At 38.9% G+C, this 72,089-nt stretch overlaps 3 protein-coding genes and 1 non-coding gene across 5 annotated transcripts; all 4 read right to left on the bottom strand.

The window, feature by feature from the left end:
• Positions 1 to 8,060: 8,060 nt before the first annotated feature.
• LOC148844062 (large ribosomal subunit protein uL13w) lies at positions 8,061 to 10,347 on the bottom strand. The gene is made up of 4 exons (XM_088959841.1): positions 10,053 to 10,347; positions 9,848 to 9,964; positions 9,661 to 9,748; positions 8,061 to 8,499 (listed from the first exon to the last, which is right to left on the bottom strand). The coding sequence occupies exons 1-4, from the start codon at positions 10,322 to 10,324 to the stop codon at positions 8,356 to 8,358; spliced, it is 621 nt and encodes a 206-aa protein (XP_088815967.1). The 5' UTR covers positions 10,325 to 10,347; the 3' UTR covers positions 8,061 to 8,355.
• A 33,050-nt stretch (positions 10,348 to 43,397) lies between these two features.
• On the bottom strand, positions 43,398 to 45,620 carry LOC148844061 (uncharacterized). The gene has a single exon (XM_088956595.1). It carries the CDS (start codon positions 45,574 to 45,576, stop codon positions 43,681 to 43,683), a length of 1,896 nt encoding a protein of 631 aa, XP_088812721.1. The 5' UTR covers positions 45,577 to 45,620; the 3' UTR covers positions 43,398 to 43,680.
• Positions 45,621 to 48,180: 2,560 nt separating this feature from the next.
• Positions 48,181 to 48,264, bottom strand: TRNAL-CAA (transfer RNA leucine (anticodon CAA)). Its single transcript has one exon. It is a non-coding gene; the product is annotated as a tRNA-Leu (tRNA).
• Positions 48,265 to 54,187: 5,923 nt separating this feature from the next.
• Positions 54,188 to 68,911, bottom strand: LOC148844059 (Ku70-binding family protein). 2 transcript variants are annotated; one of them, XM_088957792.1, is made up of 6 exons: positions 68,455 to 68,911; positions 64,261 to 64,407; positions 62,148 to 62,269; positions 60,694 to 60,831; positions 60,520 to 60,603; positions 54,188 to 54,664 (listed from the first exon to the last, which is right to left on the bottom strand). In XM_088957792.1, exons 2-6 carry the CDS (start codon positions 64,367 to 64,369, stop codon positions 54,530 to 54,532), a joined length of 588 nt encoding a protein of 195 aa, XP_088813918.1. In that variant the 5' UTR covers positions 64,370 to 64,407; positions 68,455 to 68,911; the 3' UTR covers positions 54,188 to 54,529. The 2 variants fall into 2 exon arrangements, with proteins under 2 accessions (XP_088813918.1, XP_088813917.1); XM_088957791.1 differs by having other exon boundaries at positions 68,451 to 68,901.
• Between the last annotated feature and the right edge of the window lie 3,178 nt (positions 68,912 to 72,089).

Genomic DNA, 72,089 nt, shown 5'->3' with positions numbered 1-72,089 from the left:
GTCGATGTGGGGATCCTCGTCCCCATCAGTAACTATGGCTGCCTGGTCGATCTCCATATGGTCCTCGGTGGCAGCGTCTCCATCTCCCTCCTCCACTGTCTCTTCATCGAGGAGGTCATTGTCACTCTCATCCTTGGAGTCCGGGTCATTAGCAGCCTCCCCGGCCATCTCCTCGGTAACCCTGGATGTGGTGATAGTGCTGAGGTTTAGTTTGGGGAAGTCACGTCGCGTCAGCCACCGGCTAAGCTTGAAGCCCTTGTGATAGGCCACGGTGCCGGTCTTAGTCAATAATTTGCGCAGCTCCTTCCAAGACTTGTACTCCTCGACGGCTAGAGCCTTCGCGTCCCTGACCGTGTCGTCAAAGATATATGTGCGCTCCTTCACGAGCTCCTTGAGGTTCTCTTTTTCCCTCTGAAGGGCCTCTCTTTCCTCCTTGAGCTTTTTCTTCTCCTCCCTTAGCAGCACGATCAGCTCTTTTGAACTTGCGCATCCTTCTCCAGTTTATGAACTCGCCGCGAGCTAAGTTCAATTCACGTTGAACACTACAGGAGGTTTCTTCAGCCTAGAGGGTCCACTTCAGCTGCACCTCGAATTGACAAACAGGAGCATGGATTGCGGAGTTCACCTACCAAAGAAAAAACAAAATCTAAGTACCAAGAAAGAGCAATAGAGAGTACAATCCAAGGATCAGATATGTACCACCATATAATGAGTAGCCGCTTTGGCCCCGAGCTGAGCCACTGATAGATCGGCCCATTGGGTGACCTTCTCGGTGAAGACCACATCCTTACTCTTGAGGAGACCGAGTTTCAGGGTCAAAATGCTCTGGGTTGCCTGGGAGGAGTCATCTTCTGAAGGGATGGCCGCTTGAGTGGACTGGGGCTCGGACACTGGAGCCTGCTCTAGTAAGTGAGGTGGAGAAGCCCTGCCTTGGTCTTCCTCGACCAAGTCGATAACTGGAGGGTGCTCGGCAACCGGAGGATGCTCGGGGGTGGCGATGTCGACACTAGAGTTGGTAGCGGCCTCATGGAAACGGGCCTTCTTGGAGGCCTTCCTCTTTTTCCCCTTCTTCATGCATCCAAAGAGCTTGGTAGCAGGGATATCATCCATGGATCCTACAAAAAGTAACGAATAGATTAGATCCCAAGATCAAGATAAACTATGAAGAAGAAAACAAGTACGACAATCAAGGTGGAGGCCTACCAGGAGGACTCAACCCCACTTGTATGAGCTTTTCTTCAATCACGAAGTTTTTGAACTTCAACCCGAGCTTCGCCCAAGATCGAACTTCCTCCTGTGTTTGTTTGTCCAACCTGATGTCGGTATCCTGAATGGCAGGCCTTCAATGAGTTTGAAACGGCCACCCCGTAGTGTTACCAATCATGAAGTAGCGCTTCTTCCAAGTCGGGACTTTGTTTGGAAGGTCATGCAAAATTTTGTAACCATGACGAGGAGACATGTAGTAGCTTCACCTATGCTCAGGGAGAACACAAGCAGAGTTCTTTTCTATAGAACAGATCAATGAGAAAATGTCAAGGTTCAAAGGCTAGTTATAGTCGTGGAAAAGGGAGATGGTACCTATGATATTGTGGATCGAGTTGGGTGGAGCTGATCTATGGCGATGTTGAAAATTTTGACGACCTCGATTATGAAAGGGTGAAGTGGGAAACGCGGCCCAGCTATGAGCTGCTCCTCGAAAACTACGATCTCGTTAAGACCGTGATCCCAAGGAAACCTTCCTAAGGGAATGTTGTACACAAGATTGTCAGGCAAGTTATACTGGGCTACCAGGGACAGAAGCCTGTCAGCCATCGTCGTAGAAGGGCCGAAGTTGTTCGTTCCCCAAGCCCAACGCGATGTGGAGGCCCCCATGTTGGAGGCCTCATGCTCCTGCCGAGGTGAGTCCACCTCGGACGGGTTGGAGGTCTGCACCCCGCACTGAGATACCCACCTCGACCGGGCGAGACTCTACGACTTGTGCCGAGGTGCCCACCTTTGCCCTGACAGACTCTCCACTCTCACCAAAAAGGCTATCCAAACTAACACTAGACATACTAAACTAAAGGAAGTGGGCAACAGGAAACGAAAACAAGAAGAGATGAACTCACCAAGAGGACTGAAGGAAGCGAAAAGACCTCGGATGCAAGGGCAACTGACACCAACCTGGAAGACTGAAGCGCGACCTCAACAAACTCAAGCACGCAATTTATGGCAAGAAAAATGGGCCCCTTCGGCCCCTATTTATAGCCACCGCGATCGGGGTTCAACTGTCTAGATTTGCATGATCCAACGGCTCCCATGAAAACCGGTTGCATGCCACCCGAGGTCGAAATCGGTTAAGTGCGCGTTTTGATGTCCGTTGAGTTTATAAATAGCGTGGCATCTGTGCATACCGAATACATGATCTGGGTCATTTCCTAGTCGAGCCAAGTGGCCACGTAGGTCCAACCAAAGAGCCACCCTCCGTACCATCTAGAAATCGTGCCAAATCCACTTGGGTTCGTCATGAACTCCTCGCATCGGGTCGGGATCCCCAACATGGGGTGTGGGTGGCAATTGATGAGGAGTGATTTGGCCCTACCTAGTAAGTGAAGGACATGTGGACACAGCTTGCCAACAGGACAATAACTCAATGCGAAGCGCCATGTCAGCAGATCGGGGAGCTCGGATGCTCGATCGCCTTGGAACCAAAATCACTTCGGTACTCGTATACGCCAAGGTTCCATGTAATCAATTCTAGAAGCTTCTCAATGGACTCCGAACTACCTGGGATCACACCGTGTAACCGAAGGCCTTATCTTCTCCCCGCCCGAACCGAAGGGAAACAATAAACCTCATTAATTGATGTGTTACTCTCATATTAAAGCAGAAAGGATCCCTACATCATAGGACGAAGATTTCGGGAATGTCTCAAGAGACCTACGACATCCCAGCTATATAAGAGCATCAACCCCCAAGACCCAGGTACGCGCGATTATTTGCTCACTAGCTTACTAGCATACAAAGTTTCAGCTTGCACAACCTAGTACTGACTTAAGCATCGGAGCGACCTCGCCGAGTTAACCACCCTGAGTTCTTTGATCCCTGTCTTGCTGCTTGGTCCAGCTTGCTACGCAACTAAGGTCCAAGTCATCTTCCAGTTAGGAGCTTACAGATCATGCACAATCAAAACACTAATAGGATTAAGGTTTGTCTATCAACCAAAGAGAGGTAGACGTGTTCATGGATCATGCTTCAAGCCCAATTTTTCATTGTTTTAGGCTTGGGTTTTGGGTTGGGCCCATTCAAATTTTAGCAAAAGCCAAGCCCGAGCTTGGCCAATGAATGGATCTAAAGAGAGGGCCTTCCATGTTCCATCTACTTAACTTACCTTTCAGATTATTCTGAATAAAGGGTAGTGAAAAATGTTTAGCTCTATTCCAACACAAAGGGGTACCAAGATATTTTGTCTTAAAATCAAGGTGACAAATATGAAGTGGATGCTTTAACATCCGTTGATACCTTGGTAGTGGTGTAAATCAGGCCATGCCCCCTGCAGACCGACACGAACTTGGACTGGCTTGGCACAACGGTTTGCGGGCTGTTGTCTATCAACCAAAGAGAGAGGGCCTTCTAGATCATGCACAACCAAAACACTAATAGGATTAAGGTTTGTCTATCAACCAAAGAGAGGTAGACATGTTCATGGATCAAGCTTCAAGCCCAATTTTACACTATTTTAGGCTTGGGTTTTGGGTTGGGCCCATTCAAATTTTAGCAAAAGCCAAGCCCGAGCTTGGCCAATAAATGGATCTAAAGACAGGGCCTTCCATGTTCCATCTACTTAACTTACCTTTCAGATTATTCAGAATAAAGGGCAATGAAAAATGTTTAGCTCTATTCCAACACAAAGGGGTACCAAGATATTTTGTCTTAAAATCGATGTGCCAAATATGAAGTTGATGCTTTAACATCCGTTGATACCTTGGTAGTGGTGTAAATTAGGCCATGCTCCTAGTGGCCCGACACGAACTGGGTTGTGCTAAGCCCGGCCCGGCCTGGCACGAAATGATGGAGCGAGCTATGCTGCCCGTGGCCCGCGGACGAGCATGGCCTAGCCCACAACCTGGCCCATCCCGACCCATATATATTATTTATATATTATTTATATGTATTTTATATATATTTATATAATATAATATATTAATAAAATAAATATATTTTTTTAATTTTATTATCCTAATTGATTTAATTATTGTATATATTAGCAATTGTATACACAAATTTCATATAAAATTAAAATTTTAAGTTTTTTGTCAATTTTTTTAAATAAATAACTTTGGCCCGATGCATGGCCGGACTTGGCCCAAGACTCAGCCCATGGGCCAGCCCGACCCATGGCACGGCATGGGCCCGCATGGGCCTGGTCCGTACTGGGCCAACCTCCAAATTTTTCACAGGGGAGGGCAGCACGACCTAGAACGGCCCGCGAGCCAGCACGACATGGCCCACTTTACACCTTTATACCTTCGGTGAATAATTTTGCTAAAAAGAATGCCTAACTTATCATAATTGATGAGTTAGTTGGACAAATTTTGAAATTGGCTAAGGATTAACTTAAGGTTATCTTCTTCATCTCCATAAGCCCTAATTCCTTGTATAAAATGATTGTTTTCATCTTGGAATAAAGGTATAAAAAGCCCTTCCAGTTTGAAAATGATCACCCCTACAATATTGGTGCATGGTCCACTCTAATGGAGGGAAGGGTGGCAAGAGATGATCATGGACGAAGTTGGGTGGTCTAGGTTGGGCTTAGCACCTATGATAAGTGGTTGTAGCCTTGGACAGCATAAGCCTATATCGGATTAGACCAAGGTTTAAAATATCAACATGATATGATTGATACAAAGTGTACAATGTATCGTGTCATATTTGTGGATATGGATGGATACTAAATTGCACCAAATGACAGAATCTCCACCTTTTGGATTTTTTATCAACTTTTCAAAATTTTCAAAACTTTATCATTATGTTGTCTATCCAAAGCACAGCTAGGATTGTTTCTTCACTCTCCACCTACAAAACAAAAGAATAAAAGGTAAGAAGAAGAGCATAAGAAAAGAAGGTAATATTATATTTTTTTATTTAATATATATATATATATATATATATATATATATATATATATATATATATATATATATATATATATATATATATATTGTCTTTGGGGTTCTAATTGCAAAAGTATGTAAACTTATTTTTAGTTTTGTGGCCTTTATTAGATTTATGCATTTTCCCTAAAAAATAAAAAACCAAAAACTATAAATTTTTTATATGTCTTAAATTATCTCTATTAATGATCTATCAAATATTAAACCCATTGGTCCAACAACAATTTATGTCAAAAATGATATTTTTTTCTTATTTTTTGTATAATAAAAAATAATAAAATAATTATATCATTATTTAGTGACTACTGATTGAAATTTTTGAATTAAATATTATATGTATCTTAGAAATTATAGTGGCCTTACATATTTTTAGACTAAATTATGTATTTCTTTAATTTATGAATTAATAATTAATCCACAATAAATAAATAAACAAAACATATTGAATTATTGTCTATATAAAAAAATATTAAATAAGTAAGTAACAATTTATATTGACCTTTTGGTTAGATTTTTGATGTTCTAAGCTTCATTCCATTAATAAATTTATGGATTTTCCTTAAAAAATTAGGAAAATAAAAAATTATGAAAATAATTTATGTGTCAAATGATATTCATGTTATTAAATTTAGTATGTTGAAAACCTAAAAAATTGTTTAATGTATTGTTAGTGAAAGTATTGTATGATATCTACATGTTCTAGATCTTGCGGCAGTCTTCAATCAATGTGTTAATACTCTAGGGGATTTCGCACTTTCTACATGAACCTTCAATTGTCAACTTGGAATCTCCTATAATGATGTCACAATCTCTCCACTCTCTTGCCATGACATGGGCTTTTCTAGTTGCTAATGCTTCTAATACATTGATGGACATTCTTCCAATTGCACGAGCAATTGCACACACAATCTTTCCCTTGGCATTCTGGGCAATGCAACCAATCGTAGTATCTCCATTGTCCTTTTTGGATGCATCAAAATTATTTTGGTAGAAGGCTGATTAGGGGGAGCCCAGGCAACCCAAATTTGCCTCCTTGGTTGTTTACTTGGAATAGCTATGATCCAGCATCAAAATTTATATCGATAAAAGGGTGATTAGAGGGAGCCCAAGCAACCCAAATTTGCTTCCTCCTAGGTTGCTTACTTGGATTGATTTGAGTTGAATCCAAGAACTCATTGAGTCAAATCCAAGCTCTTTCAATGATATGGGTAGGGCCCACCATCGGAATGGGCCATTCCAATTCCGATTCCAGGGAACTAAATGGACCTCTCGAGTGTTGAAGTCTTGTGTGCCCATCTGTGAAACCTAGATACCAGAGTGTCATGCCTCTGAAATAACAAGGTCATGGTTATGGGATATTGCTTGGACATTTGGATGTTCAGATGGATGAGTGAAAAAACTGAAAATTATAGAATAAAAAATGAACATCTATATATATGGGAATATGGGAAAATCTATGATGCGTGAAAGATATGGTATGGAAAGAGTTTTGTCAATCAAAATAGTCAAACCACACACACACATATATGTATATATATGGCACTCAATAGTGTACATTATTTGAGTGATACCAACTTCTCAAACTGATTGGATATTTGGTGTTGGAGTTGTTACTTCTCTGTAAATTGAACCACCATTCCACTCCCTCTTCCATGGATTTCATGCAAGGAAACTTCCCACAATATACATGGTGGGATCCATAATAAATATGAAGTTAAACATGTCTTTTGATGGATCCGATCAAGTTAAGAAATTCAAGAATTGTATGAACTGTTTATGCATTTCTGTGAGAGGACTCAAGCTGGTTTGCTTATTAGTCATGGATTGGACCTTTGCAGATTGGACAACATTGAATGAAGAACATAAGAAGCGGTTTCACTCACGCCACAAAATCACTATTTCATTAATTTGTGAGGTACGACTTAAGAGTTCAGAGGCATGGAATGAACAATGAACATTAGAAGCAAGCAACCTTTCTGGCCTACGGGTCTACAGCATCTGAAAAGCTATCTGGAGGCTGGAGCCAATAACATGTTGGCTACCTTAGTTTGCCCATGTTAAGAAGGTAAAATGGAGCCCACTATCAAATGGGTTCCACCATTGAGATCACTTGGTCTAGGTAATTGGCTTCCTTCGAGTCTCCAAACCAAATGTGAGCCCATAAGCTCCATGGGGGGTAAATCGTATTGGACAGACAGGACAGCTAAGAATAATTCAAATCAGTCTAGTATTTGGTGGAGCATGCTTTCATGTCGTAAGGAATTTCAGATTAGTGGAAGATGGTTAATAGGCAACGGATGGAGTATTAGTGTTGCATTGTTGCTGGATCAAATGACAATAAACTTGTAGTTGTAGTTAGAAATAAGGTGGGCAGAGTTCATCAATTCTAAAAATGGTACTTGGAGGACTGACAAACTACATAGGTAACACGATGTGAGGCCATTCGACAAATCAGAAAGATCATCAGTCATCTACCATCCAGAATCCTTTGGCCTTTGGGAGATGTATTCTGACACCGGAAGGTAGTTCTGGAGTATCAAGCACATGTCCCCTTCCCCTAGAGTACAACTTTCTTTTGCATTGTATGCAATTCATAACGCAGTCAGTCCCTGTTGATATCAAGATGAAAACATGTTCTTTAGACTACAATTTCAAAAGATGTTGATTTTAATTTCAATCTTGAAAACAAAACACACACCCCACCTCTTTTTTGTGTTTTTATTTTAATAGCTAATTTGTCTTCAAAGTTAAAACCAACTGATCTTGTATTGTTTTTATTGGAAAACACCCTTTCCATCTTCCAGTCATTTCTGATACTTGCTGCTCGTGGTTATGACCATTCCGTCCAGGGGAAAACCAGTTCGCTAAAATCCCAACCTAAATCAAACATTCAATATCCACATACAGTTTTCTAAACAAACTGATAGCTACCATTTTGACAACCATTGTAATACCGAGGCTCTTCAAAGAAGTACACTACAAAATAACAAAAATATGACAATGGAACATACAATATCCGTCTAATTTATAGAGGAAAAATGCTAAATTCAGCAGTTCATGATTAGGCTACTAAAAGTTTATACGCAACTCTCCAAAATGTGTCAAAACTGAACTGAACTGGGGACCAAAAAAATGCAACAAGAAAGAAATTCTATGGATAACTTTCAAAGATAGGAGGAAAGCTACTAAAATTTCCAACACTTCAGTATTTAATGGGAGCAAGAATGTCCAACTGGGGACCAAGCTGCTCCTCCGCGGCCTTCTCAGCTTTAACCCGTAGTTTATTCAGTTGCTTCCTCCTCTCATATGCCACTTGGGCCCTCTCCTTTCTCTTCTTCTCAAGTACCTGTAGACAATAGAATCATAAACAATTAGAGGATAATTCTCAAATGCAAGTTAGCTTCTAACATGGAGTAAAATTTTAATTAAAAGAGAAGGAAAAGGTATATATGACAATGTTTCAAAGTGCAGTTTTCATTACAAGCTCTATTTGTAAGAGTAATTCAGTTGCATTTGTAGATTGATACCCTGCTCTCAGCCCAGATCTCCTGCAAGCAAAAAAACACTCTGCAAACACGGCATCCAGCTTTACATTAGGAAATATCCCCCGTACATGTATGTTAAATTCATGGGGATATGTTACCAATGCGCAGCTGGATGCCCATGCTTTCAGAGTTTGTGCATGTTTTTGCTTAAAGGTGATCCAGCCATCCATTAGCAGCATCAAAAACAGAGGAAAAGATTAAAAAAGAAAAAAAAAAAACAGAAAGGGCTAACATCGACCATAATGTTTGATCATGCCTTAAGAAGCACACTAGATAAAATCAATGATCAAAAAGGTGAAAACGAAATGCAGCATTTCACAATTCACAAAAGCCCATAACTGCCCCTTGAAAGCATATCTGAACGTTTAGAGGGTAATCTAACACCTTACAGTAACGGTATATATGCTGTTAAAACTAAAAGCAGACTAATACCACGTAGTAATAAGCATTAATGTAGTAAAAAACAAAGCCTCATTTTGATTCATAAAGTTTGTTTTTCAAGAAAAAACCAGAAACAATTACAAAGAATTAAGCATTTTAAAATTTTCATAAGATTAAATACAAAAAAATGGTTCTGAAAAATAGTCAAGTTTATTACCAGAACCAAAGTATCAAGCAAATAATTTTGTATAGGATCCCCGCCAAAAACATATTAAAAAAATACAGGAAACTCCTAACTACATAGATAAACAATAAAGCCTCGTTATAACGAAAGCATGAGAAAACAGGACAAATCCAAATATAACAGCATTATCAATCTAGAACCGCACATAAAAAGAACTTGGTAAGTATGGTAACAAGCAGAAAGTCATAATTACAATTCCAAGATTCTATTAAGACAAAGAATAACAGAATTCCTTCATATTCGAAATGTTCAAAATCCCATCACAACAATATATAATGTCAAGATCAACAAGTTAAAGAATACATGAGCTATTAAGCAGAAGAATTTAAACTCTGACCTTAATAGTATCATAATGGTTCCATCCAACCTCCGAAGAAAGGCGACCCAACAAACAATACTTGTGTCCGGGTTGAAGCCTCAAAACCCTAATTTTACAATGGCCCAGAACAGGAGATCAGAAATCCGAACTGAAAAAAAAAAAAAAGAAACCCGTCTGGTTTCAGTCTAATAGCTAAAATACTCACTTGAGAGCATCGGGGATGACCATCCTCTTCATCTTATCATAAGGAGGAGGAATACCCTCGTAAGCCTTCAAGCGAGCAAGGGCAGCCGCTCCACGCTTTGTCTTGTGAGGAATCATTCTGCAGAACAAGAACGAAACAAGAAAAACTCAAGCGGATTTGATTCATGAGATAGAGATACAAAGAGAGGGAGAAGATAGGTACCGACCCTCGAATCGTCCTCCAGAGGATCTTAGCAGGGGAGCGGAAGTGAATGGGGCCGTGAGAGGGTTTAGTGTTCATTCGCTTTCGGAGGAAGCGAAGGTATTTCATCTTCTGGCGAACGAGGCCACCGGATAGACAGATCTCTTCGCACCGGACGACGACGACCTTCTGGCCATTGAGAAGCTCCTTGGCGATAATGGAGGCCAGTCGGCCGAGCATGTGGTGGCGGGCATCGACCACCACCCTCCGAGCGCAAATCCCCGAACCTGAAACCATTCTCTGGGGGTGCCGACTGCAGCGAGAATGAGGAAAATGAAGGTAGCGAGAAGAAAAAAGAGTGGAGGGGGCATTAGGGTTTGAGTTGCACCTACGGAATTGGTTGTAATTTTACCATTATACCCTTATTCCATTCGAGAAACGAAGTAAGCAGGTGGTTATTTACGTAATATATCAAATGGGATTAATAAATTGGCAATTGTCGATATGTCAAGGTAAACGACCAACACCCTAATATTGGGACAAACATTGTTTGGTTCCGTTTACGTTTATGGTTGCACCTCAGCGCCATATCAGCATTTGGTGTAATAAACATTTATTGGCACAATAAATGGTGATGATGGTGGATACGACGGTGAACATACTTCTAGTAGCAACTCTGAAAATAACTTAGTACGGGATCAAATCGTATAGTGTAGATTGTGTTCAATTTGTTTTTATTTGATACATGTATAATACATTGGTCTACTTTGATAACATGCCATCAGCTTACATTGCAGAGCGTGTGCACATCGCTATTGTTAATTCCATTTTATGTTACCATTCATGATATGCCAATGTACTCATGTGGAAAGGGAGAAATGACAGTGCATATGGCTCTTCCGTTGTCCATTGAGAGGGGATCATAGAGTCTCTTTTATATAGGTGGATCAATACAATGGGGGATACCCAACACCTGGTAGGAATGCCCCAAAACAACATCCTTGTTCGATAGTTGTGCAACCACATCCAAATAATAGTAATATTGTTTTGTTAGCTTGTTGTAGTTGCAATATCCTGTGTTTTATATTTTGGGCATGGGTATGCTTGGTTCTTCTTTTATTTCATATTATGAAATAAAATGATGAAAATATGGAACCTGTCTATTGACTTTTTATGAATTTAACTATGTATTGGAAAACTGAATAGATTTTACAATGATGTAGGCTTATATGCAAAAACTTATCCGACTTATTAATTATCATTGCAAACTTGTTAGTAAGGAATACATAAGGATTTTGTGCTTTTATTTTTATTAATTTTCTTGGATGCAATTAAGAGAGAGAGAGAGGGAGAAAATATTATTGTTTTAGTGTAGGAAATAAATGTGTTTGCAAAATAAAGGATATGACACATCATCCAATATAGCAAAAAAAGAAGAGTAATTTGGGACTTGAAATTTACTTGAATTTGGGCTTTGGCAGGCCCAAGCCAAGCCCAAATTGATCTACCTTGCCAATGGTATCTTTGTTATTCAAAAGAAGAAAAAAAAGTGGTCCGATATAATGTTGGAAAGAAGATATATATTGGCAACTTTACATTTCAGAAATGTAAAATAATTCCATGTTGTTTTGCTCAGCTTTCTTTTGGATAACATTAATAGTCATCATTCCCCTATAGGTAACTGAAGGGATGGGAGATCCATCATATGCGTGACCGAACCCTACAGGAAGGTTGGGCAAAACTTCAAAAATTTCTTTACTCCCATCCAGGAATCCTATTCCCATTTTAGAAAACTACATTTTCAAGGTTCGTTCTTGTAACCAAACCGGACCAAATTTGAAACCAAATTAAGAGAGGGATATACCTGATACGGAATCCACACAAGAATGCTCCTCCCAACATAGGTGTTCATGCCCAAAAGAGTGTACCAAATCCTCCCTCCACTAAAGATGACACGGCTTAGGATGAGGCAGGATCAGCAGGTAGTTCTTCACCAAGAACTAAATATTCTTCAGCAATAATCGAATGGGACAGTGAGCACAGTTTCTAAATTGTTTCTTCTGGTAGGAAACAATGTCAAGATTGAATCTTGACCCAATCCAATAACTGAAGACCGAGAAGGGTAGAGCGGCAAGAGTAGGAAGAAAAAGAGCAGAAAGCAAGATCAGTTTTACTGTGTTGCCTTCTCTCTGTATTCAGTGAGTGTGCTTTGAAGGTTCACCTCTTATTTATAGCCTTAAAGAGACAATTTCCTAATCTCATTAGGAGTTTCCTGATCCAAATCTTTTATTTGGATCTGGACTCTTTAAGTAATAAAGATAATCCCTTATCTTATCTGCAGATAAAGATCAGCCTTCCTAATCAAATTAGGAATTCCTTTTATCCAAATCATTATTTGGATCTGGACTCTTTAAGTGGATAAGGATAATCCATTTTATCTGCTGATCCAAATCCCAGATCGACCCCTATTTAACTAATCTAATTAACCCAGTTCGAAATGGGATTTTAAGCTCATTAAGCTTTCAGGCTCACTTCCTCTTTAATGCTGGCTACTTGGCTCTCTTTGTATGGCGTGGGAGCCTATCATTGACCTACACATCAGTCACATGGGTTCAGCCTAGCCGAATTCACTGCTGAATACAGTGAACCCCTGAGTCCATCACTATGGGCTCTTAATGGGCCCAACATTTACACTAAATGGTCATTGGGTCCAGCCATCTTATGAAGGTCCAAGGACTGTGGGCAGATGCTAGATTAGCTCATCAGGTATAATCCTCAATGGTTTTACACTTAACCTCTTAGCCCATAATGATCAAACATTGTTCGACAAGAGAGTACCTCTCCCTCGGCTACAAGGTGCAGTGTTGCACTCTCTACTCACATGGATCTCGGGAATTAAAACATTTTGCAAACATTTTAAAACTATAACATATATATATATATATATATATATATATATATATATATGTATGTATGTATGTATGTATATATGTATATATGTATGCATATCTCTATATAAATATGTTTTGCAAAAACAAATTTCAACGGTTGAAATCAACTACCGATAGTTTAGGTTTCCATCAGAGAGAGTGCATCCCCGATCATTCACTTTGTCCGACAAAGGGTCTGATCCTATCACTATGATCACCCACTTAGATGAATTCTCGGACTATCCCAACATACCTAGGTTTTGACCCCCTCTAAGGATCTCACTGGTTGGCATATCAAAGACAACCCAATCCGACACCTAGTGCAGTATCATAATCGAGTCTAGGGGTCAAGTGTAACATTCTAGTTTTGCCCATCTATATCCAAGGTCCAGGGCAATACTAGAATTTTGGTTCGGTTTAGGGTTTCAAAAAAACCCATACTGCATGTACCTCAATTCTCACCCCGGCAGCTAAGACAAGCCACCCCAACCAACTTGGTGGTACATCAGCCTTGGCAAGATAAATCTCCTCAGATCTATCCAACGGCTATGAAGATTCTAAACTAACACGAGTCTCACATGTGTCCAGTTTAAGGGTATTACACTGAAACACACCATAATAACATGAATCAAATATGTACTTTATTCATTTACAATAAATGTCATAATATACATCATGTTGATTGGAGCTAAGGGCATACACTATCTAACAGTAACAAAGATAAATAGAGAGAGAGAAAGAGATAGGAAATTGGGACTTGAAATTTACTTGAATTTGGGCTTTGGCGGGCCCAAGCCAAGCCCAAATTGATCTACCTTGCCAATGGTATCTTTGTTATTCAAAAGAAAAAAAAAGTGGTACGATAAAATGTTGGAAAGAAGATAGATATTGGAAACTTTACATTTTAGAAATGTAAAACAATTCCGTGTTGTTTTGCTTAGTTTTCTTTTGAATAACATTAATAGCCATCATTCCCCTATAGGTAACAAATATAAATAGATAGATAGATAGATAGATAGAGAGAGAGAGAGAGAGAGAGAGGAAATTGGGACTTGAATTTGGACTTTGGCGGGCCCAAGCCAAGCCCAAATTGATTTACCTTGCCAATGGTATCTTTGTTATTCAAAAGAAAAAAAAAAGTGGTACAATAAAATGCTGGAAAGAAGATAGATATTGGCAACTTTACATTTCAGAAATGTAAAACAATTCCGTGTTGTTTTGCTCTATTTTCTTTTGAATAACATTAATAGCCATCATTCCCTTATAGGCAACAAAGATTAAGAGAGAGAGTCAAAGTGAAAGTGTCATATATCCACCATTGGATGTGGATTATATCATATATTAACCGTTGGATCTGAAAATCGGTCTTCAAATTGAAGAACATGTAATTTGGACCGTTGGATTGACTAATGTATCCTATACACCACACTGAAAGTGTCACACTGAAACATCCATATGGTTGTTTCTTGAAATGACTCACCAAACAGCATGAAATGGAAAAACATTTATTGTTGCTGAAGTGTAAAGGGACATTTCTTGAAATGCCCAGAATAAACTTAACCAAACAACAAAAAGAAACACGTTTAAAGTGGGCATTTATCAGATAAATGTTTTTATGATAAACGCCCGCCCAATAAACATAAATGGAACCAAACACATACTAGGTCAGTGACAATTACCCTGAACTTTCACTTTGCCAATAAATACCCCCGAATGTCAAGTCAGATTAAGGATGTATTAAATTATCAAAATGTCCATCTTTTTTTTTTTTCTTGTGTTTTATCTTACTTGTAATCGACCAATAATATAGTAGCATAAAAAGTTTGTTTTTTTAATTCTTGATTCATTCCACTCACATTATATTTCTCTTCATCTTAAAATATAAAATTTATCCACTCTTTTCTCCAATAAATCAAGAAAAACCAAATAAAACCATACATTTATATCTATTAAAAAGAAACCTCTATCATTTCAATTTGAATATTAAATCCAACCAAACAAGAATATATTGGAATAACAAAAAATGCTTCAATGTAATATTTGGAAAACTAATATAATTATAAACCATTCAAATAAATAAGAAAAGGGTAGTTTGGGGATTTAAAAAAATAAACAATTAAATGAGAATTTTTTTTGAAGTTATCTAACAAAGCTATAATGGAGGGGGTATTTGTTGCGAAGTGAAAGTTCAGAGGGGTTTTCGTTATAAATGAAAGCTTAGGGAGTATTTGTCTAACCCCACTAACCCCATAGTATAGGTATTTGTACTTTACCCTCATAAATCCTAATGCATTCGTACAATTCAAGACAATGTAGGGGACAAAGATTCCAAATTCATGGGGGGTGGGGGGTGAGGGGGATGGTGTGCATAGGGAGGTGTGAGTAAATACATTTAGGAAACCAATAAAAAAAATTGAGGGGGACTAAATATGCCATATATTATAGTCCCAAGCAAATTACAAAGACCTTTGCTATAGGCCAATAGGAGTGAGCATGGAGCAGTATGGTTTGGTTCCATGGAAGAACCTGGAACCTACTCACTAGAGGTCAATTCCAGGCTTTTGAAATTGGAACCTACCTTGTGAAGGTCAGTTCTAGGGTGGGTTCTGGTCTTGGTAGTTCCAAAATTGATTCCAAGGTCTACCCATGGAACATATTCTTTCTTTACTCTCCCCTTTAAAAAAAATGAAACATGTTCTTTAAAATCTTGATTTTCAATAAACCTATATTATCTTTATTGATTAAATTGAGTAATTTAATATGTAGATTATCATAATGTATTAATATATGTTTCAAAACTTATCATTATAATTTAAATTTTGTAAATATTACCTTTTATATTATTTGCTATACACATTTAAATATTAAAATGAAAACAAATGATCAAGTCTCTTAAGTAACTCAATGGTCAAGTGAGACCATGGCCTTTGTAACCACGAGTGCTTGGGCTCAAATCATCACATCCTCAAAAGTATTTTCAAGGTAAGTTTGGTTCCACCAAGGTTGGTTCATTAGATTGTCTTAGGTGTGGTAAACCCCTAGACCTTGGAACCAGCTTGGGTGGGGTCGGTTCCAACAATTTGGAACCAACCCCTACCTTGTAATAGATCAGGTAGGGTCAGTTCAATGTTGATTGGAAGTCGATTCCATTTAGTTAGATCTACCCATTTGCTCACCCCTATGGGTTGGTGACAATTACCCTTCACTTTCATTTGTAATAAAGACTCCCCTCTATTATGGAGTCAATGCCAATTACTCCCCCCCAAACTTTCACTTTGCAACAAATACCCCTCTTCATTGGAGTTTCATTAATTAACTTTAAAAGTTTCTAGTTCCATTGTTTAAACAATTTTAAATCTTTAAACTATCCTTTTCATATTTATTTGAACAATTTATGTTTTGATTACTTTTCTAAATATAATATTGAAGTCTTCTTGATTTCTCTAATAAATCCTTTTAGATTTGTGGCTAAAATCAATATTCAAATGAAATGATAGAGGTTTCTTTCTAATAAATAAAAAATTATGGTTTCATTTGTTTTTTCTTGATTTATTAGAGAAAATGAGTGGATAATTTTTATATTCTAAGATGGAGAGACACATTCATGTTAATGAAATGAAAAAAGAATTTAAAGACTATTGGAGAAAAATGGGGTCACTGTAACTTTGGAGGAGAAGCTCTGAGGCACGTCTGAAGACACTGTCTTTAGAACGTTATTTGCCCCCACTCAGTTTTACTGAGTTTGTTGTTGGGTTATAGGCAAATTCGTTCCCAGGATACAACCGAACCTTGGGCGAGAATCTGCAACCAGCAAAGTTGAAGAGTCTCTAGAGAAACCTTCTATGAGACTGTAGCAGATCGGACAGAGAGAGAGAGAGAGAGTGAATTTTGAAATTGTGTGATTTGGAGTCTGATTCATGCTCCTTAAATAATTTGTGAAGAGGTATGAAGAAAAGGTAGGTGCTGGTTTAGAGAAAGCACCTTGAATAGTCACAATTTCAAACATTGTGATTATTTAAAAAGTAGTTAACAATTGGTGACTGTTAACTTTGAATTGTGCCTCTTGATCACACTCGATCAAATCGTGACCGTTGATCTCATCAACGGTGATCAACGATCATCAACGCACCAAAACCAGAGCCGTCAATCGCAAAGTGCGAGCTAAGTGCGCCTCATTGTGCCGCACACGCGCACGCACGCGTGCGCGCACGTTGCGCGGTATCGAATCCCCATACTCTCATCTACTAATTCTAAGGAGTGTAAATCAGCTCCAATTGAAATACTGAAAACAAAACTCATAATTTTCCAATGTGAGACAAGTTCAAAACTTGGTTTTTGTAAGAGAAAATTGATTTTTCAACCAAGTGTGCAGGTGCAATTTCTCATGTAATTGACCAACCAAACTCATTGGATTTAATCTCTTATGAGATTAAAATCCAACAAATACATTGGATTTTTTATGTTGGTGAAATTATTCTTGTTATTTTAGCTAGTTTTGTTTAGAGGAAATTGAGGTATTTTTGGGTCAACTAGGGTTTAAGAGACAAGGGTGAGTGAAAAGAAAGTATGGAAAGTTTAGGTGGGTATTTTGATAATTTAACACATCTTAAATGGCCAGGGGTATTTGTCACAAAGTGGAAGTTTAAGGTATCTTTGTTGCGAATGAAAGTTTAGGAGGTATTTGTCATGGATCCATAGTATTGGGGATCTTTGTAATTTACCCAAACTTATAGATGATCCATTAAAAATTCCTTAGCTAATATATAATTTTGATTATTTTCTAATCTCACATGCTTATTAAAACATTTCATGTGCAATCATTGGTTGGAAGTGTTGTTGAACCCAAGAAAGCTCAAGAATACAATCATGGTCTGGTCATCATTGATATCTACTCCAAGAAAGGTAAGGTGTTGAGAAAGTAAGGTAAAGGAAGTTTTTGCAAGAACTTTCCTTATCTCTCTCTGGTAGGCGGAAAGTTTAATGATGCATAGTTGGTTTGGCCATTACTTGGTGTGTTTGTGTTCGTTGGTTTAAGTGCGATAGTGTGTTTGCTCTGTTGTTGCTTTTCTGGTTTTGTTGTAGCTCTTTTCTTTTTTGCTTCGATGTGCTTCTCTATTCTAGTAATTTCCTCCCTTGGTGGGTTCCCTCATTTGTAGGGTTCTCCTTTAGTAGAGTTCCATTTCTTTCTTCCTCTCATCCTTTCTTTGTTTTCTAGATGGAAGGGGCTGAAAGTCATCAATAGGATATAAATGACCTAGAGCAAGATTTTGGAGATCTTATGCAGAACAATGATGATAAAGCGATTGATATCTTCGATTTTGTTGATGCTATTGATGATGAGGTTAGGAGCATTTGGAGGCTTTGCCTCACAGGAAGAATTTTTCCTATAGCCTCTATTCCACTTCAGGAGTTCAAAATGTTAAAAGTAGAGTGTATGCAAGTTGGGGTTTGAACGAAAATAACTTGTTCAATCTCTAAGTAAAGGGTTTTACTGATTTACGTTCCATTATCAGTAGGATTTAGATAACATTTAGAACAGCGGGCCTTAGATCATTTTTGACAAGTGGCTTATCCTTTTAGAATGGCAGAGGGTAGAACCCAAAATAGAACTGAGGTTTGGTTTCAGGTCCATAACTTACCCTATGAACTAGTGAGAGAGAATATTGCTCAATGCATTGGAGTGTCTTTCTTTGCTTATCTCTATATTGAATTGTAGAGTGCTATTATAAGATTAAAAGTGGTTATAGATATCGTGAAGCCTTTAAAGGTCAGAGGTTTTATGGCACCTCATATTTGGGTTATTTATTGCTAGGAGCATCTCTCAAGTGTCTATTATGTTTGTGGTAAGTTGGGCCATGGATACCAAAGGTGTGCTATGCAATTACGGTTACCTACAGACCCAGAAGCATTCTTTTCCAATAGACCAATGAATCATTTTGGTCCATGGCTTAGAGTAGAGAACCATTTTTGTGATGGATGGGAATCTCCGAATTTCAGAGAGTATATGGAGGAACAATGTAGATGATGGAAAGTGTTCAGGAGTTCATCAAGTTCTAGCCATGGTGATTTGACCAAAGATGGCAATAGGAACTAGGAGTTTGGTATCTCCTTGGGAATTGGAAGTGGTGGTTCAAAAGGGGCAGCTGCTAAGATGGTAGTGCCCCAAAATCTAGTTAGGCCGACCTAATATGACCCCCTAGGTGCATTGAACTCTGGTGGCAATCATGGAGATATACTGACTCAAGCTTAGCATATTCTAGAGCATATATGTCAACTTGTTCCCGGTCAAAACCCAAATATGATCATTAATACCATTTTTCTCTAGCCAAGTTTGAACCTCCCGGGCTTGGACCTATCCATGTTGGGTCATGGCCCGAAACATCCTCAAAGAGAGTCTAAAGGGGTAGGTCAATAGTTCTGCTAGGAGAAAGTCCTAGGGTTTTGGAAGCTTTTTCTTTAGGGGGCATGGAGGGTCATGGCAAAGGCCCTAGGTGGAGGAAGAAGTTGATAAATGTATGGTGGCTTCCTCATGCAGTATGGGAGTTAAGATTAGAGAACCAAGCCAATCAAGCCACACCTCTCAAGAAGGTCGTAAGAATCAAGGAGAACCGGAATTTGGATGGTGATCAACATCAGAGCCAAGTATATGCCTCCCTTAGTTTCCAACCCTGTGTGAACAAGGAAGTCCTGATAATTTTTGCTTGGAAATTGTCGTGATATAGCTCGAAAGAAAATCTTTCAAAACCTAAACCATTTTGTGAAATACAAAGCTCTTGATTTTATTTGTTTTACATAAACATAAGTCTCTAATGATAAGGTTGAATATATTGCTAGGAAATTGAAATGCCCTAACTGTTTTGTGGTTTCTACTAAATGACTAGCACAAGGATTAGCTCTATTTTGGAAAGAGAACATAGTAGTGGAAATCATATTTGTTTCTAAAAGGTACATTTTGATTTTTTTTTAAATCTTTTCCTGCTTCAATGCAATTGATTGTTTGTTTTTCGTATGATGAACCTTATAAAAAACATAACCTTTCATTTTTAAAGTCTTTTTGCAACACTCTAACCTCATTTGTAACTTTGGATATGCCCTTTCTTTGCATTGGTGACTTTAATTTAGACTGCCCATGCATTTCAAAGGATAAATCTTTTGATTTGCACACCCAACGTCTGAGGGATCAATCCCTAAAAGAAACATTCATGGAGTTTATTGACACTTATCATCTCACAAAGATCTCAGCCTCTAGTGGCTCTCAAACCTGGTCTAATGATCAAAAAGGGGATCAATCCCTAAAAGAAACATTCATGGAGTTTATTGACACTTATCATCTCACAAAGATCTCAGCCTCTAGTGGCTCTCAAACCTGGTCTAATGGTCAAAAAGGGTAGGGTAGAGTGGAAAAAATGCTTGATAGGAGTTTTTGCCTCCATTAAATGCTTAGAAGTTTTCAAAACAATCCAAGCCTGTGTCTACCCAAGATGGCGTTCAGTCCATGAGCCCCTTGTTCTCACCTTGAATGATCAACAACACAAAAAGTCAAAATCCTTTCGTTTCTTTGAGGCCTCATTTAATGAACTGAAATGTTGGGACATTATTAAGGGACAATTAGAAGTTGAATAATTAGGACTTTGCAAGCTTTAAGATAGTTTCAAAATTGGATAGAATCAAAAGTTGTTTAAGGGGTTGGAATCTTAATAGGTTTGGTGATATAAATCACAAGGTTAATGGTATTAATGAAAGAACTAGGAAAGGATTGATGGATTAGTAAAATTAAGGGGGAACTTTTGAGCCAACATAAATCCTTTGGCAACTCTATGCAGTTGTGGCTAGCATAAGGGGACTATAATATGACCTTTCTTCATAAATCCACCCTTTACCACCACCAAAGGAACAATATTGCTTGGATCAAGGATGACAAAGGAAAATGGCACATGACTACATGGAGATGGAGATTACTAATATTTTTGTGCACCACTTTGAAAACTTGTTTTGTTCTTCAAGGAACCATGCTATAGATTTCCCCTATCGTTGATAAAGTCATCTTGGAGGAAGGTAATAATCTTCTCCTATTCCCCCATATAGATGAGGTGCGCCGGGTTCTCATGGCTATGGGATGAAAAGCCCCTGGACTATATGGGATTCCTATGATGGTTTTTCAAAATTTCTGGCAAGAAATGGGACAAGAACTTTTTGAATTGGTTCAAAAAATTTTTATTAATAAAAAGTTGTGGGCTGCCTTGACCATACTTTTATCACTCAAATACCCAAATGTGTTGATCCCCAAAAAGTGAAGGACTATCGCCCTATTAGTTTATGTAATTTCCCATACAAAATTATTTAAAAAATTATAGCCAATAGGATAAAACCCTTACTTGACAAATGCATCACACCTTTTCAAAGTGCTTTTATCGCAAGCAAATAAACCTAGGATAACATTGTGATAGCCGATGAGCTTTTGCACTTTTCCAAGAAACAAAAGGGGAGGAGGGTATGTGACCATACTTTTATCATTTAAATACCCAAATGTGTTGATCCCAAAAAGTGAAAGATTATCGCCTTATTAGTCTATCTAATGCCCTACACAAAATTATTTTAAAAATTCTAGCTAATAGGATAAAACCCTTACTTGAAAAATGCATATCACCTTTTCAAAGTGCTTTTATCTATGGGTGAGCAAAAAACCGAAAAATCGATGATTAACTAAACCGGTCAATTGGTTAACTGACTGGTTTCGATTCAGTTCCTGTTACTGGTTTTCCAAAAATCAGTATTATCGGTTCAGTTCAAGAAAATGCCCCACGGTTCAGTTAACCAAACCATGAGCACCCCTACTTTTATCCTAGTTAAACAAATCCAGGATAACATTGTGAATTTGTGATAGCCCAAGAGCTCTTGCACTTTGCCAAGAAACAGAAGGGAAGGAGGGTATGTGATTGCAAAATTAAACATTTCAAAGGCCTATGATACATTGTATTGGGATTATCTATTGTGGCTTTTGAGAGAATTGGGGTTCTGTAAGGAGTAGTGTGGTTTACTTAAAATTTTTTTAGAAACCCAAGTTTCTCAATTTTGATCAATGGGATCTCGAAGGGCCATTTAGGGATTCTAGAGGTTTGAGACAAGGGATCCTCTCTCCCCCTAATTATCTGTGTTGGCCATGAAAGTATTGTCTAAATTGATCCATAGAGCTAATAGTGTAGGGAAATTCCATGGAATCAATATAAGTCTTGGAGACCCGAGAGTCTTTCATTTGTTGTTTGCAGATGATGTCCTTCCTTTTGGCATAGTGAATAGGGTAGTAGAAGATTGGTTTGTGGTCTTGGATGAATTTCAACCTACATCAAGCTTGAAAATAAACTTTTTGAAAATAAATCTAGATTGTGGTTTAGTAAAATGCATCTCCTAAAGACTAGAGACTAAAAAGAAGACAACTTAAGATCTCTCCATTGCTGAAAGATTGTAAATATTTAGGAGTCCCTCTCCTTTGAAGAAATAGAAAACATGAGTCCTTAAATTTCATGCTAAAGAAATTGGGAAGTAAATTAGCAAATTAGAAAGCCTCTTGTCTTTCGTATGTTGGTAGGAGAGTTTTAATTCAATCAACTTTACAGTCCATCCCAATGTATTGTATGACTATGGTTCAATTTCCTTCTAGAACCCTAAAAGGATAGAGAAATTTTAAAGTAATTTTTTGTGGAAGGGCTCAAAATAAGTTAAAGTAATTTTTTTGTGGAATAAGTTAGTTGCCTTAGGGCAAGATGGAGGGTTATGTTTCAAAAAGGCTGATATGTTGAATGGGAATTTCCTTTGTAAATTGGGTTGGAGATTCCTCAAAGAATCTAAGGTTCTTTGTGTGAGGATTCTAAAAAGTAAATATCTCCACAAAAATGAACTTATTCCTTCTAGCTTTACCTATTTGGAAATCAAAATGTAAGTCCCTTTGGACTTTGCTTCCTTAGTTGGGAGTTTAAATATGCAAATATTCCCCTATAAATATGTGGAATTTCCCTTGGATAAGAGTTAGTGATGGCTTTAAAGCCCCAATGGGTTCACCAATGCGACACAACCACCAATGTTCTATCTGGGACTTTATTCTGGAATCGGAATCTTAGGATGTATACAAAATGTCTCAATCTTTCCCCAGTTGTAGTTCAACAGATCAGAGTTACTTTTTTTTTTATACATCCTAAGATCTTGATTCCAGAATAAAGATGTTTTCCTCTAGATCTAACTTAGAAGATTAGCATATCAGAGATACTTATTTTCATAGATCTAACTTAGAAGATCAACAGATCAGAGATACTTATTTTCATAGGCCTAACTTACAAGATGTTTTCCTCTACTTGAGATCCAAGAGTGAAAAATTTTTGGACAAAGATTTGTATGACCAACTTTGGAAAAAAAAAACTAATGTGCCAATAGAAGAACCTTTTAGGAACATCATAAAAAAATCTAATGAAGTTGCCTCAAAATTTCAACTCATTCTTTGGAGACTAATGAGAGGGTTTGTGTACACTAAGGATAAACTCCATCATTTGGGCCTCATCTTTGATCCTATCTGTTATCTTTATGGGATAAAGGAAGAGAATCTACTACATTTTTTTGTGACTTTCCCTTTGTTAAGGTTGTGTTGTTTCCTTCGGGTCTTTAGATTTGTTGGTTGGCAATTTTATTTGATTAGCGATTTTATTAACTCTATTAAGGATAATTTCAATAACAAAATATGTCAAGTATGTGTTTTAAGCTGGTTACCTTTTGGTTTTTATGTTATTAGTTGGCTTAGAATGATGTAATTTTCAATCACAAATCTCCTATTTCTGTGGTGTTTGATGTAGCGCAATCTGACTACTCCTAGCTGGAGGGTGATCTGGCTTCCAATCGAGCAGCGAGGTGGATGAATCTGCAAGACGATGGATCAGAGAACCCGGGGTGGCTAACCCAACGAGGTCGCTTTGATGCTTAAGTTAGTATCTGCGATGAGATCCGTTTATACTTTAGTCGGGGAATAACGTATCAATCAAAGTCTATCATTTCCGCCCAGTTCGGGCGGGGTGAAGATAAGGACTGCTGTTACGCGACGTGATCCGGTGAGGTTCGGAGTTTGCTGGCAAAACTTCTGGAGTCGTTACGTGGCAGTTTGGGTTGTTAGCCCCAAGCTGATACTTCAGTTCTTTAGCTCTGAACTAGATCGGATGCCGAGGTGAGTTTTGGGCCAAGGTGGCTAAATACCTGAGCTCAAACGTTGCAAACTAGGCGTGCCAGGTTGAGCTGTCATCCCTTAGTCAGGACGTGCCCACGTGTCCCCTTCTCGCTAGGTCGGGCCAAATCACCCTTCATCAATTGCCCCCCACTCCCCAAGCCAAGGGTCTCAACCTGACACGGGGAGTTCATGACGAGTCTAAGTGAATTTGGCACGAGGTCTAAGCGGCTTGACGGGCGAATCATTGGTCGGATTTGTTCGACCACCCGACTCAACCAAGAATAACTCAGGTCGCGTCTAATTTACACGCGGATGTCACGCCATTTATAAACTCTGTGGACGTCAAAACACACGCTAAAATGATTTTAACCTCGGGGGTCGTGCAACCGGTTTTCCTAGGAGTCGTTGGATCGTGGTGATCTTGATCATTGATCCCCGAACACATCAGCTATAAATAGGGGGCAAGGGGCTCATTTTCTTCACCACAAGTTCGCTAATCCGCAATCTGAGGTCGTGTTCGAGTCCTTCAGTTTAGTGTCTTTCCGAGGTCACCTTCCTTTCTCCGGTCTTTCTTTTGGTGAGTCTCCCTTAGCTATCTCTTTTTCAATTTCGTATCTTTTGATCATGTCTAGGTTTAGTTTTGATAGCCTCTTGGACGAGAGCGGTGAATCCGCTAGAGCCGAGGTACCCACCTCGGCTTAGGCCGTAGATCCTCATCCTACCGAGGAGGTTACTTCGGGTCAGGATGTAGTCCAAGGTCCTCCCGAGGTAGACTTACCTTGGAGGGAGCGAGAGGCCTTTGGTAACCTGGCTTCCACCTCACATCGAGGTCGGTTGCCAAATAACTTTGGCTCGTCGACAATGACGGCAGATAGGCTCCTATCCCTAGTAGCCCAGTACAGACTTCCCAATGATCTCGTCTACAGTATCCCCTTAGGTAACTTCCCTTAGGAACACGGTCACGACAAGATTGTGATTTTCGAGGAACAACTCACAGTTGGTCTTCATCTTCCACTTCACCCTCTCATAATCAAGATCATAAAGTTGTTCAACATCACCATAGACCAGTTGCACCCGAACTCCACCTGCAATGTCGTATGGACCATTTCTCTTTTCCACGACTACAACCTTCCTCTTGACCTCGACATTTTTTCTTCCATCCTTTCCATAAAGAAGAATTCATCTTCTGATCTGCCCAAGCACAGGCGAACTTACTATCTGTCCCCTCGTCCTGGCTTCAAGCTTTTGCATGATCTCTCGAACAAGGTCCCAGCCTGGAAGCTATTTCGTGGTCCACAACACTGAGGGGTGGCCTTTCCTGACTCATTGGAGGGCAGCCGTCTAGGACCCCCGTGTTAGGTTGGACCTGAAGACAAGGGAGGTGCTCCGATCTTAGGCGGAGCTCGACCTGAAGTTCGGAGACTTCCTGACCAAGGAGAAGCTCGTGTAGGCCGGTCTGAGTCCTGGTAGGTCGTTGTTTGTTGTATTTTCTTTGTTTTACTTTGGTACTATTTCTGATAGTTTGTTCTTGTTGCAGCTATCATGGACATCCCTGCCAACGAACTCTAAGGGAGTATGAGGAAGGGGAAAAAGAAGAGAGCCTAAAAAAGGGCTCGTGTTGAGTCCCCACCAGCCGCCGTTCTAGAGCCCGAGCAGCCATCAACCATCAACCAACCTCCGGTGATAGAACTGGTTGAGGAGGAATCAGGCAAGCTCTCCCCACCCCGTGCGCTTGAGGAGGCTACGTCTTCAAAGCCCACCCCAACAGTTGTCGCTTCTTCAGGTAGCGACGATGCAGCTCAGAGCATTTTGACTTCGAAATTCGGCCTCCTCAAGAGCAACGATGCAGTATTTGCCGAGGAGGTTGCTAACTGGGCTGAACTACTGGTTGCTTAGCTTAGAGCCCGAGTGGTTACTCACTACATGGTGGTAAGTTTTTGGACTTGTCTTCTTCAATCTGTCTTGTACCTGGATTTTTATATGCTGATGCTTGTTTTCTTCTCTTGGCAAGTGAATTCCACCATCCACGCCTTGGCTTATTAATCTGAGGTGAACTTGAAGCGAGCCATCGCAGCCAAGGAGTCTTCCCATAAGGCCCACGCTGAGCTAAACTTAGCCCACAATGAAAATAACCAACTGAAAAAGGATGTGCGGGCTAAGAAGGAGCAGCTCACGTTGCTGATGTTGGAGAAAAAGGAGCTCGAGGAGCATGAGGCGACCTTGAAGAGGGAGTTCGAAGAGCAAGAGGCGGCACTGAAGAGGGAGGTGGAAAACCTCAAGGCTCACGTGAAGGAGCGAACTAAGATACTTCTTCAGGCAATGGAGGAGGCCAAGGTTAAGGTCGTCAAGGAGTACAAGTCTTCAGCGGAGTACCGGAAAGAGATGGTCGAGGTGGGGATGGCGAGCTACCGCAAAGGTTTCAAGCTTAGCAGGTGGCTGACCCGATGTGAGTTCCCCCAGCTTGACCTCAATGTCATAACCACTTCAAGGATCATAGAGGAGATGGTCGTTGAAGCTGCTCAAGATCCAGACTCCGAAGTAGAAAGTGACGATGACCTGTTCGATGATGAGGAGGAGACCGGTGCTGGTGAGAGCCACATGGAGACGGATCCTCCTGCTGAAGCCTCCAATAAGGGTGAGGAGCCCTGAAGTGACTAGATGCCTCTTTTCTTGGACCCCCTTCTATAATACACCGAGCTTGGTGCATTGTAATTTTTTTTTGTACTCGTCATGCCATATCAATGAAATATAAATATTTTTTGCAACCCTTGTCCTGGAATCTCTTTTTTTCTTCTAAGTGTCGACAACTCCCAAACTGGTGAACTAAATCAAATAGGAGTAGTATTTTTTCCAAGTGTCGGTTACCCCGAACTATCGAGCTAATGAGACGGACTCTGAGTAGGGATAACTTCGCATCGTTGTACACCAAGGTGAGCGGACACTGTAGGGTATATACCTGACCTGTCTGCACATGGGCTACTCATTTTAGGTGTTGGTTATCCCTTAGTGTCGAGCAATCAGGCCTGACTTCAAATGGGATCAGCCTGTTGTTATATGCCAAGGTGGTCTAGACATCGTAGGGTTTGTACTCGAACTGTCTATGCCTCAGGCATGATAACTGGTTTGCCTATGCCGAAGAGGCGACTAGGACTTATCTGCCTATGTCGAGGAGGCGACTAGGGCTTATTTGCCTATGCTGAAGAGGCGACTAGGACTTATCAAAGTGTCGAGGTCTTATGTCAGCTCGGCATCATGGCCCTGGGCTTCTGGGAGTGACTCGCAGTCCTCTCTCCAGTTCGGTGATCCTTCTTGACCAATTCGGTGGCCACAAGTAGTACCTTCTTAGGTTGTCAATGTTCCACGCTCGAGGTACTTACTTCCTTTCCAAAGTTTCGAGCTTGTACGTGCCTTCCACAAATATCGGTCTTACTCGGTACAGACCTTCCCAATTCGATCCGAGCTTACCAACGCCAGGCTCAGGTACCATAACCTTCCGAAGAACTAGGTCACTGATGCGGAAGTGTCGCTTTCTAGCCCGAGCGTTATAGTACCGAGCTACTCTCTGTTGGTAAGCTATAGTCAGGATGTAAGCCAGGTCTCGTACCTCTTCTACCAGGTCTAGGTTGTTACGGAGCTCGTCATCATTCGTCTCCTCGTCATAGGCCTCCAAGCGTAGTGTGGGCACCTCGATTTCTGTTGGGATCACCGCTTCTATGTCGTAAGTGAGGTTGAAAGGAGTCTCACCTGTGGTAGTCTTAATAGTAGTCCGGTAGGCCTAGAGGACACTGGGCAGTTCGTCTACCCACAACCCCTTACCTTGAGCTAAGCGAGCTTTCAGTTAGCGAAGTATTGCTCTATTAGTGACTTTCGCTTGCCTGTTCGCCTGGGGGTGTTCCACCGAGGTGAAATTTTGTTGAATTCCCATTTCGACACACCAATTTTGAAACTTAATATCCTTAAACTGCTTTCCATTATCAGAGATGAGTACTCAAGGTAACCCGAAGTGACATACTATGTTCTTCCAAAAGAAATTTTGTATGTTGCGGGTTGTGATTGTTGCCAAAGGTTAAGCCTCCACCCACTTTGTAAAGTAGTCTATTGCTATCACCAAAAACTTCCTATGTCCTGTCGCTGGCAAGAATGAGCCAAGGATGTCAATTCCCCACTGCACGAAGGGCCATGGGATAGTGAGGTATTTTAGATTGGCAATAGGTCGATGGTGGATGTTGGCGTGCCTCTGACACCTGTTGCACTTCTTGACGAGATCAAGTGCATCTATTTTCATCGTGAGCCAGTAATAGCCTTGTCGCAATGCCTTCTGTACGAGAGCCCTGCCCCCCAAGTTTCTACCACACAAGCCTTCATGGGTGTCATGGAGTATGTACTCGGCCTCTGAGGGTCGCAAGCAGTGCAAGTAGGGGAGCATGAAGGACCTTCTGTACAGTTGTTCATCTATAAGGACATACTTAGCTGACTGGCGCTCTATCCTTCGGGCCGCATTGAGTTCTGCAGGTAGAGGCCCGTGAAGCAGGTAACTTACGAGTGGGTCGATCCAGCTCAGTTCCGCTTATGCTACAGGAGCGACCTCTCCTGCCCCCCCCCCCCCCGAGAATGCTAGGTCGAGGTAAGTCCTCTATATACACAGTCCGCATGGTGTTACTACTTGTCCTCGCTAATCGGGATAAGGCGTCAACCTCGGCATTTTCGGACCTCGAAATCTATCTGATGAAGTAGGAAACAAAGCTGCACAGGATATCTCTAACTTTGGCCAAGTAGCCATAGTGGGGTCACAGGCTTCATATTCACCGGTGACTTGGTTGACTATGAGCTGTGAGTCGTTGCATACGATGAGGTGCTTTGCCTTCAATGCTTCGTATTCTGCTTCGTTGTTTGATGACGCAAATCCGAACTGGAGTGCGTTTTCCAGCTTCACTTCGCTTGGTCTGTATAGAATTTGTCTTGCACCGCTTCCCTACTAGTTGGACGAGACGTCAACATGGAGAATCTAGGGCTCCTCGTCCCAGGTCGGACTTGCTCTGACTGGGACCGGTGCCACACTATTGAAGCTTCCGCCGTGTGTTCGAACTCAGCCAGCTCAAGAGTTGCGGTACTGAATGTGCATTCCACCACAAAATCGGCCAAGGCTTGGGCTTTGATTGTCGCCCGAGGTTCGTATTGGATATCGTACTCGCTTAATTTGATAGACCACTTCGTCAGTCTGCCAGATACCTCGGGTTTGAGCAGAATCTGTATCAAAGGCTTTTTGGTGAGGACGACGATAGTGTGGGCTTGGAAATATGGGCAAAGCTTGCAAGCTGCTATGATTAGCATGTACGCTAATTTCTCGATCTCTGGGTACTTGGTTTCTGCATCCTGCAAAACTTTACTAACATAGTAGATGGGTCGTTGGACCCGATCTACTTCTTTGATTAGTACCGAGCTGACCACCTCGTCACTCATGGAGAGGTATAGCTTTAATACATCCCCTTCCTCGGGTCGAGTCAGAACTGGGGTGGTACCTAGGTATCTTTTCAACTCGCCGAATGTGAGCTGACATTTTGCAGTCCATTCAAAGTTCTTACTCTTTTTTATGGCTTTAAAAAAGGGTAGGCAACGATCTGCCGAGTTGGACATAAAGCGGCTCAGGGCAGCTATCTGGCCAGTCAGTCTCTGAACCTCTTTTATTTTGCGGGGTGGTCTTATATCTAGGATGGCCTTTATTTTTTCCGGGTTGGCTTTGGTGCCATGTCGGTTGACTATATAGCCTAGAAATTACCTGAGGTAACTCCGAAGACACACTTGTTGGAATTTAATTTCATATTGTATTTTCGCAAAATTTGAAAAACACTTTGAAAATCATCCAACAAAAAATTTGAAAATTGGGTCTTCACGACCATGTCATCAACATAATATCCGATTTTATTGCCGATTAACGGCTCATAAATTTTATTTACAAGGCGTTAAAAGGTTGCCCCGGCATTTTTTAGTCCGAAGGGCTTGACCTTGTACCAATACAACCCGAGCTCAGTTATAAAGACAGTTATTTCTTCGTCAGCGGGATCCATCCTAATTTGGTTGTAACTGGAATAGGCGTCCAGGAAGCTCAGCAACTCATGCCCTGAGGTTGCATCCACTAGGCGATCGATCTTGGGCAGCGGGAAGTAGTATTTCGAGCTCTATTCAGGTTGGTGTACTCGACGCACATGCGCCACTTGCCATTGGCCTTTTTTACCAAAACTAGGTTAGCTACCCAGCTCGGGTAATGGACTTCCCTAATGAAGTCTGCCACTATGAACTTCCCGATCCCTTCATCGACTACCCTTCAGCGTTTCGGGGCAAAGTTGCACTTCTTCTATCTAACCGGCCCGACTAAGGGGTCAATATTCAGTTTATGAGTTAGAATTTTGGAGTCTATTCCAGGGCATTTCTGTCGCGGACCAAGCAAAAATATCTAAGTTTTTTAGTAAGAAGCTTACTAGCTAAGAGCGGAGTGACTCGTTGATCAAAGCACCGATCTGGAAAGTCTTTGATGGATCATCGATTGAGACCGGGATGTGGACCATCTCCTTTGTTGGGGCAGCTCACTGGTCGCTCGAGCTCAATATCATCCACTAGCCTTGCTTTCCCCTTGAGAGTAGCTACGTAGCACTTGCAAGATTTGAGATGGTCATATCGCACAACTCCTACTCCGTAGTTAGTTGGAAACTTCATCATCAGGTAGTAGGTGGATATTATTGCACGTAGGACATGCGTAATGGGTCGACCTACTATGGCGTTATAGGGAAAGGGAGTCGCGACCACCAGAAATGTGTGCTCAAACCTCACGATATTTGGCCACATGCCGGCACCTACGAGTATTGTGACTCGTCTGAGAGGTATGACCTCCTGGCCACTAAAGCCTACCAGGGGAGTATCTGCTGGCTTTAAATCTATTTGTTGTAGTTGTAGCTTGTCGAAAGTTTCCTTGAACAGTATATCCGCCAAGCTACCTGAGTTCACTAGGATGCGCTTGACTTCGAAGTCGTTGATCCTCAGTTTTATCACTAGAGCATCATCATGAGGATACTAGACCCCGCGTGCATCATCCTCTATGAAGTATATTGGTTCTTCAAGCCGAGGTCGCTTTGGCGGGTTTTCCTCTTCATTTTATAATTCACGGACTGAGGTCCGTCCGACTGCCGATGTACACCCCACAATGATGGACCTGCCAATAATCATGTTGATTACCCTGCAGATCGATCTCTCCTCGGGCAATTGTCATGGTGATTGCTCGTTCTGCCTGCTGGTCTCGGGGGCATTCCTTCTCTGGTCCCCCTGTCGGTCTGCTTTCCGATCTGCTTGGCCTCTCTCTTCTTGCTGTATAAAATCTTTCAAGTATCCGCAGCAGATGAACTCCTCGATCTCATCGCAGAGGTTCCTGCAGTTCTCCGTGTTGCGCCCATGGTCTCTATGGAAATGATAGTAGACATTTTGGTTTCTTGTTGCAGGGTCTCCCCTTAATCTAGGAGGCCATTTGACGAAGGAGGAGTCCTTAATGGCCATTAGGATTTCTCCTCGCTTAGCGTTCAATGACATGTAGTTCGTTCTTTCAACAGGTGGGGTCCTGAAGCGCCAACCTGACTTGCGAGCTCGCGAGGGAGATCGGCTTTTGGATTTGTTTCTTCCCCTACTCGGGGACTTGGCTCTTTCTTCTTTTTTGCCTGCCATTATCTGTGTCTTAGTTGTCTCTTTTCTTTTTTTCTATTGGGTTGTCAGCCTTCTGGTTGATTTCCTCTTCGGTACCGATGAACTGATCGGCTAGCTTAAGGAATTCGGTGATGTCCTTTGGTTTATTGGCCACCACATGCCATTTAAATTCCCTGTGGGTTATTCCTTTCTTAGCTGTCATGAGTCTTACTGCTAGATCTAGGTCTGGAATCTGTAGTCAGGTGTCGTTGAAACGCTTACTGTAGCTTCTGATCGATTCTCCTTCTCTATGAACCACGTTGAGAAGGATTTCCTGTGACCTCGGGCACTTCTTGTTGGTGATGAAGTGCGAGGTAAATAGATCTGCGAACAGTGACTAGCTTTTGATCGACCCCGGCGCAAGGTTCCGATACCAGGTCCGAGCTACTCCTTTAAAGGTAGTGGAGAAGGCCACACACATACAAGACTCGTCGGCCCCGACTAGGTGCATCTAGAACTGGAAAGAGTCTATATGGTCATCAGGACCAAATGACCCGTCATACTTGTCTAAGGGAGGCATCTTGAAGTCTTTAGGCATCGGGGTCGCCAAGAGCTCGGGAGACAGGGGAGACGACCTGGAAAGTAGGGGAGGAGCGGCCTTTGTAGCTACCGAGCTCGCTTCTTCCTTACCTTTGGCTTGCCTTTCTTTCTGGTTTGGCCTTGCTAGCTGGTTGTTCTGAGTTGAGGTACGACGTGCCTTGTGACGTCTCCGTTGTTGCATCTTTACTGGCTCGACATTGGTGTTGCTGATTTTGGTGTGCTCTGGTACCGCTCTATCGCGAGGTAACTCCTTATTCCTTGTGGGATTCTAGGGCTGGCTATCACGGACGGAGAGGCCCTATCTCGAGTTTGCACCTCGAACCTTGAGCTGGTTACCTGCTAGAGAACCATCATTTTCCTGTTGTGAATGTCGAGGAAGATTGGTCCTGTGAGGTTGAGTATCTCCGAACCTGTTTCCGAGGTTCCCTTGTGAGGCAGGTGGAGTAAGTTGGGCGTCTCTTCTCCCACGGGGTGAGACCTAACTCCTGGGAGGAATCAGGACTTGGGAGGTCTCTTCGCCTCAGTGGGGAGATCGACTGATATTCCGGTTGATCTGAGGCCGGTTTTGACTCTGATGGGCCCCTGGGTGCCGAGGTGGAACCGGCTACTGGTTCTACGGCAGTGGAGGAAACTGATGCTGGTAGAAGAAATACTATTGGTACTGTTGGAATTGCTGAACCTGTTGCATCTGGATCTGGATAGCCCAGACGCACTGCACCAGGTCATTGAATTGGGACTATCCAACTCCGGGGGGAACCACATAAGGCTCAGAAAAAAGTTGTGCCTACCACTAAGGAAGGTGGGACGCTCACCTGTGTGGTGTTTGGTGGCACGGTCAGTGTTGGAACTCCAGTTGTAGTAAGCGGGATGGTGAACTAGCCGATGCACACCGAAGGGAGTTGGGGTTGTCCCCCGAAGACGTTCATCTCGTTGCTTTTTTTGGCGTGATTGGAAGATGCCATTGACGTAGAAGTAAGGTTGATAACTGTAAGGAAGAGGGATGACTTTTCGATCGTGTTCCCACAGACGACACCAATTGATGTAGCGCGATCTGATTACTCCCAGTTAGAGGGTGATTTGGCTTCCAATCGAATAGCGAGCTAGATGAATCTGCAAGACAATGAATCAGAGAACCCGGGGTGGCTAACCCGGCGAAGCCGCTCCGATGCTTAAGTTTGTATCTGTGAGCTGAATGCTTTGAGGACTTGAAGGTTTGAGAGCTAGAGAGTAGAGTGATCACGTGTACTTGGGTCCTAGAGGGGTTGTTGCTCTTATATAGCTGATCTCCCGTGGGTTTCACGGAATGGTTCCGGGATCTTCAACCTGATGATGAGATTTGTTTCCGCTTTAGTCGGGGAATAACGTATCAGTCAATAAAGTCTATCATTTCCGCCCGGTTCAGGTGGGGTGAAGATAAGGCCTACCGTTACACGGTGTGATCCCGTAAGGTTCGGAGTCTACTGGCAAAACTTTTGGAGTCGTTACATGGTGGTTCGGGTTGTTAGCCCCGAGCTGATACTTCGGTTCTTTAGTTCTAAATTGGATCAGATGCCGAGGTGCCCCGATGCCAAGGTGAGTTTTGGACCGAGGTAGCTGAATACCCAAACTCAAACATTACAAACTACGCCTGCCAGACTGAGCTATCATCCCTTAGTCAGGTCATGTCCACGTATCCCCTTCTCGCTATGTCAGGCCAAACCACCATTCATCAGTGTTGAATTCAAATAATCTCGTTATTCAAGATTTTGGTCTATATAATACTGATGACGTCTCTTCTTCAATGATCCACAGGCAACCAAGTACAGACAACCCAAGTTACCCCTCTTTTGATCCTTTTCAAGTTGTTTGTAAATGTGATGGGGAGTAATCCCAACTACTGGTATATCCTGTAGGTTTTGTGTTTTCAACAGTAATAAATCCCTTATTCGTGTAGTTGGGATCAAGTTGCAATCCAGTGGCCCAAGTACTACAGCGGAACTTTTTGCTATCTTCTCAGCTTTATCTTTTGCTAAAGATCGTGGTGGATTTCAATGTTACTTCTCTCAGATGAAAAGACTATTGTGAACTTTTTGTGTACAAGTTCTCCTTCCCTTCCTTGGGAAGTTTTTGTTTGTGTTGATAAAATACAAACTCTGTTATATTTCTTTAGCATTGTAAAGTTTAGTTTTATATATAGGAAGTTTAATAGGGTTGTTCATATTGTTGCTTAAATGATGAAGTTTTTGGATATTAATTTTATGGAATGGAGCAGCCCCCCAATGTGTATTGAACTGTCTGTTTCTTGCTTCTATAGTTCTATTAATCGTATCTTTCACTTAATAGTATTTACAATCATTGATATTCCATGGTAGAAGCTTAGCTCCTTGCCACAAGGAATTGAAAGATTACTTTGTCTCAGGACGTTGCCCTGTTTTCCCCTGCCTAAGAAAGGAGCTACCAAAGCCAAGCTAAGAGAACTAAAGGAATTACAATGCCTTAAAGGAGCACTAAACTTCATACTAGGTTCAAGCATCCCCAATGTGAATGATGATGTTTGACTTACAGTATTAAAATAAGTCGGTGTCCCTGCAATTGGAGAATTGCTTTAAACTGAAGAAATTGCCTCTAGCGCTCGTTTTGGTTGGTTCCTAGTCTGAATGAGTTGAATATTGAGGGTTGTCGGAGGCTCACTTCCTTGACCAATGGACTGCTTAACCTATTCTTGGGGTTGAGTCTAGTCTATTGATATGGCTTTGGGATGAGAGTCTACCATCAAATCTTACTCATCTTGAGATTGACCATACCTCATTAGTTGAGTTCAAATCACTAACCAGTGGTTTGCTAAACTTAGCATCTCTTTGGTGCTGGTACTCTGAAATGCTTCTCGCTCTTGGCTCTAGGACAATAGTCCTATCAAATTGGGAGTTCAAATCAGCCCCCACAAGACTGCCCTCCACAACGTCCCACAGCACATCCCCGTCGTGTATTGGGAACATCTTCCGATGATAATATCAGGAATAATGATGTCATCATCGGGAGATATTTCCAATACACGGTGGGGATGTGCTGTGGGACATTGTGGGGGGCAGTCTTGTCTTGTGGGGGGCTGATTCAGTCTCCCAAATTGGGGCCATGCCTACCCAACAACCTTCACCCGTTTATTGTTGATTGCAAAGATTCCGCTCATTATTTACCAAAGCAAACAAGTACAAACCAAGGCTTTAAAAACTAGACTGGGCACAGAACCATTCTGGCCACTGGTTCCCAGGTCAAATGGTCCGATCATCTGATTCAAACAGATAGCTTGTTCTGATTTTAAAAAATAAAGAAATAAACAAAATGAAAAACAGGCAAAAACCATTGTCTGGATTGACTGATCAACAGTTCTATCGCCTGAATTAGTGGATTGCTGACCAAATCAACAGTTTTTGGCCCAAGAACGGTTTTAGGGTGAAACAGAATCAGTTACCTGACCATGATGCAAATCATGGTGCAAATGCAAACTTCTGATTGCAGATCTCTTATTTATTCATTCTTCCGGTGCTCAGTTCATTTTGCTCTTAAATCTGCAAATAAAGCTGCCCATTTACTGGCTCGTAATTAAAGAATTTAAAGTCCTTGCCTTACAAGCTTCGAAAAAAAAAAACATAAAAGAATGCATAATGTTTTAACGTTCTTGGTAGTTGGTGCTGGACACATTCTGTTTCATGAATTAATAACTTGCGTTCAGATTTGCTCGTTTGCCTTTGGTATCAGTTTATTGGATACAAAGAACAAAACCACGATTTGGCCATATCAGATTGGATAACTTTGACAAGAATGCTAGCTCGGAGGTCTTGGAGGCAAGCATTCAATTAGAACTCCTGATATAAATTCTCGGTTTTTAGTGGCTTCTACTCTTCTCTGGACCCTCAGCCAAAACTCAAAGCTTTTCCTGGCAATTTTTAAAAGAGGTAACCAATCAAGTGGATTCATCAAAATTGAAAGGGGGGTGCTTTGATTGGTCAAAAGCCCTTCCAGTAGCATGTCTTTTCAGTATCATATATTTTCCCTTATCTTAGATATGGCAACGGCAACCTACAATTATAGATTTGATTGGTCAAAAGCTTTCTCCTTTCATATGCTGCCCGGACACTGTCCTTTCTCTTATTTTCAAATTGCTGTAGACAATAGAATTCCTAACAATTAGTGCATGATTCTCAAGTTCAAGTTCCTCTCTAATAAGGTAAAATTTTAATTAAAAGTTGGGGAAAATTATATATGGTAAGTTTTCTAAGCACAATTTTTCATTACAAGCTTCATTTGTAATTCAGTAATGATGAATGAATAAAACCATGGAACAGAATCACATTGATCTTCAAATACAATAGTTACAGAAACCAGCCCCAAACAGAGGTGAAGAACAAAAGGAGAAAATAAAGGACCAACATTCACCACAAGTTTGATCGTATATTAATCGATGCATCTGTAGCTTGTACTAATATCAAAGTAGACTCTCATTTGGGTTCTGTATGCTAAGCCATGCCTTTTTGGCAAGTTACCATTAATTTTAGCTTTTGTCAATTACATAATCAAGTTCTCATAAAACTTTCCCTCCCCCACCCAATACACTCTAACACAAATACATAAAAAGAAGAAAAACAAAACACCATTGCAATTTGGTTCAATGGGAGTGCAACATCAACTATGGTGATGCCATGGTTTCATCTAATGATAGGTGCTGAAAAGAGAAATGGTCATAAGGTTTTCATTGCTTTCATGGTTTATGGGGAGAAAGATATGTAGGTCCATCACTGACACAATACAACTTCAAATACTTAATTTGTGCTGAGAGCTTGACATAGAGACCACAAATCTTTAGTTTTATGGAGAGCAAATGGCTTATTTGATTGTTAGTTGGGAATGATGGGGGTCTTCATTTAGGTATTTGTGTGGTTGGTTTACTAGGTTGTTAGCTCACTTGTTGAGCATTGTATCTGTGCACATCCCTCTTGTCTCTTCATTTCCTCTAGGAAGATTTAACACATACACAGAGCTGGTTCTTGGCTCACTGTACCCCTCTGAGATTGAAGCCATTTGAGCAGAAATTTTCTTGGGAAATTTCACAGATAAGCCTATAAAATGAGTGAAGTTGGTGGTGAGGGCAAAATTGGGTTTTTAAAAATTAAAAGTGTCATGTGATGTCACAAGTAAATGGAATGTCACAAACAAGTAATGGAAGGGTAGTATGTGTAAATATTTCTGAAAGTTGAGGGATACTTCAAGTAGGTTCTAAAACTTTAGGAGTACTTTAAATAATTGTTAGATAGCTCACTTTAAGTAACTAATCCTTAAAATTAAGAGCAATTCAGTAGACTCAATGTTCTAGAAGATTTTGGGAAAAATGTTTTCTTGGTTAGCTACACATAAGCTGTTTGAAAACATAGGTTACAATTCTTTTTTTGTACATGACAATCTTTTTGTAAAGCAGGGTGTTGGGGTATAGTGCTGCAAGGGCAGCTTTTGTATATAGTCCCTGTGTATAATTTCTTGCTGTACATGATGCTTTTTATAATACTAATATACATTGCTTTCTCTCAAAAATCTCCGTACTATGTTCATATCTACATCTTATTCCAGTCTCCTTGCCCAAGCGTTGATAAAAAACAAGGGCACTTTTGAAAATTAAAAAGTTATCTTGGCTACCATGGAAACCCCAATACTTTATTTCCCAGAAGATAATGGAAATTCCTCATTAATGAAAGAACATCTAGACAAGTATAAAATGAGGCCACCATAATGGGTGATGGATTCCACTACAAGGATACATAGAATACCAAAAAAAAAAAAAAAACCCAAAAAAGTACAAATAAATAAATACCTTCACATGCCGAAACATTGAAAATCTGCCAGACACATCCCTAAGATGACAGTACCAATTATATGCAAGATATCACTTAGTGGTAATACCACGTGAAGATTTTAGTCCTTGATTAGTGAAGGGGAGGATTTTCCAACAATATAACATGTAAAGTTTTTTTTTTGTAATAAAATAAAATTTATTAAAGAAAAAAGAAAGTACATGGAGAGTGACTAGGAAACAAACTTCAACTCCCAACAAGACCTCCACACCAAAGAAACTCCACCAGGAAAATAAATACAAAACCCAAAAACCCAACTATCCAACTAATACAACCTCACCACAACACCCATAACCCACAATCAACCCAAACCATTAATCAAAAAAAAAAAAAAAACTCAAGCTATCACAATTCAGACCATACATAATCAAAAACCAGCTACTTCTTTGAGGCTTTCTTAAGCTTCATCATCGTCTTGGTTGGTCCTAACCCAAAGCCCCCCTTTTAATCTAGCAAAGACATTTGAAACCAAGATATCTTAGTGCTTTCTCTGTTTTCTAAATCTTCTAAATTGCTAGAGAATCCTTCCTAAGCTCCAACATGTAAAGGTTTTTCACACAGCATTTACCTATAATATCATAATAATCATTGCCCAATATTAGCGCATACTGCACCACATACACTGCAATCTATCCTTTTTCTTTTTCCTTTTTGGAGGAGCCACTAATGGCTATTGACTTTTATTTTTTCCTAGTTAATAATATGGGTAGATGGAAAATTTTCTCAATTTTGGGGTGCCCTTGAGCACCCTTTTGGCTTCACCTGAGAATATATGCCTAATGTGTGCCCAAATATCACAAGAAAAGCTATTAGGATTTCTTAAGATAATTAAAAACCTACTGACCTGCAATCACATCAGCAGATATTCCTTTTAACTTGTTAGGTTACTTCTTTTAACAGTAACTCTATGTTTTTTTTTTTTTATCAGTAACAGTAAGACAGTAACTCTATCTGAATTTCACTAGTACAACTAACTGCTGCAGCCGTAAACCAAGTGGTAACAGGATAAAAATATAGACTAGAAGTGAATTCTGAGTATTAGCTAGTTCTCTTGACTGTGACTTCCAAACCAATATATTATACAAATTTTTATTAATAGACTTGGCAAATTGTTTCAGACTTTGTAAAATCATTCTACTTTTAGACACTAGAAATGTTTCCTTTCATTTTCATAAATGCCAAACTATTGCATAGGACCTTCCTAATTTGTTTATGATCTGGCTAATAAGTGCGTTGGATCAGTCCAAATACCAAACCATCCCAACACCCCAAATTAGTTTGCACCCTCAATCTAGGTTGATAAAATCTAAAACTTTGATTATTCCATTCACTTGGATTCAGTTTTACATGCAGTATAGCTTATCAAAATTCAAAACCAAAATATTCCAAGATTTCATGAATTTTCAAACCATGCTTTCTATTAATAATATGATAGAATGCCTAAGATGTTTGTTGAACTTTAAAACCATGCCTTTCAATTAACTTGGTGCTGAACTTCGGTTTGCTGAACACAGGCTAATCCCTGAGAAAACTTCTAACCAGTTGGCAAATTGGTATTCAGCATTTATAACAGAAAAGAAAATAAAAACATATGAAAAGAGGTGCCTGTTTCCAGTGGTGAGATTTGTGTTCTTATAGTTTCTCACTGGTCACAGGCATTGAACTCAAAGGACAACCACAGCTGGGGTACAGTGAACTCAGATGCAACATGCAAGCCTCTAAAGGAAGCAAGTGAGAAACTTTGAGTTAGTGAAAGCAAAATACAAGGGTTCTGCACTCTTGGTGGGGAGAATGAAATTCTAGATTATTTGCAATTACTATTTTACCCCTATCCTTATTTGTAGTTACTATTCGTTTAGCTGTATAACTAGGATAAGGCTTAGATGGATGATGACATCTCATTTAGTAACTGATCAATAAATTTTTTGAATTTTACAATGGTGTCAGTGCAATTTTTTTTATCTTTCATTTATTTATTTTTTTGGGGGTGAGGGGTCAATGTTGTTAAGAGTCAATTAGACTAGATGGTTGAATCATTTGGATTGAACAATTGAATATGGTCCAGCCAGACTAGACATTGCTAATTTGGATGGTCCATTTTAGAGTGAAAAGACTTCCTGAGACCGTGTTATATGCAACTCCCACTGAAATGCAAACACACCAGTGCTTGAAATAAAAAAAAATAGTTGATATAGTGCCTTGAAATTAGTGCAAGCACTGGCATGTTCATGTTTCACTGAGGGGTCTCAGGATTGTACTGCAACTAGTCACAGGAAATGCAAGCTCCCTTTTAGACACCAATTTGGACTAGGAAATTGACATAAAACAACTCTTAATTGCTTTAGAACTAAGACAAATCAATGGATGACCCATAAAGACACTCCAATGAGGACTCTAATTACTAATAACAACTCTAATAACACTTTCCTAATCTTACAAATAACTCAACTTAAAGATGCCAGAAATTACTAAAAATAATGATCTATAAGTTTACTGAAAATAGTAACTATGAGAAATACTATAAATACCAAGTCCAAGAATTACGATAAATAGTAATTTCGCAAATTCTGAAAAACAGTTCTTAAGATACCAACAACTTTGTCGCCCCCATTATCTATGGCTGTTAAGTTAAACTTTGATGGCAGTTCTGTAGGTAATCCAGGCCCCTCTGGAATTGGGGGTGTCTTTAGAGCTGGGGGAGGAAATGTCCTGGCCCTTTATTCTGGCCCGATAGGACTGGGGGACTCTCTTAGAGCAGAAGTCCTGGCACTCCTACAAGGGCTCAAGCTGGCTAAACAGCTGGGTTTTCAGCAGTTGGAAGTGGAGGGAGACTCGAAACTGGTAATAGGTTGATGCAAACAAACAGCTTAGGTGCCTGGTCCCTTAGACAACCTGTAAAGGAGATTATGCAACTAACAAGGGAGCTTGAAGTCAGGTTTAAATGGACTAGGAGATCAGCCAATGCAATGGCTGATACTTTAGCAAAGCAAGGAGTTAGTAGGCAGAACCTTTTTTGGGCCTGTTTGTGATTTGATGAGGGGTCACCTTGTTTTTTGAAGGTGACAGTTGTACTAAGTTTCTTAAAGAATTAATGAAAGTTGCTGTTTCCAATAAAAAAAAAAAAAGATACCAACAACTTGAAAATAAAAAGATAAAAGAGTAACAATATCCTATAACCAAAAAGAATTCTAAAATTGGTATAGGAATTGGAACACTAACTTACTTCTCCATTGCTTCCAAATCCGCATCACATAGGCATATACTAAAGGAGGTAAAAGCTATCAAAAAGAACTTAGTAACAGTTTCTTGGGTTCCAAGGTTTGCCAAATACTCTAGCAAAACAGTAGACATAATCAGATATTCTGGGGATTGATACCTCAAGAGGGGGAATTGTAAAAGGATATTCAAAGACCCATAAAAAGATGGTTAACTGGGGCTAACTAATGCAGGAGCTGAAGAATCAAATTTGGAATTTTCTGAAATTTTATGTTTTTTGTATTTTTGGACAGTAGGGGTATTTTCGTCATTGTATAGTCCCATGTGGACCTGGGCTATAGCATCTTGTTCTTCTAGTATAGAAGGGATTTTCTTTCAATTTTCAGTTTATTTGCATTAATAGGCAGAAAGTTATTGTGTTTCTTCACGCACAAAAGGAGTGGCATTTTTGTAATTATAGTGAACAGAATTCCGATTCACACAAGTCACTGTATAAGTAGACATGTTCTCTTCCTTTTAAAGCCAATGAACGAATGAAGATTTCTCGAAAGCTCTTTTGCAAGCTTGCTGTATGGAGTGATTCCTACAAACCCTACAATGATTCTAGGACCCTTGGAGTGATTCCTTGGGATTTCTTTCTCTCTCTCTATCCTTTCTCTTCTCTCTATTCCTCTCTCTTTCTGTCTTGTGATGGTTTATTCCAGCCCTAGTTAATATCACTAACCACCTCTGAAGGATTAGCTACTAAATGCATAAAAATATCTTGTAACAGTACTGCTGCTTACCAAATAACACTTCTTCCCGTATCTTTTCTTGTAAATGCTGAGTAAAAGCAAAGGTTCTTCTTGTTCACAAAAATGTTGGTTTGAACTTGGAGTGGAAAATGAAGAAATTAATATTGTATCCTTGTTTCCCCTTGGTATCTGTATCTGTATTCATATCTGGTCAGACTAGACTGGTCTTGCAACTCACATGAATGGTGTCCTTTATCAGAGGAAGCATGTAGATATGGCTGAAGTACACTAAAAAACAAGCGCATCAACTGTCTTGAAACCTAGAACTGTAAAACACATATCTGCAATGGAAAATAGAAAAGAATATATAGGATACTTCACACATAAGCTAAACACCCAGCAATTATTTCAAAACATTAATCATTGTGATGACAAGTTAAAGATATTGGCATCAACGAAGTAAAAGATACAATGGGATACAGTGATAGACCATCTAATGAACCAAATGCAGGACCCCTGTAAGAATTATCAGCTTGCTCCAATAACCGGAAAAAAAAAATATTGTGGTCAAGGATAGTGAATCCTTTATTGATATGATTCTTTGACTCTCAATGACAATGTCTATACTCTATACCAAAATTCAACTTGCTGGTCTTTTCAACCATATTGTTTGCCTGCTTTCTTTTGTCCTCCATCTTCTCTTTTGCATTCTAGCCTAAACACACTTCAATGAAATTGAATTGATACATTAAAATATCCACAAATTCGGGCAGACAAAACTCATCTCAATGCCATGGTGAAAGAAAACAAAATGAACAACATTCTTTTCTCTATTTCTGCAATTTCCAAATTGAGAGTTCAAAGTGTTACCATTTCACCTTGTCATTCAAGGTGCTACATGGGAAAACTGTTGATTGAAACAGCTAGGGAATCTTCCTCTGTTTTATACTTCTATTACTTTATCTCAAGCCTGAAGCTTATGCTCATTGATTATTCATCTAGTGGGACCTACTTTTCATAAACAAATGAAGACCAGTTTGTGAAACAATTTTTGTGTCTGATTGTTTTTACTTTCTACCACATAAATCCAACATGGCAATCTGCAAATTCAATTGATCAATTATGTAGATTAACAAAACAACCTAAGAAATTAAACCCAAATGTTGTATTGTTTGATATCCTCCAAAAACTTAACTTTTCGTGTCTTTCTTTTCTGACCTTGAAAGATGATATTTGATACAACCAAGCCTACAAACTACAAATTGGCATCAGCTTTGAAGGTTCTCTAGGATGACCAATAGAAGTAAACAATATGGTCACTAATTAATAGCTCATTTCAAAAGTTGCTCGGGAATGCTATATTGCATCTTTGCTCAATAACAATCATGGGTGAACAACTGAACATACTTCTGCAAAAGCAAATGCCTCAATCTTTCCTGTCAATTTCACCTTCTATAATTGCATGTCTTGTCAAAACAATCTCCTTAACTAGATTCCTGTATGTAAAGGGCCGAACAGCAGCTCGCAAGAATAGTTCAGGAGGCATCGTACTCTTCTTGATCCTCCTTCTCCTAGGGCCATAGCCCACATACTTCCACTCTTCCTCACTCACCTTTGCCCTACCCAGCCTCACATTCTCACCTCCCTCTTTCCCACTCATCTCTTTAGCCTCATTTTCCATTGTTTTCAGTTGCCTCTTATAGAATGCGGTAGAGGCCTCTACACTTTGCTTCACTAAACTTTCCATTTCTTCAGAGCTTCCAAGTGCCTTATTAAACTTTTCATCCCAGTACTTCTCAGTCTCTTCAGCACTTAAAGCTTCTTCTCTGATCCCCAATTCTTCATCATGATTTCCATCTTCCATGTCCATCACTATATCATCTCGATCATCATCATAATCTTCATCACCACTACCAGAATTGTCATACTCACCACTGTCATACTCATCATCATCATCATCATCATCATCATCGTCATCTTCTTCTTCTTCTTCTTCTTCTTCTTCTTCTTCTTCTTCTTCTTCTTCTTCTTCTTCTTCTTCTTCTTCAATCGAATCTGTGATCTCAGTCTCATGCACATTGTCATCATCTTCATCTGGGGCATCACACCCCAACTCCATCTCCTCCAATTTTGCCTTCCATTCCCTAGTATACGGATGCAAGAGCTCAATTGGATGATTCGACAACAGGAACTCCAAGCACTTTGACTTCCCTTCATCACTCAGCTTCTCATAACCTTTAACTACATCATCCACAAATGCCTTTGGATTGACTTTCACAATCTTACACAACCCACCAAAGTACGTACACAGCTCAACTCTTCCATCTTCGTGTCTCAACTCAAACAGGTAGTCCTGTTCAGTATCCGGATCTAGCAGAGGCATCAAAGCCTTGAAGAAATCGATTTGTGGTTCAAACCTGCACTGATACACTGGTCTCTTGACGTAGATTATGTCGGGCCGCATCCAAGCTGCGCATTGTGTGATAAGAGCTCTGGCCTTGTTCCCTAGTCTCCTCATCAAGGTCCACTTATCCAAACGTTGATTCCCAGCCTCTAGAACGACCTCAGACACCAGAGTCCACTGCTGCCATGGCAGCTCTGTAATTTTCCACTTGGGATGTCGAACGAAGACCCAGAAATACCTAAACCCCACTGTTCGATCCATGGACTTCAACCTCCGAGTAAAATCCGTCGCCATTTCGAACTGTTCGATCTTTTCCCACTCCTCATGGTCTCGAACTTCACCAATTAAACTAACGCACTCGTCAGAGAACCGACCGCGGATTGGATCACCTACGACAATCCCGCGCCACGAGTAAGGGCCGAATTCACCGTACTTGTACCAGTCGTACGGGTGCCGGAGATTGGGGTCGTCTTTCTCCATAAAACGAACCATGCGATCGTAACCCAAACCGATCATTTGAAGCTCCTCTTCCGAGAAACTGTCGGCCTGGTTGCGATTGGGGTTCTTAAGCCGGTAGAAGAGGTTCTCGGCGAGTCTCTTGCTTTTCCGGCGTGCGTTCTTCTTGGCTTCTCGCCGGAGCTCAGCGTTACCTTCGATGCGGCCCGTGGATGGTCCGCCGGGTTTTTTCTTGCTCCGTCCGGCGAAAGCCCTGGCATTCCGACGATGAGGAGCATTTCGTTGGGAGATAGAGGTTATTGCCTGAATGGGGAAGTTCGTCGACTTTATTGGAGAAGGAATTCGGGTTGGGGTTAGAGTTGTAGAGAGAGAGCCAGAGAGTCGTTTCAGGGCGACCCATTGGTGACAAGAGAGAAAAGGGTTTAGGGTTTTAGGAAGGGAGAAATCGTAGGTATTGAGCATTTCATAAAGCTAGAACTCAGCAGTCAGTAGGAAATTGTCCGTCCAAGGACACAGGAGAAGATAAAGAGGCTTTCAAAAATCATGGGCTTAATTACTTAAGTACCCATACGATATTTAGAAATTACATGGAAGTTTCGGTGTTGTCGTTAAATTGACGGAAAGAATATTTTGCCCTTAACAGTTCATCAAATTTTCAAAATATGCCCTTTACCATTTATCAAATTTTCAAATATATATTAAATTGAAATATTTAAGGAAAAAAAAATGCAAAATATGCCCCTTAACAGTTCTTCTCCTTCTTCTTCTGTTCAGTCATGCACAAACACTTTTGTTGTTTATAAAAGAAAAAGAAAAAGTCTGGTTGTTTTCCCTTTTGTTCAATTTTTTGGAAAATTTTCATTTCACAGAAAATTAGAAACCAGATTATGAACTATAATCTGTATACACACTTGCTGAAACCATCTTTGGCTCAGTTTGAGAAGAGTACAAATACAAAGATGTGACATTAGTTAAATACTTAAATAGTTAAAAAGAAATACATGTGACATTAGTAGATTATGGAGAAAAGCAAAGCTATGGATGGCGTCTCCTAGATGGATCTGATTTTAAGTGGTGGTTTAGAGAGATATAATTGCATTAAAAACACCAAACCAAATATTAATTAAATCTGATTAGCAATTAATAGTAATTACTATTACTTGGAGTTACTTTCTCCCTTTGAAACCCTTCATGGCAACTTTTTGGTTCACCAAGTCACACTGTCATTTTGCCATGTGGCTATGCCAATGAGTGCCACTTGGCAACACTCTTAGCTTGATACATCTCACATCCACACAAGACTGTTGAGTTCAACTTCAAGGTATAACAAATGGGAGTGGAAAAATGACTTCAATTTTTTCATCTGGCATTTGTGGTCTAAACAAGCTTAGCTTTAGCGGGTATGCACAGTCTTACTCGGGCTCAGCTTGGCAAATACTCGAACTCGGTTCGAAGAATATCGAGTTGGGTCAAGTAGCTAATTGAGCCGAGTTTGAGCTTTGTAATATCTAGCTCAAGACTCAAGTAGTTCGCAAGCCTAATCGAGATTCTAATAAAATATTTTTAATATTTTTTATTTATAATACAAATAAATATTATTTTTATTAATTTATTTATAATTATATAATTTTATTTATAACATTTCATAGTATTGATTTATTTATTATTTTTAATATATAATCAAGTTTTCAATCATATATTTTATTTATAATAATTTATTTATAACTTTTAATAGCAATATATTTATAATTGGTTCGAGTTAAATTGAGCTTGAGTAGCTTGCAAATATTGGCTCGAGTCAAGTTCAAGTATAAAACTCAAAACTCAATCAAACTCATTGAGTTTTGAGTTCCGAGTTTTGGAGTCGAGCTCGAGCTAAATCCTCCCAAAACTCGATTTGACTCAGCTTGATTATACCCCTAGGGTGGAGGATTCTTGTTCCTATTGGACTTACTTCAAATGACATGGCTGAACTATGGGCAATTCATGTTGGGCTCATGCAAGTTCTTAACAAAGGATTCTACCCCTTTAACGTTGAGCCCGACTCTCTATCAACCAAGGATTTTAAAATTAGACCAAATAGGAAACCATTATGGGGTTTGGTTGCTAGGTCGAACGGTCCAACCATCTGGTCCGAATGGACAGCCCGCTCTAATAGAAAAAATAAAAATAAATAAAAAAACCCAAAAAATGGCCAAAATCATTCCCGGGTTGAACGATTCAATGTTTCAATCACCTGAATCAGCAGTTTGTTAACCAAATCAACGGTTTTTAGCCAAACAACGGTTTTGGGGTTAAACAGAACCGATTAAATGACCAGTTCCTGATTTCCTGGTCTGATTGTCAGGTCCAGTCCGGTTTTGAAACCATGCTATCAACTATCATAGCTTTGAAGTCTCAAAGGTGCCCTAATTAGTAGGTTGAATCGTTGTTTAGTTGCACTTAAGGATGTCAATGAACTGGTTTTGGATTGGACCTCGTCCAGTCCAAAATCAATTTGGATGGATTGGACGAACCAACAAGACATATTGGAGTGGACCAATCCAGTCCAAAATATTTATTATATTGGATTGGACCTCGTCTATCTGTAACAAATTTGTATTTGATTGAGTTGGATTAATTCAATATCTAGTCCATTGATATAAGATAAGAATATATGTGTCAATGGACCGAATTTGGGTAGAAACTAATCTAAATCAAAATGAATATAAATAGATTAGACGGTCTAGACATTGAATTAGACCAGTCCAAATTGGTTCAAAACATTCATTGGATTGGATTGGACCTGATCCATTTATAATGGACTCACGATGGATTGGATCGGATCAAATCCAATCAATTGACACCCCTAGTTGCACTCTAGGCTCCGGCCCTTTTGTACCAATAATAATATATTTCTATAGTTTATAGAGAAGCTAATAGATGTGCTGATAGGTTAGCCAATATAGTTCTGGTTATAGGTAATAGCTTTTATTTTCTTTCCTTCAAATAAAAAAATGCAATAGGCGTTGTTCTCTTGATCCTTTGAGAAAAGGGTCAAAAATAAATTTCTTTCAATAAAACGTTTGTCAGAAGTGGGATTTGAACCCACGCCCTCTCTCGAAGACCAGAACTTGAGTCTGGCGCCTTAGACCACTCGGCCATCCTGACGAAGCGTGTTAACATTAATCTATCTATTTATTTCTAATTATCACTCACAATCACAATTAGGCTTTCTAATTTTATAACCCCTTCAAATCCGCCGCGTTGGTGTTATTCGACTGCTGAATCAAATGATAATGTTTCACACTAGTGATAAATTCATGGCCCCACAATGAAAGATGTGGATTCCATGTATTTTATTACTATTGTGTAACATTATTATTATTAGTTCCACAACCTCCTGAACAATTTATTGGGCTAATCCTTGCAATTTATTGGGCAGGTTACCTTTAAAAATAAATAAATAAATAAAATTTAATGGGCAGTTTTGGATTAGGTTCACATCAAAATGACTAGAAAGCCTGAATCTAAAGAATGCTAACTCTATGCTATTTTTTCCTTTTTTGTGTGTTCTTTTGATGGTTGTATAAAATGCCAACTTGCACCAACATAAATTGTATCTTTGGGTGGAGTTGAAAAATAATCCATCTACCAATGATCAAAGTATCGGTATCGGGTATCGTATCGAACAACTTGGATATGGATACGGATACAGATTTACTTGGGAAACGCATGAATACAAATGAAAACGCTTGAATATGCTAGGGAAATGCACAGAAATTCCATAAATATATTAATAATATTAAGTTTAATGTTAAAATAATTATAAATAATATATAAATACATATGAGCTTTATATTTTAATGGTATAAATGAAGAAATATATTACAACTAATATAGCAAGATGCATAGATATTATGCAATTTTATTGATAATGCATCAATAAAGAATCTAAGACATATTATATAGATTCTTAGAAATTAATGCATGCATAAAACCATTATCATTTTATTTTCTATTAAAGTCCAAGGCACAAAACATATGCAACTATTCTATTTGAATTATTATATCAATATTTATATTTTATTATTTTATTTTATAACATTAAAAAAATCAATTCTCAAATGTTTGGTAAACAACATTTTCATTTTTTAAAAAATAAATATGTTATTATAAATTGTAAAGTAAAGTATTAATTAATAATTTATAAGAAATGTATAATCTTAACTTAAAATATATCAAATCTATTAAAATTTTGAAGATATATATCATATGAAAATTCATAAATTTTAATTACCAAAATAATTATTCCGTTATTAATATTTTTATTTTATAAAATTTCTAAAATACAAAATTATTGTATTTTTATATAAATGTAGATTAGTGGAATTGGCCAATTCAATTTATGTTATATTCTCAAATATTTTGTAAATACTATTTTTATTTTTGTAAATAGTAAATACATTATTATTTAATGAAAATTAAAATATTAAATAATAATTTATAAAAAATTGAATATATATAATGTGCAAATTTATAAATTTTAAGTACTAAAATAATTAGTCTATTAATAATAATTTTATTTGTATAAATTTCTTGAAATTAAAAATCAATTTTTGGTATATATGTAGATTTGATAAATTATTTATTCCATTGTTCATAAAATGCTAATTTTAAAAATTATTCTTTTTAATTTATAGTTAAAGTTGTTGAATATTAGTATATATTGTTTATTTGGGTTATATGTAGACTATTAGATTTTAATGTTCATAAAGGTTAATGTATTTCTTTTATTATAAAAAAGTGGTAAGTGGCTTGGTCGTTGAAGAGACATATGCTCTTGGTCATTGGACAACTTTGGTTTTATGTTCAAATCACGCCTGTCTCATTTTTTTTTTTAAAGTGAGACATGATTTGTTGTTGTCAGACGAAAGCATGGACACGGATGCTTGTCATATCGATGTATCGAATCATATTGCCTGATACTATACAATATGTGTTGATACAATAACGTATCGGACTGATACACACGACTGGTAGGATAAGTATCCAATTGTGACGTATCCTGCGAGTGAGGTCCAATGCTGATACGATATGTGTCAATATTATAATCCTTGATTGTATCTAGGGGAGCCAATAAGACAGGTTGGGTCGGCTTTATGGTCATCAACCCAGGCCCAATTTTAAGATTTGGGCCTATGGCCTGAGCCCAAACCGAGGCTGAGGTTAAGCCCATTCTTCCCAATCCGAAACCAGCCCAGCTCGCATTGTAATTTGATGCACTTGGCCTGCGTTACGCTCGAATTGTTCTATAAACCAATTTTATAATTACATGTATATATGTATTTATGCAAATATGTAGACATATATGTACGAATATATGCAAATATATATACAAATATATATGTTTGAATGTGTATAATCGGGGCAGAGTTGAACGGCGTTCAGGCTACCTAAAGATTAGGCTTAGGCTCAACGAAAACAAAAAAGGATCTGAATTCTTGATCCAATCCCAGCCCAAAAACCGAAAATCCAAAATAAAACTTGAGACTGAATCAGTTCAGTTTCAGATTAAGCATTCGGTTTCACTTTCATCTATTGTATGTGTACAAAGCATATTATATTTATTGCTTGATAGGCCAAGATGGTAAGCACCTAAAATCCAATTCATCCCTTCTTTAAGTTGTTCATCTGAAACATCTTTTCCCTGATAAATATTTTGCATTGAAAAACTAAACTCTCATTTCTAAAAACTAATGGCATCTCGATTTCTAAACAGCATAAGAAAAAGAGGTCTCTAGATTCCTATTTTATCCAATTTGGTACAATGGGTCATTTCGGATGGATTCCACAAAAAATATTACAAAGAGTCAAAGTTAAATAATGATACACCATGTATGTGGTACATCAGTCTAAACGGGTCTCCCATCTAATAGTCTAATGATCCCAGTCATTATATTCCAAATGTGTGATGAAGAATCTAAGGCAAACGGTATGCTTTCTCATTTGCAGTTGTATGTTAATGTGTTCACTTGGGTAATAAAAACGAGGTCGGAAGGAATTTCTAAAATCTCATAGGAACATGTTAATGATAAAATAGATGATTTGATGATGTTGATTTTCTTGTAGCGGATCTATTAGCTGTTTCAAAATCACAAAATCAATAACTAATTGACCAATAGGATTTAAAAAAATAAGTGATATTTTCAACCCGTTTTTGGTCAAATCATCCAAACCGTCATTTAGTCATGATTCAGAATTCAATTTTCTTAAAATTTAGAGATTAGTCAAAAACCGTTGATCTGATCAAATATCATCTCTTATAGGCAATTGACCCATTCGACCCGGAGAACAGGTTGCAGATTGCATATTGAAGTGTGTACATAAATTTCCAAAGACCATAACTTTTTGAGATCTATACATACCAACAAGTCATAAACACCTTGCCCTGCTATTTTCATAAAAAAAAATCTTCTGTTTAGCCATAAATAGCAACTTTCAATATATTTTTATACATAAAATTTTAAAAACTGAATTAAAACATTGAATAAATGACTAATTGGCCAATCAGAACCAAGGTTCAAAGCATGGTTTTTAAAACAAACCGGTGACTGAACTGGTCAGGGGTCCGGTTACTGGTTCAAACGATTCGACCGTTCGACCCAAATGGTCGGCTCGTTCTAACAAAAAAATTAAAATTTTGAAAAACAGTCAAAACTATTCGAACAGTTCGAATGGTTAACTGACCGGTTCAGCGGTTTGCTGACTAAAATCAACAATTTTGGAGGAAAAAGCAGTTTTTGAGGAAAACAAAACTGGTCAGGTGACCGATTCCCGGTTTTTCCGATCCGACCATCCGGTCCGGTCTGGTTTTAAAAACAGTGGTTCAAAGTATCAATTTTGTATATCACCCAATTCTGAACATAGATACAAAGACCCTCCATACTATGGGATTTGTGGCAAATATACCTCTATACTTTCATTTGCAATAAAAATCCCCCCTCCATTAGTATTCCATTAGTTAACCTCGAAAAAATATACTCATTTGGCTGTTTAAAGCATTAAATCTTCCTTTTATTATTTGCTTGAATGATTTACCCTTTCACTTTCACTTCGATAATTTAACAATTCCTGAAAATATCAGTTCTTACATGGTTAAAATTGCTGACATGGCATGTGTACATAGGTTCTCCAGTGACAGCAATCAAAATGCCTTCTTCAGTGATAGTGTAAAAGATGTGAATGACTTTTTTTTGTATCGCCTTTTCCTTTTTTTTTTTTTTTTTTTGTATCAAGCAATGGCGTACCAAATAGCTCTTCACCTGTTAGATAGTGGCAACAACTTCTAACAAAAAGCAATGTGGGGCTTTCATCAAATGATTCTCTAATTATATGTTTGTGTAGGTTAGGGTTTAGGAGAAATAGAAAGTCATTTAGGAATAGACGAAAGGGGGAATGGCTTTGCCCTCTATCTCCTCTCATGTGGGTGGTGGTTGGAGTTTACTGCAAGCTTGATCACTCCACATCTCAATCTTAATGCTTAAAAGCCTATTAAGCTTATTTTTCAACTTTGCCTGCTTTTATGTTTTAACTCTTGTGTGAATTATTAAGTCCTGTTTTACTAGTTTTGCCTTGCATTTTTGGAAGAGATCAAGTCATCGGTGTATTGAAGTTCTGAGCTAATTCTATTAGTCTTGACCCTACCAAAAAATATGCATACAAAGAGAGAGAGATGCACAAAGAGGGAAAGCAAGTTCCACCTTCCACCATACAATGGTGGCTGGCTGATTAGTTTTGACAAGCAGGATCATTAAAAGATTTAAACTTCCAATTGCTTCCTAAAATGCAAAGGACACATAATCGTGTTCAAACCAGTTATGTGCTTATTTATTGGTTGGAGCCTGATTCAGTGGAAAGCTCTATACAAAAAGAGGAAACCAAAGTTTCCTGAATAGTGGTTATTCTGCATTCGTTTTGGGAAAGAGGATGCCTAATGGTGGTTTAGCTTTTGATACTGTTACACATACTGATTAATGCAATGTTAATGAATTGGACCAATATAAAACAGAGAAAGGAGCAATCAATCTTCATTAATGAGCTAAGGTTTTCGTGGTTAGGTCATATGTTAAAAGGAAATAGAAAGGGCAAAATATGATTTTAAAAATTTTAAATGAATTCATATGTGAATATCCAATGGGGTCATCCCACAAGTTACATTTAAATCAATTTATGAAAACTCAGGGTATGTTAAAGTATTTTACCTCTTATATATAATAAAAAAATTGAATTAACCCCAACCCTTGAATTTAAGAAATAAGAACATTTGGCAGAAAGAAGTAGAAAAGTCAGACCAACCGGAATGCAACTCAAACCCAGCCTGATCTCAACCCTCACGTTGCAATAGGAATAGGGTTAGAGGTTTTACAACTCCGGTTTGGTTAGGATTGATCTAAACCTAAACCTCACCAATTGCCCAATCAGAAAAGTAAAGAATCATGAGGAATTAGAGTGATGCAACATCATAATGATGGAAAAACATCCCTTTAACCTGTCTAAAAAGTTTCCTTCCCTCAAACTTCACTTCATGCCATAGGAAATATTTTACTTCCACAAAGATTACATAGCATTGCAGCCACAAGTAAATGCGGCATCATACAACTATACTTTCCATGGTTGTAGATACCTTTCCCCAATACATACAGAAAATTAAACCGTCAAAAATCCAAAACCCAGCATTCAAAACAAAATCACTCATATTGGCAAACAGCCCCTTACATGTTCCTTTGAAATTGGCCGCAACTAGACGTAGCAATGTCCATTCTTTAATAATTACAGCCAAAGATATGGAAAAGAAAGAGAATAATGCATGTAAATTCTTCCAATAAACATCAATTCTTCACATTTTTTTAACATAAGAACTTGGTTAGCAAGAATGCTTAACAACCACTTTATACCTTACTTGCGAGGGCGAGAAAGACACAGATATGATATCCACATGACAAATTGCAAATAGATGAGAAAGAAAAAGAAAGATCAATCATAAAGAAAGAAAATATTCCTTGTTTTTGTTAGGGAAAAAAAGAAAGAGAAATAGGCCTCGAATGATACATTAATCTTATTTTAATGGGTCTCAAATAGTACATTAGTTGTTGATATGTGCATGCTCAACGGATCACCAACATATAGGACAGTTCTCAAGCTCAGTCTATCACATCTCTTAAGAAAATAGAGAGGAGATAAAAAAAGACTTGAAATCTGAAATAATGAAACCTGTACTCGAATATTTAAAAAATAAATAATATTAAAATATGGTATAAATGAGACCAATTCCTATCTCTTCAGATGCCAAAAAATTCTCTTTACCCTCCTATATGATCCAAGTTTTCTTAAAAGAGTGAAAATACCAATAATAGAGCAACGAATTAGGGCATTTTCAAGGAGCTCTATCAAACGGCTTTGTATCATTGTAACAAACATCCCAGACAGCTTCCATGGCATCCCTTGCAGCTGCCTCTGAACAGTAAGGATTAGCAACCACTGACTTCATAACTCTTCTTTTCACGCACTCCTTCAAATATAAAGGCACCAAGGTATTAACTATTAAGAACAGCTTTCAAAATCAGAGGGTTAACTTCAAGCTAATATACGATATTTCAACTGAATATTTGAAAAGAGGGACAAGCAAATAGGACTATCCAGCCAGACAAGACATTTGCAGCAGAAACAGGATCAGGACCTAGAAACTGAAGAGATTTCAGAATCTTGGGAGACATTCAAATTATTCTGATGGCATCACTGAAATGGTCAAGTGCTATCCTTTCTTTTGGGTCTCACCTTGTCTGTAGGGCATTGCTTTCAGGAGGGCATTCCAACATCACTGAAATGTACCCCCAGCATTATTTTCTAGCATTCCTCCTTTCATTTCCTTTATTTATTTATTTTTTTATTAGCAAATGTCTGACTTTATTAGATTTTGTTTATAAAAAAATGATGTACAATATGCCAAGTGACCCATAATGTGTACTAGAAAAAAAATTCACAATCACTACTATTATTTTACATTACATTTGTGCCCAAAACAGAAATTTCCTGTTTACCACTTGAGTGGCCAATGCATCAGCAAAGCTATTTTTTGATCTTTGCACCCATTTTCTCTCCTATTTTTTTGATCTTTGCACCCATTTTCTGTTTCATTTCCAGTGGCAGCAGGTTTGCCTACCAAAGTTTCAAATGATAGCCTCCTTCACTCCTTGGTTCCTCTAGAACTGTAGTGTACTTCTATTTGCAAGGGCCAATAAATACCATTTACCAAGGCACATTCCCAGTCCACCCCACGCCTCCCACCACCCCAATAAAAAATATCATGTTATGATTTTGAAATGAAATGCAAATGGCTTTTTGAAATTAGAGGCAATGTTGATTAATTTGTTTTTTGCTGGTGAGAGGTATGTTCTTAGCATCACAATTGAGAGGGAAGATCCAACTTCTCTTAGAGACTCGATTTACTCTGATGCGAAGAGAGATGATGGTGTGCTAACAAGAAAAAAAAGAAAGACTTGTTTAAGCAGGACTCTGACTTGCAAAGGAAGATGAACATTACCGTTTGGAGAAAGAAGACGAACAAATCATCAGAGAGGGCAAAGTTGTAATTTTCGCAGAAAAATGAAAAGGTGGGTGAATGGCAAGAGGTACATGGGGCTGATGCCTGTTTTAAAAACCAAGAGGTTGGAAATCAAGAAACAGTGGTGGATGGGGGGAAGTTTAATGGTTGGGATGCGGGGCAATACTTAGCTCCTACCTTGTTAGGAGAGTGGCTGGGTTGCTGGTGTATCACGTCAGGCTACCTTGGCAACACCTTGGAAAGCAATTCACAATCTGCTTCCTCAGTTCCTCAGTCTTATCAAGTATGATGTTAACTCAGGGAAGACACTTGGCTTGGTGGCCGACCCTTAAAGGATTTGTTTCCTTCCTTGTTTTCCATTTCCTTGTACAAAAATGAGGTGATTTCGAGTTTTCTATTCCATCCTATTTCTCCTTTGAGTCACATTTGGGATTTTGGGTTCTGAAAGGGATTGAAGGATGAAGAAGCCACTTGTTTGTGGGAGGTTGTGTGCTAAAAAAGGGGAAGATGGGAAAGAGAATACCATAGAAGGAAATGAATTGACTCAAAGGTAGCAAACAAAGGGGGATGAATTTGACTGGGTTTGAAGTGGAGAAAGGGGATTCAAATAAACTAGTCTCCCAGGTTTATAGAAGAAAAAATACAGGAAAATACCATTGGAGGATAAAGGTGATTTGGAGGCAGAGGATGAGATTGATAAGGAAGAGATTTCGAGGCAGAGGATGGATGTGGTGGTGAACACTTTAAGATGAAGTTAGCAAAATTATGGGTTTATTCTTAGGAGGGGAGGACTTTGTAAGAGAAGTCTTTAGAGAGTTGGAAGGAGTCAGAAATGGAGTCATTGGAATTAATTCAATGATAGGGGTTGCTCAAAAATTTTCAGAAATCAGTCGATTTTGCTAAATAGATTGATCAAGCTAGTGAAAAGGGATTTTTTCCAAGGATGTTGATTTGGTTGAAAATTTTCATAAAGAAAAGAGGAACATCAGGGATGATGCAAGTGATGAGGTTAGAATTATGGTATGGAAGAAAGGAATTGGAAAAGACTCCAAATAAGAAGATGAAGAAGCTTAGGTAAAGCAAAAAGAGGTCTGCAAGAGAGTAAAATCAAGGCGTTGGAGTTTGTTTGCTTTGAGTTTTGGAGCGTTGTGATTTCTCATAGCAGGTTTCACTTTCTTTGAGGGTCATTATTTTTGCCTTTTGTGGGGATTTGTTGAGTGTTGCTAGGTGTTGGATTTTTGGTTATTTTGAGATGTACTTTTTTTATCCTTGAGTTGATTTCTTATCACCATCTTGTATATTTTTTTGTCTTTATATAAAAATTTTATTTTACCTTCAAAAAACAAAAAGAGAGAGTACATATACAATTAAGAATCTTTATAGATACATACATGATAACCACCATGCTTGTCACACAATGATATGAAGGTAGAAGGATCATACACCAAGTTCATATTATAACTCTATTCAAAGTAGTATGGGTATGACTCATGGCAATTTTTTTTGTAACTATAAAGTATTACCAAGGATATCGTTTAGAGTCATCAATGAGTCAAGCAGACCTGACAGAACCAAACTGATATTATACAGGGTTTGGGTGTTCATTACATGTCCTAATTATAATTGGGTTGGGACCAGCTTTGATTGTTCTGAACCTAATACCCAAACTGACTATATATAATTTGTATGTATAATTATGTATTATGTATATTGACATTATACAAGGTTTGGGATTGTCTGTACTTTAATTTTGGCTACCTTGGCAACATGTAGTCACCGTTCATAGGAAACTTACTGACACGGTAACACAGTTTAAAATGTTGGTGCCAAAGAAAATACCGGTCATCCAAATACAGGAAATATGTTGGAAATGTTGGAAATGTCATATGGAAATATTGCAAAAATTATAGGCATGGTAGAAACATTGTGAAACATGCAAAAATATAGAATGTTATTTTATGCAACAATAAAATATGCATATATAGACCCTTTTAAATTATTTTGTTCCAAATAATCAAAAGTACATGATAGAGTGAGTTCAAGCAAAATTAAACTCATAGAAAGTGCAAATGATTCTAATAGAGAAACCAAATAATTTATTATACAATAAAAACTAAGATTAAACTTTATTTAAATTCTTTTGTTCCAAATAATCAGAAGTACATGATAGAGTGAATTCAAGCAGTTTTTTTTTTGTATCAATAACTGGAAATTCCATTGATTAATTAAAAGGATTACATCAGATGAAAAAAAGGATGAGATAATCTCCCTTATCTCTCCTGGAAGCAGAAAATTACAAAAGACAATTACAATTGTGCCCAAAATAGATAAGTTCTACCCATCCCCGGCCTAGCAAGAGAATCTACAAATGAATTTGCACATCTTTTCACCCACTGAACTCTGACTTCCATATTCTGAGTCAACCATTTAATCTTTTTCTTTTCATTATTGAATATCCAACGATCCTATTCTTCTTTTTGCTGCCAATTAACCACCAGCTTTGAATCCTTCTCAATTATTAACTTCTCAATTTTTAGAGAAACTGCTTTTCAGATTCCTGCAACTGCTACCAATACCTCAGCCTTCCCAAATGGTCCCAAATAAAGAGCCACCACTCTACCACCCTCGTCGACTCTGCCTATTCCAGAAATGCCCAGATTGCCCAAACAACTCCTATCAAAGTTCACTTTGATGAAACCTCCCCAGAGGGGTCCAATGTGCAGTATTTTTTTTTTTTTTGATCAATAACAATTTCATTAATTCACCAAAGGTACATAAGGAAGACAAACACACTTATCTTCCAAGTACAATCAAGAAAACAAAAGAATAGGTAGAGACAAAAAATTACAACTTAGCCCAAAACATTGAATCCCTTTCTGCCCCTTGTTTAGCTAAACCATCAGCTAGAGAATTGGCTGATCGTTTGACCCAGCACATTTTAACTTCCATCTCGCAGCCACTTACTTAAATTTCCTCCTCTGATTATTGTACCTCCATAAACCATTGCTGTCTGCATTCAGCCACCCTATCACCACCTCCGAATCCCCTCCAATTAAGAATTTTCTGATGTTCATCTCCTTGGCTTTCTGGACTCCTTCCATAACTGCAAAGGTCTCAGCTCTAAGGGAGTCATCCACTCCAATTGTACCTCCATAAACCATTGCTGTCCAATGTGCAGTATTAGATGGATTAACAGGTGCAGATTCAGCCACCTCTTTCCAATTCAGCATGATGTCATCAACTGAATATAAAGAAAAAAAAACATCGTCCATATTATTCATCAAAAAAAAAAAAAAAACCATCGTCCTCACCCAATGAGAAGCCCAGGAATCCCTCCCCTAACCAATGTTCCAAAGTCCCATCCATTTGCCAAGAGCCTATGAATACTCTTCACAATTTTTACCCATGGTTTTTCTCTCAATATTCTCAATTCCCAATCCTCCTTTTCCATTCAATCCGTTAACACCCCTGACTAAAATTGGGTCAATGATTTGTCTATTCTGCATGAAAACCCCTTGGTTATGAGAGTTTAAATGTGAAAGAACTTTCTTAATCCTTAAAGAAACCACCTAAGCAATGATTTTATATATGCTATGTACCAGATTCATAGGTCTGAAGTCCCTAGGGTAAATGGCTTAAACCATTTTGGGAATCAAAGCTAAGAAAGTACCCGAATTAATGATACCCCTCTCAAAAAATTTACCAAAAAATCTCCAAAACTTCAACTTCTAGAAAGTCCCAGCAGCCTTGGTAAAATGCCATAGAAAACCAATTTGGTCCTAGCACTTAAGATCCATCTATGGAGAATACAGCTTCCCTAATTTCCTCCAATTCAAATTTTCTTTCCAGCCAATCTTTTGAATCCTCTGATAACTTAGGTCAATGTAACCCCTCCAGCCAAATTCTATCACCAACCGGCTTCCTAAATATAGATCTGAAATGATGGGCAAAGACCTATGAGATTTCATCTTGTTGAGTGAAAATCACACCTTCTACTTCTAATTTTGCAATAAAATTCTTCCCTTCCCTCTCAGTAGCCAAGGCATGAAAACTTTAGTATTTATATCGCCTTCTTTGGTTCACTTATACCTTGATTTTTTGTCTCCAAATTATTCCTTCCTTAATGTCTTCCAATAGACTCAAGGATCTCCTTTCAAATTTATCATTCTCCTCAAAGATACCTCGATTTTCTTTAAGGTCCAACTTTTTAATCTTGTCTGTAGCCTCCTGTTTTTTCACCTCTAATCTCCCAAAGTGGTCAATACTCCTTGATTTTCATTTTCAACAATTTCAATCTCCTAATAAAGCCCATACCCTTCCAGGCCCACAAAAGGCAGCTAACCCACCAATCTCTGATTTTGACAATAATACCTGGGTGGAACAGCCACATGTTCTCAAACCTGAATGGTGAAAGCTCCCCTCCCACTCAACTCTTCCTCCGAAATGAAAATCAGCCAATTGTTAGAAGCCACTCTCAGTAAAGTGCACATGATTCGATTGAAGAAACCAAATAAATTATTGCATAATAAAAACTACAAATTAACTTGATATTTTAAAAGAAATTCGAGCTGGCTCAAAATGGTAATCAAGTCCATTATGTGGGCATTAATACCACTATTCCACATATCTAAAAATTTGTTGTTAACTTATAATATTATCTCTTGTACACCGCATAGCACCAGTAGCTTTTATCGGAGAATATGTCAATTCCAGTAATATGTGGACATATTAAACCATGAATTTGTTACATAGGCACTCTCACTAAGTTGATCTGGAATTCCAGAAAGAACAGAAATACTTACTTGTTCATGACCTCGTATTTTCATATAACCACGCAGTAGTTCTCGTTTGTAGTGGCAATCGCCACTTAGATGGCCAGCACGAATCTACATACAAATAGAGGCTGAAATGAAAGAAAAAGAAAGATATTGGTGGCAAGGTTATACGAAAGTTTCAACTATCATGTAGATACAAACCTCACTACAGGCATGATGAGCACAATTCGCCCAGTCCAAGTTTGCAGCCCGACAATCATCATAGGCATGGATCAACTCATGAATAACTACTTGGTTTACCTCATCTTGAATATTCATGTGGTTACTACATACCAGTATCTGTCAACCAAAAAAGAAGAGCATGAACTTAGTAAACACCCTTACATTGAGTTAATTCAAACATCAAACAACAAAAGGAAACATAAGTTTCAATTTCCATGTCATAAAACCCTTGGTTCCAATTTCCTCGTCAGATAATAACTTCCTTGTAGTCCAATATTCCCAAATACGGCTACTAATAATTCATTAAGAAATAAGAATCAGATACCACTAATTTTAGTTTCATCGAACAAGCTGTTATATTGTTACTTTTTTGATGATTTGATACCTCCAGTGTTTCTGGTTTTCTTCCCTACCCCCCCCCCTTCCTTTTGTTTCGTTATATTCAATTCATAAATGATCCAATAAAATGCAGGAGAAGATAACTTATACAATCCGGTCCATTGGGTATTGGTGGGGTAATTAGAGAAGAAAATGGAAACATCCTAGCATTGTATCCAGGCCCAGTTCAGCAAGGTGATGTGGTGAGATCAAAATTATTGGCAGCAATTTATGGGGTGGTGAAGGCTTAAGAAATGGGGATTAAAAGACTAATCATTGAAGGGGATTCAAAAAAGAAAAATTACTAAGAAAGCAAAATGCCACATTTTGATTTTCATCGTTTTCCTTATTCATTTTTTGGTAATAAATAAAAAAGAAAAATTACAAAGAAAGCAAAGAAGAGGGATACAAAGAGGTGATAAGACAGCACCCACAAAAGAGAAGAGACAGCCCCTTCAACCAACTACTACCTCCAACACAATGACATAAAACACATTGACAGCACACCTTTAACATAAGATTTAAAAAAAAAAAAAAACATCACATGAGAGAATTCAACACACTATTAACAAGACAACAACAAACTCACTTCACTAGACTCCACACCCCCACCAATTGACAAAACCAGCAGAAATTACAAGAGTAGCAAAAAACCTGAAAACTTATCAAAATTTGCTAGAAAGATCTGCTGCTACAGACTCTTGACCGGGAAAAACTTTGCCCCTCAAGTTCTGTTTCTTTGTTTTCTTCACCTTCTTACTAGGCCAGACACCAAACAAACCCCCTCTTAATCGTGCAAAGACTTTCAAAACCTAAATATCACGATGAGTCTTTTTACTTCTAAACCTGAACATCATTTTTCCTTATTCATTTTCAAATGGAATTATTTTTTTCTTGGTTTAGTGTCACTTTCCTTCCTCTTTTCTTCCCTATCTAGTCCATCCCTCCCGAGACCCTAGATAGCTGATAACATCTAGTAATTGTCCTTTATATTCCAAATATATTAAGAAAATAAATAAAATCTCAATTACAACAAGAGAAGTGAAGATGGTTACCCCTTCACCCCGTACATAACCACCACTGATCTGTTTGTCACAATTGACAGCCTTGATGAACTTGTCCCCAATCATGCATCCAGCTTTCTCTATATGCTCTTTCAGAAATCTAATAGTAGGAGCTTCAAAATCAACAAATAAAAATCCCTGACTATCTTGCAAAAGGATATACTAGTAAACGTGCATGGGCTTTGCACGTGGCAATTCTACATGATGATAATGATAGTAATAATATATCCAAATTTTTCTATATTTTTTATGTATTTTTTATTTTTTATTTTTTATTTTTATATTTATTTGTTTTTTTATTACTAACCAGCTTTCTCTATATGCTCTTTCAGAAATCTAACAGTAGGAGCTTCAAAATCAACAAATAAAAACCCCTGACTATCTTGCAAAAGGATATACTAGTAAACGTGCACGTGCTTTGCACGTGGCAATTCTACATGATGATAATGATAGTAATAATATATCCAAATTTTTCTATAATTTTTATGTATTTTTTATTTTTTATATTTATTTGTTATTTTATTATTAATCAGATGCAGGTTACAAAATCCAAATCTGATTACATAAACACCTCATCCAAATATGTGACGACCGAATCAAGTTGTGAAGTTTCAAGTATCATTGACGGACCTACCTACTTGGCTAGACTCCTCATTTTGTAGTGTTTTATTTTTCTAGCGTATCTTTTTTCATTTGTTCATTTATCAAAAAAATGTAAGATTTAATGTGGAAAGTAGTAGATTAATTTACAATTTAAATCTTACAATTAAATAGAGACTAAATTCAAAATTGAGTATTTTAGTCAAAAAAAAGTTCCACAAACTTATTCATATTTTTAATAGTAGTTTAAATATAGAATTATAGACGTGTTGAATTTTTTCTACATTTTTTTGTATTTTTGTGTGTAAAAGTAAGAGAAAATTCCCAATTAGTACTCTATACTTTGGGCCTAGTGTCACACTAGTCCCTGAACTTTCAAATGCAACAATTCAGTACTCAAACTTTCAAAGACACAAATGCCCTCAAAGTGTCATCTAATTTTCTTATCAACCATCGAAAAATGACAAAAAATGTCTTTGCCTCTTCTATTCAAGAAAGTTAGGAACACCAAAATGCCCATTGAGACATGACCCCAACCTTTTGGAATAGAAGAGGCAAGGATTTGGGATTATTCATTTTTGGCCAACACTTGGATGGTTGATTAAGAAAATTAGATGACACTCGAAGGACATTTCTTTCTCAAATACTACTTAATGGCTAGTTAGTAGTTGGTTAATGAAAGGTACTGGATTGGCACATTTTGAAAATTCAGGTACTAAATTGTCGCATTTTAAAGTCCAAGGACCAATTGCAAAATTTTATGTATTTTTATATTTTATTAATTTTTATTATGTATTTATGGCATTAAAGGTTAACGCATTTAACCCAAAAGTTGAACTATTTATTTTTAATTTTTATATTTCATTTTTTATTAGTTCTAAATTATGTATTTCATTTTCATTATCAATAAAAACAATTCTTGCTATTACACTTATTTTTTTAATATATAATAAATGTGTAATTTTTTTCTATATTTTTTGTACCTTTCTATAGTTATTTATATTTTAAAAATTTTATTACCTAACCATAACTTCGTAGGTTGATCAATTTGATTCAGATGGTTGAATTGCTAAGGCACCACTTGGATAAAAAATTGTTTTGTTTTTGAGTCAGCTTTAAAACATACGGGTTTATATTGTTAAAAATATTGGCATTGATCTAATTAGTAGCATTTATCTTTGCCACAAAAAATTAGTAGCATTTATTAGTGAAAAATAACTTAAAATATAGGATTTAATAAGAGAAAATGGGATTTAATACCTTAAGAATAATACTTAATGAGTGGTGATTAAATGAGGTGGAAAGTAATAATTGAAGTGACATTTCAACCCTTACAATTAGAGATGCATTAAATACACAAATATAGACATTTTAGTAGTCATTAAAGCAATAATAAAATGACTTTTATACCCTTTCTCAAATAAAGAAATAAAGGGTAATTTTAGTCCAAAAAAATTCCACATTGCATTCACACTTATATATAGAGAGAGAGAAGATTATTTACTTCTGAGGCTTTTCTGGATCATATCCTGGCACTCCTCTACTGTTCGGCCACCATTTTCATAGGGGGAGAAGCTTCCCGAAGCGGTCTTTGTGGCAGATTCCTCTGTCATTGTCTTGGGCAAAAGATGTAACCAGACTGTATAGAGTACTGCATATTACAGAATAGTCAAAGATATCAGTAAATATAAACTTTCCCATTCTTTACAAAGACAAGTAGGTAGAACCTATGTTACCTAGTCTAGATACAATGAGAAAATAGCCAGTTAAGGTGTAACTAAAATTTGAGGTATCTGACAAGATACCTACCCTTATACAGGCATCCAGGTAATATATGATACAACTAAACAGATGATTGGGTGAACCAGGTTTCTTTCGTACTGTTCAGAAAGTTGATAAATTCAAAATAATGAAAAGAATGGGAAAACCCAAACTGCCAAATTGGTTTCATCACATGCTCCTTTGGGGAAAAAAGAGAAGCAGAGGGGGTGGGGAAGTTGCTGAGACTGCAAGATAAACCAAGGAAAGTCACCAAGAATGCCATCTGAGAATGTAATATAACCATAGTGCTTAAGTCAGAAATGGGGTTTCTTACATGGATGCAATCAGAACACCAGTATGGCCAACAAAGGGAGGTGTTCTTTCAAGAGAAATGGTGAATCCTATTTCATGGGGACGAAAGTTACTCGTGTGCATAAGGTTGAACAAGGCATGGCAATGCTGTAAATCAGATGTATGACAGCAAGTCAAAAATGGAAAAAAATACTTCATAACATATTTTGTTTCATTTTGCCATGATAATAGATCACAGAAGACATTGAAAAACCAAAATGGCAATGGAGAGGATAGGCCTTTTATTAGATCACTGGAGTATGCGTTTTGGGTGTGTGTCAACTAAACCAGAAGAAGATGAAGATTCTGCTCTAGCAATCTATATTCAAGTCTATGTGCTCCCCTCAATTCTTTGAAGTCTGACCATAGTAGGGCCAATTGGAGGTCATTATAGGTAAAAGTGGAAATTGAGTGGGTTTCGTTTGACTATCAACCCATCCATCTAATCCACCAACCCATTAATGACCCATTTAAATAAAATTAAATGGGCTGGATTCAACCCCAATCCACCTTGACCCAACCCAACCCATTAACCTTGTAACACCTTTAGTTTTATGAAAAGATAGCTTGAAAGTGAAAACCAACTCACTTTTAATAACTTGGTTAGACATGGCAGAATGATAAGAATGGTTGTTGTGAGCATTGGAAAACGGCTCACTTGGGGTTAAGTTGGAGTCGCCAACCATTAGTTTTGGAAATAGAGGTGATGGGACCTACAAGATCAACATCGAAAAGCATGTTCAGTTTTGTAGTGACTCCAACGGCCCAAGGAACTGGCTAAACCAGTACAGGTAAGACTCGGATGGAAGAGGAGAAGGGGTTAGGCACCCCTCTCCCGGGTCCAATAGGTGGGGCCCACATGGGATTATCAGACAATCATAAACACAAAACATAGATATTTAATCCATCAAAGACAAATTTATCAAAGAAAGAACAAATCAACATAAAAGAAAAACCGGTTGGTTGGATTCGTCCTGTGTCAATAGCATATTTAACTGGATGGTCAGACCAGTCAATCTTGTCAATTTCCCTATAAATGCAATGATTGTACTGCTAAAACAGTCAACCAGGTTGTGCTCAAGCTAATTCGGGTAGGGTGCAAGTTCAACCATATCAGTGCAAAACCCAAACCTTTTTTTATAAATGTGACAAACCCAACCCTTAACGCCCTACTCTACTTGGAATTAATTACAGCGATAGATTACAAGTCGAGTTTATGCTAGGTATTAGTAGTTTGAGTTAATAGTTATTTCCAGCAATTACCATTAGTTAATCCATTGAGAATCAATTATAGCAACTAATTCTGAGTAAAATCAATGAGTTATTTGAATTTAAACAAAGGGGCAATGGGACTAATGAAAAAATGGTAAGTGGGTGGATCATATGTGTTGGGTCTGAAAATTCCACCCATAATTGTAGGAGTTTTATTAAGATTGACAAAAAAACATGGAACTCGAAATGATTGGGTAACAATGTAGCTCTAATGGTGTCAGCATCAGAAAATGGCTCACTTGAACAAGAAATGGAATCGCCACCCATCAGTTATGGACATGAAGGTGATGGGACCTACGAGAATGGCATCAAAATCAATTTTCATTTTTTAGTGACTCCAAGGCTCAAGCACTAACTATACCAGTCTGAGTAGGACTTGGATGGGAGAGAGAAGGGATTAGGCACCCCTCTCCCAGATCTGATTGACTATAAACATACTAATAAGCAAATCAAGAACAAATCTACACAGGATTATCCTCCTAAAATTTTTTTATGCTTTTTTAACTTTTTTGCTATTTTATTATTATTAGTAGTACTAGTAGTAGTATTCTAGTCTTTCATTATTATTATTTTTAGCATAAAGTATTATTTTTTATTTTCTCTTTTTTATGTTATTATTTATCTTCTTGTTTTCCGTTATTTTCCTATGAGACCCTATGTCTATATTTATTTTCTTTATTATTCAAGATCAATCATTTATTTATCATCTGTGCTGAAATTCTACTAGTATATATGTTTTTTTTTGTTTTACACATTCTTATTTTCTTCTCTTATAATTATTTTTTTATCATTATTCCATTTTGCTACCCTCATTCCTCATGTCGTACCTTGTATTCCGCTAACATCTTATGCAGTGTTTTAAAAGGCATGGGAGGGGCGCCTCCGGGCGAGGCGCTCCCAAAACGCCTTGAGGCGTATGCCAGAGGCGCTGACACCTCTGAGGCGTACGCCTCAAGTGCAAGAGGCGTATGCCTCATGCGCTTTTTTTATGAGGCGTGCTAGAGGCATACGCCTCATGCACATCTTATATAAAAAGACAAAAAAGAAAAAGAAAAAAGAAAAAAAGAAAAAAAAAAGAAAGGGAAGGAAAGGAAAAGAAAGGGAAGGGAAGGGAAAGAAAAAGAAAGAGAAGAAAAAAAAAGAAAAAAGGAAAGGGAAGGGAAGAAAAGATAAGGGAAAAGAAAGTGGTTTGCCCCCTGCCCCTTCAGATTCGATGCAGCCCAATTTGTTTTTTTTTTTTTTTTTTGAGTTGGAGGGAGAGGGGGGTCTTGCTCCACTCCAACAAGAGAGTGAAGCGAGCTTGCATCTACTTCGACAAGATCCCTCCCCCCCCCCCTTTAACTAATGTTATACATCTTTATTCTTCTTAATATAAAGGATTTTTATTAAAATAAAGAAAAATGAGATCCCCCTTCCTCTTCATCCTCCTCCTAACCCCCTCCTTGTGTTCGGGAGGCTTACGCCTCTTGTGTTCTGAACTACACCTCACGCCTCTAGGTAGTGGAACATCTCGTGTCACACCTCCACGCTTTAAAACATTGATCCTATCTATTAAACCAAATATCCAAACCTTTTAAACAAATTCGTCATTACATTTTTTTATTTTCTGTTTTTCACCATTTTTTTTTATTTTACCCACTCATATCTTTATTCTTACTATTATTGTTTATTTCTTTTATCATTTTCGTCTCTTCCACATCTGTCTTACTCCTTGTAGCCTATATCTTCCTCTTTTAGTTTTGGTTTAACAGCAGGTGAATCATCCATCTTGGGACCTCTTATTACGAATTCAGGAAGTAAGACCAAATAACTATGCAACTCCAACTCAATTTAATCAAAAGATAACAAAATATTCAATATCCACCGATCGGCAATCAGAAAAACAAGGCAATCGACATGTTGATATCAGTTCTAAACACAACAGAAAAAGGAGACAAGGAGATTAATATAACGTGGGAAACAGAATGCTATACTAAGATTCAAAGACCTATCAGCTTTTTCTTCACACCAATTCAACCTCCAAAGAAAAAGAGGTATGTTGAGATGAATAATAATGTTATCAACAATCCCATGAGAGACGGAGAACAACAAGAAAAAAAAAAAAAAAGTGAAAAAAATAATTATAATGCAAAACAAGCTCGACAATAAATATGGACTATGACAGGTGAAAGCCGGTTCGGTAGCAGTCTCTATACCGGCTCCGATCAATGATCCCAGATCTGGGTTATTCCAAGATAAAAGCAAATAAAACAGAAAGAAAAAGAAAGAAAAACGAATGAAAATAATTAAAAAAGCACAGGCGGAGTTTACTTGCTCGAATATAGGCCTGAGTTCGTTGCTGCGACAGGGGATCGTGCTATCAGGAGGAGTTTCACGTGGTCACTGCTACAGTCTATTCTACTTGCTCAGCGGACGGAACAGATCTTAAGTGATGGTTTCGGGGAGGCGAAGATCAAAGTGAAGAAAGAGGAAGGACTGCCGTTCTACGATCCTCTCGAAGAAGAAGACGATCTACAGTATCTTCGGGTGATTTCAGCGGTTCAAAAAAATAGAAGAGAGGAGGAGGGAGGATGAGGAAGAAGAAGAAGAAGAAAAAGGAGGGCAAGAGAGATAGAGAACAAAAGAGAGACAGATGGAGAGAGAAGGATCGGAGGTGGAGGGTCGCCGCCCCCGCTTCTGATCTGCGAAGAAGAAGATGAACAGTCTTCCCCCAAATTCGGCCGATAGGTTTAATCGTTTAACTTCTATGGGTTAATGGCATATTTTGTAATACGCAACATATGGGGGCATTTTAATAATTTTGTAAAACTTAGATAAAACCGGGTCCAAGGGGTTAAACCGGGTTTCCAGTTGAATGGTGAAGATTTTTAGATCAAATATCAAAGGGTTGAGGTAGGTCTGACCGTAAAGAGGGGGTTTGCACGTACGGGCAAATAAATAGGCCAAAACAGAATTGCATGAAAGGGTAAAATGGGGTTTTTTGGATTGGCTGGTGGGATCAGATCGGCCCAATTGGGCTCAAATCAGGCAGGTCTAGAGAGTGAGGGATTCGGGTCGATCTAGAGCTTTAGATTGGAATCTTTTGTGCAATGGGGGCAAATAAAGGCAGTTTTGGATGAAATTTTAGAGGGAAACATTTTTTTGGCAGCCTAAGGTGATTGGTAAGATCAGATTGGGCCAATGGGGCCTGGATTGGTCAAGAGACGAAATGGAATCTATGTGTGATGGAGGGGCAAAAAAAGTAGATTTGGGTGAAATTTCACACGATAGGGATTTTGAGGCAGTGTGATGTGATTGGTAAGGTCAGATTGAGCCAATTGGGCCTGGATTAGGCAGATCTGAGAGGGGCATGATTCAATCAATTTGGGGGCCTTGAAATGGAATATATGTCTGATGGAGAGGCAAATAAAGGTAGTTTTGGGTGAAATTTCACAAGATATGGTTTTTAATCATTCTGAGGTGATTGGTAAGGTCGGATTGGGCCAACTAGGATTGGATCGGGAGGATTTGGAATCAAGTCAATCTAAAGCCTTAAAATGGAATATTGGTACGACAGAGGAAATGAGTAAACTGAGGAATTTTGAGTTGATATTTTGTGGATAGGCATTTTAGATTATCTAAGGTGTAATGGTGGTGTTTGATCTATGGGTGGATGTGTAGATGGGGGTTGATTGGGGCCATCGGATTGGTATTGGGTAAATTTAATAATGGATTTGAGGGCTTTCGGGGCAAAATTCAAATTTTTTTTTGGGGTTTAGCTGTTTGGGAGTGATCGGAATGGTATGATCAGGTGCTCAGGGTAATTTGGAGGTTTAGACAATAGATCGAGCAAAAATCAGGTGTTGACAGATGAAGAACCACTATGTTGAAGGAGAACATTGTAGTCAGCCCAATGGTATTTGATTAAGGGTGATTTGGCCCGACCTCGTAACAGGGGGACAGGTGGACATGGCCTGACTAACAGATGACAACTCAGCATGATCAGTCCGTAGCATAACAGTCTCAGGTACCCATCTACCCCGAGCTAAAGTGACATCGAGATAGGGTCACCCCGAAACGAGATCACCTCGATACCAGATCGCAACAAGAACACTTCAATGCCAAGGCACTTCGACATCCAGTCCAGCTGGGGGCTTAAAAGACGTTAGCTCAGGGATACCAACATGCCACTGAGGATCCCAAAAATCCCTCTAACGGTTCCCGAGTCTCGCGGGATCACACCGCGTAACTGCCAGCCTTACCTCCCCCAACCGATTCCGGCAGACTTGATAAACCATATTCGTTGGTAACAATATCTCCCATTATCGCGGAAACAGATCTCATCGTGACAAGAATTCCATAACTACTCTGTGAAACCCGCGAGGACTCCATTATATAAAGGCTCGACCCCCAGGGGTGCAAGGTATGCGTGATTTCCTGCTCTCAAGCTTTCTACTTTCAAACAAATTTAGCTCGCTACTAGCCTACTGACTTAAGCATCGGAGCGACCTCGCCGGGTTAGCATCCCGGGGTTCTCTGATATCCTTGCAGGTTCAGTCCGACGTCCGTCTGGAATCCAGATCACCTCTAGCTGGGAGCAGCCATATCGTGCTAAATCAATTGGCGTCGTCTGTGGGAAGCATTACGAGAAGCCTTTTTCCACTAAAAATCACAAATCCAAAATCAATGGCATCCTCTAGCAACGCTAGACAGAACAGAGAAATGAATATCTCCGAGGGGCAACCTCAGATCCCGACCATGTGCATCGATCAATTCACCATACTGCTCTCCGTGGGTGGGATCCCAATGCTGATTGTGCCTTAAGCAACTATGCCAGTAAATACCCCACTTCCTCCAATAGTGGGTGCAGCTTTTGTTGAACCATCTGTGGTTCCCCTTGAGGTAGGACAGCATCAACTCGACGACCTGGTACACTACGTATGGGCTATTCAAGCCCAAACGCAACAAATCCGGCAACTTCAGCATTACTAGCAATAGGTCTTGCACCACATCTACCAGCAGCAGTTCCCACCGTTGCAGCAGAATCAACAGTCGGTTCCACCTCGGCATCCGACAGCATTGCAAAACAAGTCTCACCGTCAGAACACTCACCCTCCTCACCGGGGAGAGACTTCCCAGATTCAGCATCCTCTTGGGAGCCAAGTCTCGTCCCGCGGCAAGAGGGAAAGGCAAGTTACTCCTCCCACGGCAGCAAGTGAACAGGTCGGGAGACATTCAACCCGCCAGAGCTACTTCACCTCGGCCCTCGCAACATGAAGGTTCGCTTGCAGGTAGGGAACCGGTTCGAGGTTCTGGCCGTGGACTCCAGACGAGGCCCCTCTATCCACAGCAGCCAGCATCAGCAATCCGAACCACTCCATGCCAGGACATTGCCCGACAACACGGAGGTCAGCAGCACCAATGCAGAGCCAGTCAGGAAGCAGCAAAGAAAACGTCCTAAGGCACGTCTGGCTGTAGCTCCAAGCCAACTCGTTGGACCTAGTTAGCCCGAGCAGCCTAAAGGTAAAGAGGAGGAGAGCTTGGAAGCCACGAAGACCGCTCCCCTCTTCTCCATGTCATCTCCTTTGTCCTCTGAGCTCTTGGCGACACCGATGCCGAAGGACTTTAAAGTGCCTCCGCTGGATAAGTATGATGGGTCGTTTGACACAAATGATCATGTAGACTCCTTCCAGTCCCAGATGCATTTAGCTAGGGCTGATGAATCTTGCATGTGCGTTGCCTTCTCCATGACCTTCAAAGAAGTAGCTCGCACATGGTACAGGAATCTCACGCCAGGGACGATCAAGAGTTGGACGCAGTTCGTGCAGATGTTCACCTCGCACTTCATCACCAACAAGAAGTGTCCGAGGTCACAAGAAATCCTCCTCAACATAGTCCAGAGGGTAGGAGAGTCGATCCGGAGCTACATCAAGCGCTTCAATGACACCTGTTTGTAGATCCCTGACCTGG

The sequence above is a fragment of the Nelumbo lutea genome, chromosome 8, assembly GCF_056320005.1.
Source record: "Nelumbo lutea isolate HS-2025 chromosome 8, American lotus-T2T, whole genome shotgun sequence".
NCBI lineage: Eukaryota > Viridiplantae > Streptophyta > Magnoliopsida > Proteales > Nelumbonaceae > Nelumbo > Nelumbo lutea.
This window is presented reverse-complemented; position numbering and strand designations above follow the sequence as displayed.

Bases quoted from the DNA above. Each gene is read 5' to 3' on its own strand.
- LOC148844061 (XM_088956595.1), bottom strand. From the start codon at position 45,576: ATGCTCAATACCTACGATTTCTCCCTTCCTAAAACCCTAAACCCTTTT.
- LOC148844059 (XM_088957792.1), bottom strand. From the start codon at position 64,369: ATGACAGAGGAATCTGCCACAAAGACCGCTTCGGGAAGCTTCTCCCCC. The intron at 62,270-64,260 runs GTAAATAATCTT...TTGATTTTGAAG, and splicing joins GATCCAGAAAAGCCTCAGAA to CTCCTACTATTAGATTTCTG. The intron at 60,832-62,147 runs GTAACCATCTTC...TTTGGTTGACAG, and splicing joins GTTATGTACGGGGTGAAGGG to ATACTGGTATGTAGTAACCA.
- LOC148844062 (XM_088959841.1), bottom strand. From the start codon at position 10,324: ATGGTTTCAGGTTCGGGGATTTGCGCTCGGAGGGTGGTGGTCGATGCC. The intron at 9,749-9,847 runs GTGAGTATTTTA...TTGTAAAATTAG, and splicing joins GTCATCCCCGATGCTCTCAA to GGTTTTGAGGCTTCAACCCG. The intron at 8,500-9,660 runs GTCAGAGTTTAA...TATTGTCTACAG, and splicing joins ACCATTATGATACTATTAAG to GTACTTGAGAAGAAGAGAAA.